The 72,089-nt window shown below is 42.1% G+C and overlaps 1 protein-coding gene across 1 annotated transcript; it reads left to right on the forward strand.

Moving 5' to 3' along the window:
• Positions 1-24,905: 24,905 nt before the first annotated feature.
• LOC140198434 (uncharacterized) lies at positions 24,906-37,404 on the forward strand. Its single transcript, XM_072259524.1, has 4 exons — positions 24,906-24,932; positions 33,811-33,869; positions 35,891-37,028; positions 37,384-37,404. Exons 1-4 carry the CDS (start codon positions 24,906-24,908, stop codon positions 37,402-37,404), a joined length of 1,245 nt encoding a protein of 414 aa, XP_072115625.1.
• Positions 37,405-72,089: the final 34,685 nt, after the last annotated feature.

Here is a 72,089-nt window from a genome sequence, read left to right on the forward strand (position 1 = left end):
TCAGTTTCACCTGTCACCTTGTGTTTCTCACTCTCCTCACCCACCTTTTAAGACTACTCTTCATCTTTTTTTCAGTACTGCTGATGGCTCTCGGCCCGAAACGTCATCTGTAGTTTTTCCGTAGATGCTGGCTGGCCTGCTGAGTACCTCCAGCATTTTGCGTGTGTTGCTTGGATCTCCAGCATTTGCAAATTTTCTCTTGTTTGTTTTGGTATTACAGTGGGATGAGGAGAATTACAGAGACATAAGTGAAGTGCTGGCTAAAGCTGAACGGAAGGGGACAAAAAACACAAGATCATAAGCGAAAGGAGCAGGATTAGGCTTTTCAGCCCATTGAGTCTGCTCTATCATTTCATTATGACTCATTTATTATCCCTGTCAACTCCATTCCCTGCCTTCTTACTGCACCCTTTCACGCCATGACCAATCAAGAATCTAACAAACTTCGTATTAAATACAGCAGATGTCTTGGCTTCCACAGCCACCTGTGGCAACGAATTCCATAGATTCACCACCCTCTGGCTGCAGAACTTCCTCCTTATTTCTGTTCTAAATGGATAATCCTTTATTCTGAGGGAGAGCCCTCTGCTGTTGGACTCCTCAAAGACAGGAACAATCCTATCCACATATACTCCAAGCTTTTTAATATTTGATGAGATCCACGTTCCTTCATTCTTCCAAACTGCAGGGAGTAGAAGCCAAGACCCATCAACCACTCTTCGTACGATCCTGCATAAGACACTAGCAGGGATGGTGTTAAAAAGGCAATGGCTGGAGTTCCTGTAGGCAATTCAGAAGGTGCAGAATAGATACACCCCAAACATCAATAAGTATTCTAAAGGGAGGATGAGGCAATTTTGCTTGACAAGCGAAGTCAAAGACAGCACAAAATTGAAAGTGAGGGCATGACAAAAATTTGCGGGGAACTTTCAAAAACCAACAGAAGGTAATTAATAAAGCTACAAGGACAGAAAAAATGAAATATGAAGGACAGCAGCTAATAATATGGATATTCGTAAATGTTTAACAAGGGTTTCCCATGTAAGCACAGTATGAACGTCATGAGGCATGGAATGCGAAGAAACCTGGATGTGTGGGTTTGGAATTCGCTTGCCCACAGGTAGCAGAGAGTGATTGTAGTCTGGTAGTATTCTGTCTTGAATTACATGATGAGGTGTGTTCTATAGGGATATGTTCTGGATCCCCTGCTCTTTGTTAATTTTATAAATGAATTAGTTGAGGAATCAGAAGGGTGAGTTAATGTTTTTGTATATGATACAATGGTTGGTAGAATTGTGGACAATGCAGAAGATAGTCAGCGGATAATGTCAGGATGCAGAGCTGGGCTGAGAATTGGGAGATGGAATTCAATCCAGAAATGTATTAAGTGATAAATTTTGGAAGGCTGAACTTGATGGCAGAATGCAAGGTTAATAACAGTATTGTCAGCAGTACCGAGGAACAGAGGGATCTTGTAGTCCAAATCCATAAATTCCTCAATGCTGCTGCACAAATTGGTAGGATGGTTATGAAATGGTATAGTATGTTGGCATTTATTAGTCAGGTGATTGATTCAAGGGACACGAGGAAATGTTGCAGTTCTATCAATGTCTGATCAGATCCCACTCGTAGAATTGTGTTGAGTTCTGTTCACTTCATTATAGGAAGGATAGAAACATAGAAACTTAGAAAGCCTACAGCACAATACAGGACCTTCAGTTCACAAAGCTGTGCAGAACATGTCCTCACCTTAGAAATTACCTAAGGTGACCAATAGCCCTCTATTTTTCTGAGCTCCATGTACCTGTCCAGGAGTCTCTTAAATGACCCTACCGTCGCCGGAACCCCATTCCACGCACTCAGCACTCTCTGCATAAAACAAAAAACTTCACCCTGACATCCCCTCTGCACCTACTTCCAAACACCATTGAACTGTGCCCTCTCGTGCTAGCCATCTCAGCCCTGGGATAGAGCGCCTGACTATCCGCACGATCAATGCCTCTCATCATCTTATACACTTCTATCAGGTCACCTCTCATCCTCCATCGCTCTATGGAAAGAAGACCGAATTCACTCAACCTATTTGTCATGGTCCGGTCCGTGAATTCCGCATTCTGGTTCACGGCCCGGTCCGTGGACTCAGGACTCCGGGTCTTCCAGATGTCTCTTGTTTCGGTTGGGTTAATCATAGGCACCTGATTCCCATCTTGTAGCTTGGAACATAAGTAGCCTTGGAGTCGAGTGCGGGCTGCTGGTTCGTCTTGTCAAGATCCCCTGGGAGCAAGCTGGCAGTGGAAGACTAGAGCGGCCATTTGTCATCTTTAAGCTGCGTTGGAGAGCCATCCCTTGCTGCTGTTAGTCACAGCTATCTTTGCGGTATGGATTCGGCCGTTTCCCGGGCCAGCTGAGTGGCCGTCAGCCACTCTGAGCTAGGTAGGGTTCCTGCTGTTTCCGTAGCCAGCCGAGGTTGCTGGCCGTAACTGCGACTCGGGGCAACCCCCATGCAGAGATGGAACTGTCTGTCGTTCTTCAGTGTTTGCCTCTTCTTGTCATGGCCTCCGTAGGGTAAGTCAGGCTGTTCTGCCGTTGCCCTGTAAGCAGGGGGGGGGGGGCGGGATCTGTCTTGTCATGTCCTCGCCTCCGTGGGATAGTCAGGCTGTTCTGCCGTCACCCGACGGATGGACCTGTTCCACATGGTGTGGAGATAAAGTTGAGTCCCAGCTTGTCTAAGGATAAGTCCCAGCTCTATGTATATGTACTGTCCAGTCTCATGTTAGTGTTGTGTTAAAGACGAGTCCCGGCTTTTCGAAGGATAAGTCCCGGATCTATGTTGATGTACAGTTCCCCAGTCTGTCTCCGATCTCCAGTCTCTTAGTTATCAGCCTCTGCATTCCAAGACGGAACATTCATCTGCCATTTTGTTGTCCCCCATTACTACCTCTCCAGCATCGTTTTCCAACGGTTCTTTTCCAGCGGTTCAAATTCCACTCTCGCCTTTCTTTTACACTTTACTTTTCTGAAGAAACTTTTGGTACTCTCTTTAATATAATTGATTAGTTTACTTTTGTCTTCCATCTTTATCTTCATAATGACTGTTTTAGTTGCCTTCTGTTGGCTTTTAAAAGCTTCCCAGTTCTCTAACTTCTCACTAATTTTTGCTCAATTATATGACCTCTCTTTTAGAAACATAGAAAACCTACAGCACAATACAAGCCCTTTGGCCCACAAACCTGTGCCAAACATGTACTTACTTTAGAAATTACCTAGGGTTACCCATAGCTGTCTATTTTTCTAAGCTCCATGTATGTATCGCATCCACTTCCACTAGCATTGCCAGCAACCCGTTTCATGCACTCACCACTCTCTGTGTAAAAAAAAAAAATTAGCCCTGACATCTCCTCTGTACCTACTTCCAAGCACCTTAAAACTATGCCCTCTGTTTTGCTTTTACATCGGCTTTGATTTCGCTTGCTAATCACAGTTTTGTCATCTTCCGTGTAGAAAACTTCTTCCTCTTTGGGATATATATATCCTGTGCCTTCTGAATTGATTCCGGAAATTCCAGCCATTGCTGCTCTGCCATCATCCCTGCCAGTCTTCTTTTCCAATCAATACTTGTCTAGTCCACTCCCATGCCTCAATAATTCCCTTCACACCAGTATAATACTGATACATCTGACTTTAGCTTCTCCTTCTCAAATTTCAGGGTAAATTTGATCATATTATTATCACTTTCCCTAAGTGTTCTTTTATCTTAAGCTCTCTAATTAATTCCTATTCATTACACAACACCCAGTACAGAAGAGCTGATCCTCTGGTGGTCTCAATCACAAGCTGCTCCAAAAAGTCATCTCGTAGGCACTTTGGAAATTTTCCCCTCCTGTAATCTAGCACCAACCTGATTTTTCCAATTTACCAGCATATTGAAGTCCCCGATGACTACTGTAACATTGCCCTTTTGGCATGCATTTTCTATCTCCCACTGTAATTTGTAGGCCATATCCTTATCACTGTTAAGGGATCTGTATACAACTCCCATCAAGGTCTTTTCACCCTTTCAATTCGTTAGCTCTATCCACAGTGAGTCAACACCTTCGACCCTATGTCACCTCTTTCTAATGATTTGATTTCATCTTTCACCAACTGAGCAATGCCATCACTCTGTCTTCCTGCCTATTCTTTTGTTACAAAGTGTATCCTTGGACATTAAGGTGCCAGCAATATTGACCCTGAGGTACTCCACAATTCATCGGCAGCCAACTAGAAAAGACACCTTTTATTCCCACTCACTGTCTCCTGTCTGTCAGCCACTGTGCTATCCATGCCAGTATATTTCCTGTAACACAATAGGATGTTATCTTGCTAAGCAGCCTCATGTTTGGTTCCTTACTACATACCTTCTGAAAATCCAAGTAAAAGACATCCAATGACTCCCCTTTGACCACCTTGCATGTTACTTCCCCGTAGAACTCCATCAGATTTGTCAGTCAAGGTTTCCTTTGACAGAAACCATGTTGACTTTGACGTATTTTATTAGTCTCCAATAACCACGAAACCTCATCCTTAATAACAGACCCCAACACTTCCCCAACTATTAAGGTTAGGCTAACTGGCCTATAATTTCCTTCCTTTTGCCTTCCACCCTTTTTAAAGAATTGAGTAACATTTTCAATCTTCCAGTCATCCAGGACCATGCCAGAATCAAGTGTTTCTTGAAAGATCATGACTGATGCGTCTGTTATATCTTCTGCAACATTTCGGGACTCTGCGGTGTAGTCCACCTGCCCTAGATGACTTATCCACCTTGAATCCTTTGAGTTTGCCTAGATATCTTTTGCTTTGTAATTGCAATGGCAATCATTCCTGCTCCCTGACACTCACGGACATCTAGCACGCTGCTAGTGTCTTGCACAGTGAAGACAGATGTAAAATACTCGTTAAGTTCATATGCCATTTCTATGTTCCCCATTTCTACTTCACCTGCAACATTTTCCAGTGGTTGACTTTCAACTCTAACATCCTTTTCACTCTTCATATTGGTTATATAAAAGCAACCAAACATTTATTAAACACAGATAAACGATAAAAAAAAACGAAAACCTTAACCGGAAGGTAACCGCTATGCAGCTGTTCATAAACCGTCACTCGGCACTGGTTCTTAAAGCGTTAAATGCGAAAACAGTTCTTAAAGCGGTGAAGTCAGATATAGTTCTTAAAATGGTAAATCCGAAAGTCCAACAGATTTATACGTTCAATTGGGAGAGACTTCTCCGGAGAAAGATTTCTTCATTGACGCGACTTTCTTGCTGGTTCTGTCCAAAGGATTCACGATGCAGTATTTATTTAAACAGTTCTAAACAACTGACCTTAAATTCTAGAGAGCTAACCTTGCATGAACTCTTTGCTCTTTTGGCAAGAGTTATCTGCGATGCGGGTCACTACTCCTTCAACGAAGACTCGATAAGGTCTATTCTTTGCTAAACTGCCAAACAATATTGACTCCTCACAATCCTTTGGGTCCTATACTTCGATAAAGTATTCACTCCCCCGTACTACTGCTGGAATAAGGTACATCAACACCTCTAGCAAAAATTGCCAAACCAGCACTATTGTACATTGCAACAGAAAGTAACAACCGTTTTAAAAGTGAAACTGCGTAATAAAAACAAATACGCAACAGAAACGGAGACACAGTACGTTCTAGCTGGAAAACTAAAAACGAAAAACTAACTGCATCATCTGGGGCTTTCCCTTATATACCCGTGGTGCACATGTCATCACGTGACCTCACATCGGCGGGAAAATTACATCAGGTGACCTCCAAAAGACCATTACACCATACTCACAAAAAAAATCACAGATCTCCTTGAGGTATGTAACACCTCCCTCTAAAAATAATTGGGTCTTATTTAACAAAATTGTAACAATTAACAATTTACAAGAAAAATACAAAGGTATAAAAATTACAACATACACAATATATACAGTCTTACTTTTCAGCACTTTGCAAACTAATATACAGCAGGAATGTTACAAAAGTTAAAATAGCATTCCATGTAAACAAATTTTCATTTTACATTTGACATCTAGATAGACAATCACATTATCTTTACCCTTAATATGAGTGATCAAAATATTGTGCTTCTGTAACATTAAACTGTATTATTAAATTAGTTTTAATTTCCTTAACCTTTTGCTTAACGGTCATAGTGGCATGACCAAATTCACTGTTAGCTAAGTTAATAGTTAAGTTAGCTCTTGAAAGTCTCTCAAATAGTTTCTCCACCGCAACAATATGTGCTCTCCACGTATTATTTCCTGTAACTAAATCATCAATGTAGGCATCTGCATCTCATAATCCCTGAATCACGCTATTAGTCGTCCTCTGAATAGTACCTGGTGAATTCGTCATCCCAAATGGAAGAACATTATATTCATATAACCCAGATGCGCTTACAAATGCTGAAATCTCTCTACCTCTATCCGTCAATGGAATACACCAATAACCTTTCAACAAATCAATTTTTGTAAGGAATTTGGCTTGTCCAGCTTTATCTACACAATCATCTATCCTAAGGATTGGATATGCATCAGTTTTGGTCACAGCATTTACCTTCCTGTAATCTGTACAAAACCTAATACTATTGTCTGGCTTAGGCACCATTACACACGGTGAACTCCAATTCGAATTAGAATGTCTAATAATATAATTCTCGAACATATACTTAATTTCTTGTTCAGCAGTTTCACATTTTTCCCTGTTCATTCGATACGGATGTTGTTTTGTGGGTTTTGCATCTCTAACATCTACATCATGTGTAGCTACGGTGGTTCTTCTAGGGACGTCCAGAAATAAATCTCCATATTTAAAAATTAACTGTTTCATCTGCTGTCTCCGCTGTGGCTATAAATGAGCTAACTTTTCATCAATATTTTCTAGAATTTTTGAATTTGGTAACACGGCTGAAATAATGTTTGTTTTAAAATGAGTTTCAGATGAATCCTCCATTTTTTTTTCATCAAGATCAGACTCATTATTGATCACAACAGACATAGTAGCAGCTTCTCTCTCATAATACGGTTTTATCATATTTATATGACACAGCTGTGTTTTCTTTATCCGATCTGGGGTTTTTACCACGTAATCTACATCATTTACCTTAGATTTAATCTCATAAGGACCATGAAATTTAGCTTGCAATGGGATCGTTTGCACTGGGAAAAGAACCAACACCTTATCTCCAGGCTTAAATGACCTAATCTTCGCTTCCTTATCATTCCAAGTCTTCATCTTCTCTTGAGTTAATTTTAAATTTTCCTTGGCCAAGCTACAAGCTTTATGCAATCTTTCCTTAAATTTTAAAACACAATCCAGCAAATTAGTGTATACTTCTTTATTAATCCACTGCTCCTTCAACAAGGCCAAAGGTCCTCGAACTCTATGCTCAAACACAAGTTCAAAAGGACTAAAACCTAATGATTTCTGTACTGCCTCCCTGACTGCAAAAAGTAGTAAATGTATACCTTCATCCCAGTCCTTTTCATTTTCCACAGAATATGTCCTAATCATAGTTTTTAATGTAGAATGAAATCTCTCCAAGGCTCCTTGTGATTCTGGATGATAGGCTGAGGAAATAATCTGTTTTGCTCCCAGTTTATAAACTATCTGCTGAAACAATCCAGACATAAATTTACTACCTTGATCCGATTGTATTTCCTTAGGCAACCCAAAATAAGTAAAGAATTTTGTAACAGCCTTTGTCACAGTTTTGGGTGTTATATTCCTAAGAGGTACTGCCTCTGGAAACCTAGACGCTGTGCACATAATAGTTAATAAATATAGATGTCCAGTTTCAGTTTTTGACAAAGGAACTACACAGGCTACAGTGATTTTTGAGAACGGCTCACCAAATACTGGAATTGGTTGCAGTGGGGCCACTGGAGTAACCTGATTAAGTTTACCCACAATTTGATACATATGACACGTTCTACAAAATGTCACCACATCTTGTCTTAAAGTAGGCCAATAAAAATGTTTAGAAACTTCATTCATAGCTTTCTTTACACCTGAATGACCACCCAAAGGAATACTATGAGCCATAGTTAAAATCTCATTTCGATAAATTTTAGGAACTACTACCTGATGATTAACTTCCCATTCCTCACTAGCAGGAATTGTAGACTATCTGCACTTCCTCATTAATACTCCCTTTTCAAAATAAATATCCTACTGGTACTTTTTCAATTTCACTATCTGGAAGAGCTTGGTCTTTTAATTTAACTATCTCAGGATCTCTACCCTGCTCTGCTATCATCTGCTTCTGAGACAAAGACAAATCTTCCTGGTCAGACTTACCACCAAAATTCTGATCAAATAGTGTAGGTAAGATAGTTTCCGATACATCGTCAAAATTCGAATCTTGATTTGAACTGTCATGGGTAACAACCTCATCCTTTACATCAGTCTTTTTAGCCATAGCTCTTGTTACAACACAGGAAGAATCTGTGTTAGAATCCCTCTGTTGTTCCTCAGAATTTGAATTTATCGTCAAACGCACTTCGGGAAAAACTTGTCCACCTGCTAAATCATTCCCTAACAAAAGAGAAACATCATTCACAGGTAAACTGGATTATAGTCCTATTTTAACAACTCCTGTAATTAATCCTGACATTAAATTTACTCTATGTAAATGTACTGTCATAAGGGCACTCCCATCTCCTCTTATATAATTTACCTCAACAATGTCAGCTTTATCACTAAACTTTAGCACACTGTCTAATATTAGTGATTGAGAAGCTCCGGTGTCTCTAAGTATTCTTATTCATATTGAATTGGATCCTTCTTTCAAGGATACAAATACTTCTGTTATCAAATTTTCATATTCCCTCTTAACTTGGTCAGACTCTGACACAACTTCATTAGTATTTCCTAAACCCTGTGAATGTACAGGTGTTTCAACATGCTTCACACAAGCAACTGGGACGGCTTCTTTCTCTTTCTTTTCCAATGGAAAGCAATTAGCTATTACATGTCCAGGTTTCTTACAATAATTACAAATAATACCAAAACGTCTTTCCTTCACACGTCTCCCTTCACCCTTACTTTTCTCACTAACTTCAGGTTTATTTTATTGTTTACCTTAACTCTCTGTACTATTTTTCCTTTTACAAATTTTACCTGGAGAAAATTTATTCTTGTGAATTAAAACATACTCATCAGCTAATTTAGCAATCTCCTGCAATGTTGCAGTGTCCCGTTCATTTAAATATGTTCTCACTTCAATAGGAATGCTTCTTTTAAATTCTTCCTGCAAAATCAACTCTTGTAATTTATTATACTCCCCATTCACATTTTTAGAGGCAACCCATCTCTGAAAACACACAGATTTCTCATAGGCAAATTCCACATGTTATTTTCCACCGATTTCTTCAAATTTCTGAATCTTTCTCTTTACGCCTCCGTAACCAACTCATATGCCTTTAATATATGCTGTTTAACAATATCATAATCCAGTGCTTGCATGCATTTAAAGCTGTATAAAATGTTGTGCTTTGCCTTTAATTACACTTTGTAACATCACTGGCCATTGCTCTTTCAGCCACTTTAAACTCAGAGCAGTAGTTTTGAAATGCTGGAAATATTTGTCCACTTCAGCTTCATTAAATGGATGAGCCAAAATAACCTCACGACTAGCAATAAACTGTTTCGTAGAACCAGAAGACTGATTTCCGGACTGTATTTTCTGCACCTCTAGCTCAAATTTCCATTGGCATTCAGCCTCTCTTTCTTCAAATTTCCTTATTTTAATAGCCTCTCTAGCCTCGAATTCCTTCTGTTTATTTACAGCTTCTAATCGACTTCTTCCAAATCAGCTTCTAATTGCTTTAACTTTATTTGTTCGAGATGTAACTGCATTTCCAGATTACTCATTGGAAACCTATCTAACATCTCCTCATCAAACATTTTCAAAGTAATATAATGCTCAGTGATTTTTCTTTGTATGAAAGCGGTGGTGGAATTCTTCGTAATTCCTTTAATATCCAACCTCCTAGCAATCTCCAATACCTCATATTTCCTCGCATTCACTAAAGACCCCTAGTCAGGCGTGTCCATAAACCCGTCAATAATCATTGTTGCCGGATACCACTCGCACACGAATCAAACCAAAAAAAAAATCATCGGGTATAACCCTTTTCCAAATCAAAATGGCAATTACCAGCACAGAAACTCAAAATCGGAACACATCTCGGACGAGCCCCCACAGATTATGTTACGTAACCGGCAACAATGAATATCAATCGAGACAAGTTATATAAAAACAACCAAATATTTATTAAACACGGATAACTGATTAAAAATAAAACAAACAAAAACCTTAACCGAAAGTTAACCGCTATGTAGCCGTTCAACAAACCGTCATTCGGCACTGGTTCTTAAAGCGTTAATTGCGCAAACAGTTCTTAAAGCGGTAAAGTCAGAAATAGCTCTTAAAATAGTAAGTCCGAAGTCGAACAGATTTATACGTTTAATTGGGAGAGACTTCTCTAGAGAAGGATTTCTTCATAGACGCGACTTCCGTGCTGGTTCTGTCCAAAGGATTCACGATGCCCTATTTATTTAAACAGTTTAAAACAACTGACCTTAAATTCTAGAGAGCAAACCTTGCATGAACTCCTTCTCTTTGGGCAAGAATTATCTGCGATGCAGGTCACTACTCCTTCAACAAAGACTCGATAAGGTCGATCATTTGTTAAACTGCCGAACGATACCGACTCCTCTCAATCCTTTGGGTCCTGTACTTCTATAAAGTCTTCACTCTCCCGTACTACTGCTGGAATAAGGTACATCAGCACCTCTAGCAAAAATTGCCAAACCAGCACTATGGTACCTTGCCACAGAAAGTAGCAACCGTTTTAAAAATGAAACTGCGTCATAAAAACAAATACGCAATAGAAACAGAGACACAGTACGTTCTCGCTGGAAAACTAAAAACGAAAAATTAACTGCGTTATCGGGGGTTTTCCCTTATATACCCGTGGTTCACATGTCATCACGTGACCTCACATCGGCGGGAAAATTACAACAGGTGACCTCCAAAAGACCATTACATCATTCTCACAAGAAAAATAATCACAGATCTCCTTGAGGTATGTAACAATATAACTGAAAAACTTTTGGTATTCTACTTTATATTATTGGCTAGTCTGCCCTCATGTTTCATCTTCTCCCTTCTTTTGGCTTTTTTTGAGTTGACTTTTGTTGAAGTTTGAAAGCTTTGCAACTTCCCACTCACTTTTCCTACCCTATATGCCTTTTCCTTGGCTTTTACGCAGTCCTTAACTTCCTTTGTCAAGCTCCGTTGCCTACCCCTGCCATTTCAGAACTTCTTTATCTGTGGGACATAACTATCCTGCGCCTTGTGAGCTATTCCCAGAGACTTCAGCCATCTATGTTCTGCGGTCAGTATCCTCCTCCAATCCACCTAGACAAGCTCCTCTCTCATGCCCCTGTAATACCCTTTATTCCGTTGCAATACTGATACATGTGCCTATGCTTCTCGCTCTCAAATTGCAACATGAATTCTATCATATTATAATCACTGCCTCCAAAGGGTTCCTTTACATTAAGCTCCCTAAATCGATCTGGGTTATTGCACCCAATTTAAGATAGCCTTTCCCTGAGTAGGTTAATCACAAGCTGCTCTCAAAAGCCAACTCGTAGGCATTCAACAAATACACTCTCTTGCCATTTGACACCAGTCTGATTTTCCCAATCCCTTCGCACATTGAAGTCCCCCATTATACTTATTACATGCCTCTTCCAGCTCCTTATGCAGTCTCTACTCCAAATCCCGGATGCTAATTGGAGGTCTAATATATGATTTCCAAAACGTTCCTTTTTAACCCTCATGGAAATAATGGGCTGAAGGTCGTTCTCAGTTTCAGCTGGGTCAAACTGTGGTGAAAGGGCGTCCAACTTTGTGTTCTTGGAACGGAGTGGATAAGAGATTGTGAAGTTGAATTATTCCAAGATGGAAGAGATCCTGATATAGGTTAATTAACGAGTCTGTCTTATCTGGTGGTCAGTCCAGATCAGTAAGGTCGAGGAATATTTTATTCACCAATGTCTCAATTTCTTCAAGGCTTATTTAACGACTCCTACTTCATAGCATATATGTTTGAAGAAGGCACAAGGGTGTGTCTTCCCATCCAGTCTTCGTTCTGATAGTATGGCCCGGCACCCACGTCACATGCCTACATCTTTACCACAAAAGGGCAGGACAGGTTTGGCTGGCGAAGAATCGGAGTAGTGGTGAATCCCCTCTTGAGCTCCTCGAAAGCGTGCTCCGTGGAACGATCTTAGCAGTAGTTTCTAATGAAACGTCGCTATAATTTGGAGACGCCCAAGGTGTATTATAGCTGTTAGAGGACCGAGCCTATCAACGGGTCCAAGACAGTGCCTTTAGGGGAAAAGACGTAATCCAGGATGGAGACTCCAGAGGACTTAACTGACGTTTTTCCAACTTGAGGTGCAGTTGGTATTCGCCGAGACGCTGAAAGACTGAACGTCTGTGACAGTTGACGCTGGGAGAAAAGGAGGATGTTCTCGCGGTTGACGAACACATACCCGTGCAGCATGTCTCGGACGATTGGTTTGATGAAAGCTTCGTAAACGGCTGGAATGTTGGAAGAGGCATCATCCAGTATTCATAGTGCCCAGAGGGCCATATGCATTCCATCTTCCACTCGTCCACCTGATGGATGCGGATCGAGTTGTACTCACTCCGTAGATCCGGTTTGGTAGAGCTCTGAGCCGCGTCGATATCAAGAGTAGAGGGTAGCGGTTCCTAATGGTGATCTTGTTTAGTCCAAAGTCATCAACGCAAGGTTGAAGAATCCCATCTTTCTTTTTGTCAAAGAAGTAACCTGCACTGGCTGGGGTATGGAATAGTCGACTGAAGTCGTGCTGTAGCTCTGGGGCAATATAGTAATTCATGGCTAGGGTCTGCGAAGGGGATTGGGAGAACATACGGCCTTCAGGAGGGGTGATACGCGGGAGCTGGTCAATAGTGCAGTCATGTAGTGTGTAAGACATCAGGGTTCTGGCCATTTTTTACTGAAGGCAATGGATAAGTTATGTTATTTATGTGGGAGTTTTGTGAGATCGAGGGTTTCCTCCGTCTCGACGGATTTACAGGGTGAAGTCAACTGAATGAACAGCCAAATCAGCAGTGCACCGGATGAACAGGCGAAGTGAGGGCCGTGAGCGGAGAGTTATGAGTAACCCAGGATAAGAAGAGTGTTAGGTGACTGGATCTGTGGGAATTAGATGGACTTCTGTGCTCTCAGACGATCACATGCACCGGCGAGTGCCCACTCTTATTCTTTCAGACACAAAAGGGCGTCCGCCAATGGCCGCGATGTTAAAGGGATGAGAAATGGGCTCACTAGGGAATTCAAGCTGCATGCGGAGTTCGATATAAAAGGTTTTCAGCTACGCCGAAATCCTCCAGAACCTATTGCGTGAAGGGAGCTGACGGCATTTGGAGAAGGACAGAGCAAGTGAGACGGTCTATGGTTTTGGAAAACTCAGCCGGGGAGAGCTTGCCTGATATGAGGTCCTGGAGGAGCAGCTTTCTTGGACGCAGTGTTTGATGCGTTGGTGTGTGGCTCTTCCGCAATGGACGAACAAGTTCCTACTCCACCGACGATCGCAATCATAGCGGGGAGGGAGTTGCGGGGTTTGGGACTGGAGTGAATTACAGAAGATCTCCCTAACTGCCTTCGTTCTGTAGGCTCTGGAGATGAGGGTGCTGCTGCTCGAAAGGGTTCCAGGAATGGAACTTGGTTGTGCTCTGGAGGGGCGTACTGTGACATGCTTATCAACACATGCTTATCAACTCATAGAGCCAGTGTGATGGAGCTTTCGATATCGGTGGACATCTCTCGCGTCTTTCAAGTTTTCAGTGTGTCTGTGGTGGTAATGGCCCAGCAGCGCTTCCACATTCTGGCTGCAGTCCACATCGACAGTTTTGAATTCTCTGGTGTAATTCAGGAGAAAGCGTGAGGGTTGGCACAGAAATATCGGGTCTGCTGCCTCCTTTACGCTTCCTAGACTTCGAAATCCCGGTGCAATTTGTTGTGAAATACTCATATCGAGCGGCTATATTGTCTCACTTAGCGGTACCTCAGGTCAGAGCTCGCCCACTCAGAGAAGGCGACCTTGACCCGGTCTACAGAATACAGAAAAGTTTAGAGCATGAAGTATAAGAAGCAATGGGACAGATGTTTGCGGCATTGGGTTAGAGATCCATCAAATCTTTAGAGCACAGTAATCCGGGGCTCAGAGGGAAGGACTTTACGAACGCGAAGTTGCTGAACTGAAGCGGAGAGATGTATGTAAGTGGCGGATTGATGGTGCCCTGCTCATGTTAGAGAACGACTTCCTTTAACTGACAATACTCTGCTGAGTCAATCGATGGTTCGCTTATCAGGAAATTTAGGGAAGGCTTGAATCAAAAGCAAAGCAGCAGGAACAATTCAGCGCTGAACGATGACTTAAACAACAGAGCACAAAATAACCAGCCAGAGGTGGCCACAAAGCAAGAGAGAGTAGAGCTAAACAGGTCAAACAACAAGGTAACCTTTCAGTAGAGAGTTAAAGATAGGAGCAACTGGTTGCGGACACTAGTTTGATAAATGAACAAGGGTTGTGGTTGAGAAAGGGGGCTAAATGGGCTGCAGGTGATGGGTCTGGAATGGGAGTGGGAGGAGATTAGAAGTCAGTGCGTGAGCGGGCCAGTGAAGGAGTGGAGCTTTGAGGCTTTGACTCGAGAGGCTTCGACGAGAAGAGGCGGAGGACAAACTAGCTCGCAGTTAGTTTTTTACAATGTCTCCTGAGACGGTGATGTGCTTCTCATGCGAGATGTGGCATTCCTGGGGGAACTCCCCTCTCCTGCAGAGTCACATCTGCCAGAAGTGCATACGGCTGGGCGATCTGGAAGACCGTGTAAGGAATCTGGAGCAGCAGCTGGATGACCTTCGACTCATAAGGGAGAATGAGGCAGTCATAGATGAGAGCTACAGGGAGGTAGTCACACCTAGGCTGTCGGAAGCAGGTCGTTGGGTGACAGTCAGAGGGAGGAAAGTGAGGGTGAGCAGACAGGTAGTGCAGAGCACCCCTGTAGCCATTCCCCTGAATAATAAGTTTACCGTCCTGGATACTGCTGGCGGGAACGACCGACCAGGTGTGAGCCACGGTGGCAGGGCCTCCCGCACTGAGTCTGACCCTGTGGTGCAGAAGGGTGGGATGGAGAAGAGGAGAGCTGTCGTCATTGGAGATTCTATAGTGAGGGGAGCAGACAGGAGGTTTTGTGGACGTGATAAGGACACCCGCATGGTTTGTTGCCTCCCAGGTGCCAGGGTCCGGGACGTCTGTGACCGGGTGCACGACATCCTGGTACGAGAGGGAAAGCAACCAGAAGTTGTTATACATGTTGGGACCAACAACATAGGCAGGAAGAGGGAGGAGGTCCTGAAGTGTGAGTTTCGGGAACGAGGCAGAAGGCTGAAGAACAGGACCTCAAAGGTGGCGTTCTCAGGATTGCTGCCAGTGCTATGTGACAGTGATGGTAAGAATTGGAGGAGAAGGCAGTCGAATACGTGGCTGAGGAATTGGTGCAGGGAGCAGAGTTTTAGATTTTTAGATCATTGGGATCTCTTTTGGGGAAGGTGGGACCTGTACAGATTGGATGGGTTGCACCTGAACCTGTGGGGGAGCAATATCCTTGCAGGTAGGTTGCTAGCATGGTTCGGGAGGGTTTAAACTAATTTGCGAGGGGGATGGGACCCAGAGCGATACAGCAGTGAAAGAAGTGCATGGAGTAAAGCCAGATCTAACATACAGAGAGGCTTTGAGGAAAGAGAAGCAGAATAAACAGTGTAAAGACAGTAAGGTAGAAGGGCTGAAATGTGTGTACCTCAATGCAAGAAGCATCAGGGACAAAGGTGATTAACTGAGAGCTTGGATACATACATGGAATTATGATGTAGTGGCCATTACAGAGACTTGGCTGGCAGCAGGGCAGGAATAGGTTCTCAATATTCCTGGATTTCAGTGCTTTAAAAGTGATAGAGGGTGGAAAAAGGAGAGGAGGTGTGGCATTGCTGGTCAGGGATACTATTACAGCTACAGAAAGGGAGGGTAATGTAGCAGGATCCGCTTTTGACTCAATATGGGTGGAAGTCAGGAACAGGAAGGGAGCAGTTACTCTATTGGGGGTATTCTATAGGCCCCCTGGTAGCAGCAGAGATACAGAGGAGCAGATTGAGAGGCAGATTTTGGAAAGGTGCAAAAATAACAAGGTTGTTATCATGGGTGACTTTAACTTCCCTAATATTGATTGGCACCTGATCAGTTCCAAGGGTTTAGATGGGGCAGAGTTTGTTAAGTATGTCGAGCGCGGATTCCTGTCACAGTATGTGGACAGGCCGACCAGGGGAATGCCATACTAGATCTAGTACTAGGTAATGAACCGGGTCAGGTCACAGATCTCTCAGTGGGTGAGCATCTGGGGGACAGTGACCACCGCTCCCTGGCCTTTAGCATTATCATGGAAAAGCATAGAATCAGAGAGGACAGGAAAATTTTTAATTGGGGAAAGGCAAATTATGAGGCTATAAGGCTAGAACTTGCGGGTGTGAATTGGGATGATGTTTTTGCAGGGAAATGTACTGTGGACGTGGACGTTCTTTAGAGGTCTCTTGCGGTATGTTCCGGATAAATATGTCCCGGTGAGGAAGATAAAGAATGGTAGGGTGAAGGAACCATGGGCGACAAGCGAGGTGGAAAAGCTAGTGAGGTGGAAGAAGGCAGCATACATGAGGTTTAGGAAGCAAGGATAAGATGGGTCTATTGAGGAATATAGGGATGCAAGAAAGGAGCTTAAGAAGGGGCTGAGAAGAGCAAGAAGGGGACATGAGAAGGCCTTGGCGAGTAGGGTTAAGGAAAACCCCAAGGCATTCTTCAATTATGTGAAGAAAAAAAGGATGACAGGAGTGAAGGTAGGACCGATTAGAGATAAAGGTGAGAAGATGTGCCCAGAGGCTGTGGAAGTGAGCGAGGTCCTCAATGAATACTTCTCTTCGGTATTCACCAATGAGAGGGAACTTGATGATGCTGAGGACAATATGAGTGAGGTTGATGTTCTGGAGCATGTTGATATTATGGGAGAGGAGGTATTGGAGTTGTTAAAATACATTAGGACAGTAAGTCCTCAGGGCCTGACGGTATTTTCCCCAGGCTGCTCCACGATGCGAGAGAAGAGATTGCCGAGCCTCTGGTTATGATCTTTATGTCCTCGTTGTCCATGGGGATGGTACCGGAGGATTGGAGGGAGGCGAATGCTGTCCCCTTGTTCAAAAAAGGTAGTAGAGATAGTCCGGGTAATTATAGACCAGTGAGCCTTAAGTCTGTGGTGGGAAAGCTGTTGGAAAAGAGACTTAGAGATAGGATCTATAAGAATTTAGAGAATCATGGTCTGATCAAGGACAGTCAGCATGGCTTTGTGAAGGGCAGATCGTGTCTAACAAGCCTGATAGAGTTCTTTGAGGAGGTGCCCAGGCATATAGATGAGGGTAGTGCAGTGGATGTGATCTATATGGATTTTAGTAAGGCATTTGACAAGGTTCCACACGGTAGGCTTATTCAGAAAGTCATAAGCATGGGATCCAGGAAAATTTGGCCAGGTGGATTCAGAATTGGCTTGCCTGCAGAAGGCAGAGCGTGGTGGTGGAGGGTGTACATTCAGATTGGAGGATCGTGACTAGTGGTGTCCCACAAGGATCTGTTCTGGGACCTCTACTTTTCGTGATTTTTATTCAGGACCTGGATGTGGGGGTAGAAGGGTGGGTTGGCAAGTTTGCAGACAACACAAAGGTTGGTTGTGTTGTAGATAGTATGGAGGATTGTCAGAGAGACATTGATAGGATGCAGAAGTGGGCTGAGAAGTGGCAGATGGAATTCAGCCTGGAGAAGTGTGAGGTGGTACACTTTGGAAGGACAAACTCCAATGCAAGGTACAAAGTAAATGGGAGGATACTTGGTAGTGTGGAGGAGCAGAGGGATCTCGGGGTATATGTCGACAGATCCCAGAAAGTTGCCTCACAAGTAGATAGGGCAGTTAACAAAGCTTATGGGGTGTTAGCTTTCATAAGTCGAGGGATAGAGTTTAAGAGTCGCGATGTAATGATGCAGCTCTATAAAACTCTGGTTAGGCAACACTTGGAATACCGTGTCCAGTTCTGGTCACCTAACTAGAAGAAGGATGTGGAAGCATTGGAAAGGGTACAGAGGAGATTTACCAGGATGCTGCCTGGCTTAGAAAGTATGCATTATGATCAGAGATTAAGGGAGCTAGGGCTTTATTCTTTGGAGAGAAAGAGAATGAGAGGAGACATGATAGAGGTGTACAAGATAATAAGAGGAATAGATAGAGTGGATAGCCAGCGCCTCTTCCCCAGGGCACTACTGCTCAATACAAGAGGACATGGCTTTAAGGTAAGTGGTGGGAAGTTCAAGGGGGATATTAGAGGAAGGTTTTTTACTCAGAGAGTGGTTGGTGCGTGCAATGCACTGCCTGAGTCAGTGGTGGAGGCAGATACATTAGTGAAGTTTAAGAGTCTACTAGACCGGTATATGGAGGAATTTAAGGTGGGGGCTTATATGCGAGGCAGGGTTTGAGGGTTGGCACAACATTGTGGGCCGAGGGGCCTGTACTGTGCTGTACTATTCCTTGTTCTATGTTCTATGTCTCCAATCAAACCATGTATTACGTAGAGTTGATGAAATTGTGGTTCGTGAACTCACTATTTAAAACTATGGTTGACAAAATTTGCACGAGTCCACTTAAGAGTCAATATGGCGTTATAATCTGATAAATAGGGAAGGAAGTCTTAATTGCACCTCTTTTGGCATTGGGTTTTAGTTGACTTAGATGGACTTTCAATTCCAATTGACCACCAATGAAGATACATATGATCTATCTTTACTATACAGTTTAATGACTTTCCAGGAGAGTTTAAATAATAATCATGGAGAAGGGTGTGGCTTCCCGTAAATATTCATAGATACGCGTTTATGAATACGAAGTAAATTGATAAATAGACAATAGACAATAGGTGTAGGAGTAGGCCATTCGACGCTTCGAGCCAGCACCGCCATTCACTGTGATCATGGCTGATCATCCACAATCAGTACCCCGTTCCTGCCTTCTCCCCATATCCCTTGACTCCACTATCTTTAGGTGTTCTATCTAACTCTTTCTTGAAAGCATCCAAAGAATTGGCTTCCACTGCCTACTGAGGCAGAGCATTCCACAGATCCACAACTCTGTGGGTGAAGACGTTTTTCCTCAACTCCGTTCTAAATGGCCTACCCCTTATTCTTAAACTGTGGCCTCTGGGTCTGGACTCCCCCAACATCGGGAACATGTTTCCTGCCTCTAGCTTGTCCAATCCCTTAATAATCATATATGTTTCAATCAGATCCCCTCTCATCCTTCTAAATTCCAGTGTATACAAGCCCATTCTCTCCAATCTTTCAACATATGACAGTCCTACCATCCCCGGAATTAACCTCGTGAACCTAATTTGCACCCCCTCAATAGCACGAATGTCCGTCCTCAAATTTGGAGACAATACTGCACACAATACTCCAGGTGTGGTCTCACCAGTGCCCTGTACAACTGCAGAAGGACCTCTTTGCTCCTATACTCAACTCCCCTTGTTATGAAGGGTAAAATGCCATTAGCTCTCTTCACTGCCTGCTGTACCTGCATGCTTACTTTCAGTGACTGATGAACAAGGACACCTAGATCTCGTTGTACTTCCCCTTTTCCTAACTTGACACCATTGAGATGGTAATCTACCTTCCTGTTCTTGCCACCAAAGTGGATAACCTCACATTTATACACATTGAACTGCATCTGCTCACTCACCCAACCTGCCCAAGTCACCCTGCATTCTCATTACATCCTCCTCACATTTCACACTGCCACCCGGCTATGTGTTATCTGCAAATTTGCTAATGATACTTTTAATCCCTTCATCTAAATCATTAATGTATATTGTAAATAGCTGCGGTCCCAGCAACGAGCCTTGCAGTACCCCACAAGTCACTGCCTGCCATTCTGAAGGGATCCGTTAATCCCTACTCTTTGTTTCCTGTCTGCCAACCAATTTTCTATCCCTGTCAGTACCCTACCCCCAATACCATGTACTCCAATTTTGCACACTAATCTCCTATGTGGACCTTATCAAAGGCTTTCTGAAAGTCCAGGTACAGTACATGCACTGGTTCTCCCTTATCCATTTTCATAGTTACATCCTCAAAAAATTCCAGAAGATTAGACAAGCATGATTGCCCCTTCGTAAATCCATGCTGACTCGGACCGATCCTTTTACTGCTATCCAAATATGCCGCTATATTATCTTTATAATTGACTGCAGCACCTTCCCCACCACTGACTCAAACTTACTCAACAATAAACATATATTTCTGTCATGTTTGCAAAATTGATAAGATGAAAACTTGTTATCTGATTTTTATCTATTCAAGACTCAGCTTATGTTTTTAAAACTAAACAAAATGAGGAAATAAAATATTTAGATTATGAGAACACTCAGTCCTCTTTTATTGTCATTTAGAAATGCATACACGCATTAAGAAATGATACAATGTTTCTCCGGCGTGATATCACAGAAAACAAGACAGACCAAAGACTATCACTGACAGAACCACATAATTATAACATATAGTTACAGCAGTGCAACGCAATACCATAATTAGATGAAGAACATTCCATAGGCACAGTAAAAAAAAATAGTCTCAATGTCCAGAGTCGATCGACTCCCGAGTCCATCGACTCCCGAGTCCCCGATAACGGCGGCAAAAGGGAGAAACTCCCTGCCATAAACCTCCAGGCACCGTCAACTTGCCGATACCTTGGAAGCAGCCGACCACAGCCGACACTGAGTCCATCCGTCCGAAAACTCCGAGCTTCCGAGCAGCCTCTCCGATTCAACCTCCCGAGCGCCATCCTCTGCCGAGCGCCTTCGACATCTCCCCGGCCGCTGAAACAGGCAAAGCCGAGGATTTCGAGGCCTTCAGCGCCAGAGATTCCGGTTACCACACAGTAGCAGCCGTAGCAAAGCAGACATTTCAGAAGTTTTCCAGATGTTCCGCTATGACCTCACGTCTGTATCCATCAAATCAGGATTCTGTACGGTCCCCTACTTGACAGATTACAGATATTCATTACCGGAGAGGCAGCGCACGCCGCCATCTTCTCCATATTTAAATATTTAACAGTTTGTATTACTCAAGGACTCAGGATTTGCGCAAAACAAGTTTAACTTCACTTTCAGAAATGGAACTTATTCAAGAAAGTGTGGTAAATGCTTCATTTACTACGCCTGCTTGAACAGATTAATGAACTCACTATTACCTCATGGATAATCAATGGACCACATAAATCGGGATACATATAACCCAATTCATCCATTTACGATAATAAAGAAACAGTCTCTGATAGACAAAATGGCGTGGACTGTATTCTCACAAATTCAAAAAAATCTGCTGTCCCATTCTTGCTTTATCAACATCCCTGGTAAATTCAAATTAGTTCTTCGATCGTTATCTCTTGCAAGTCTAGCGATAACACTGTATTTGCGGTCAATCTAGGAAATGTCATTTCTTCAGCTGTACACAAAATTATCAGAATCAAGTTTATTATCACCCGCATGTGATGCGAAATTTGTTAACTTAGCAGCAGCAGTTCAATGCAATACATAATCTAGCAGAGAAAAAAAACAATAATACATAAAATAAAAATGGTAATAATAAATATATAAACAGGTAAATCAATGACGTATAGTGAATAGATTTTTTTAAAACAATGGAAAAACAGAAATACTGTATATTACAAAAAATGAGGTAGTGATCAATCAGATGGCAGAGGGGAAGAAGCTGTTCCTGAATCATTGAGTGTGTGCCTTCAGGCTTCTGTACCTCCTACCTGATAAAAACAGAAAGAAGGGGCATGCCTTGGGTGCTGGAGGTCCTTAATAATGGACGCTGCCTTTCTGAGACATCTTCTCCTGAAGATGTCCTGGGTAATTTGTAGACTAGTACACAATCTGGAGCTGATTAGATTTACAAACCTCTGCAGCTTCTTTCGGTCCTGTGAAGTAGCCCCCTCCACCCATACCAGATAGTGATGCAGCGTGTCAGAATGCTCCCCACGGCGTATCTACAGAAGGTGTTAGTATATTTGTTGACATGCTAAATCTCTTCAAATTCCTAATGAAGTTTAGCGGCTGTCTTGCATTCTGCATAACTGCATCGATATTTTGGGATCAGGTTAGATCCTCAGAGATCTTGACAGCCAGAAACTTGAAACTGCTCACTCTCTCCATTTCTGATTCCTCTATGAGGATTTGTGTGTGCTCCTTCGACTTACTAATCCTGAAGTCCACAATCAGCTCTTTCGACTTCCTGACGTTCAGTGCCAGGTTGTTGCTGCGGCACCACTCTACTAGTTGGCAGATCGCAAACCTGTACGCCCTCTCGTCACTTTCTGAGATTCTACCAACAATGGATGTATCGTCAGCAAATTTATATATGGTATTTGAGCTATGCCTAGCCCCACAGTCATGGGTATATGGAGAGTAGAGCAGTGGGCCAAGCATATACCCCTGAGGTGCCCCAACATTGATCGTCAGGAGGATGTGTTATCAACAATCAGCACAGATTGTGGTCTTTCAGTTGGGAAGTTGAGGATCCAATTTCAGAGCGAGGTACAGAGGCCCAGGTTGTGGAACTTCTCAATCAGGATTGTGGGAATGATAATATTAAATGCTGACCTATAGCGATGGACTAAAGCCCTGTGGGGAGCCATTGAGATTGCATCTGCCGTTGACCTATTGTGGCGATAGGCATATTGTAATGGGTCCAGGTCCTTGCTGAGGCAGGAGTTCAGTCTCGTCATGACCAACCTCTTAAAGCATTTCATCACTGTAGATGTGAGTGCTACCGGGCGATGGTTATTAAGGCGACTCACAGTACTCTTCTTAGGCAATCGCTGCCTTTTTGAAACAAGTGGGATTTTCCGCCCGTCGTAGTGAGACGTTAAAAATGTCCTTGAATACTCCCATTGGTGGGTTAGCACAGGTTTTCACAGCAATCCCAGCTACTCAATCTGGACCTTCCACCTTGAGAGGGTTCAAGCTCTTTAACGACAGCCTAACATCGTCCTCTGAGACAGAGATAACAGGGTCATCATGTGCAGCAGGGATCTTCACAGCTGTAATTGTGCTCTCCCTTTCAAAACGGGCATAAAAGGCATGGAGGATGATCTGTAGTCTACATTATCTATTTTCCGCTCTGGACTTATGTAATTAAGTCCATTATCTGAATCTACAGTGTAGCGTGTCAGATTAGTAAATTCATGACCTGGATTATCTAGCCAAATGAGACAGTAATATTCATTCGACAATCAATTACTGTATTGGCTGAAGGCTTCAAGAGAGCGAATCACTTTATGATATTAGGTGTCACATTGCAGGTTAATGATATGAGGCACCGTAACTGTTCACTCAGTATCCTGTTACATTTTAATGTAAACATCGTGTATTGCATAGCAATGTTGTTGAGGCAAAAACCGTCATAAAACTAAGACAGTGTACACAGTCATGTCGCAGAGTCTCGGCCCGAACCGTCAATTGTCCCTTTACCTCCACAGATACGCTCATCAGCTCATTTTTTCTAGCTCCAGTCACCGGCATCGGCAGTATCCTATCTAGCAAAGATACAAACTGAACTGCTAAGATGGCGGGACTACACCTATGGGTCACACAATATCTGTTAGTGATTCCAATGGCTAAGGTTGGGTCCTTATTGTCTCTGAGCAGTCATCGTTTGAAACCAGTCAATTAATCTCAAATATTTAAGCAATGCGATAGGCAATGATTTTCCTCACGATAACATCCAGGTACAGAACATTTGCCTCAGGCCCTGAAGGATATATTGGTGGGACAGTGGGAAATAATTTAGGCTGCATGGATCTGCAGTTGAAGGAAGTCTTTACGGGCAAATCCAGTGCCAAACAAAGGTACTGATTAGAGGTGGCTGCCCTAGGAACTATGGCTTGGTAATTGTAGTCCATATTTGCTGGTAAGAAATAGTGCAAAATGGTCCCATTCAGAAGTATGGTATTCTGGGAACGAATACCATGGTAAATAAAAAAGGATCAAAGAGAGAAGAAAAAAATCACAAATCTAATTAACATATCATTAAAGAAAGAATCAGTAAGATAGTACAGAAATGAACAGTGTCTCTATACACCTATTTGTAACTGCTCCAGATAGTTTAGCTCAAAGGCCATGACATTTAGTCTTTGAGTGCTGTCAAGACGGATCTTTTTTTTTTTGTCTGTAGTGGATATGGTATTTCGATAGGAAAGTATAGTTGAAGTATGTGATCAGTCATAATCATTTTAAGCATCCACATAGACTGAAAGAGCACAATATCCACCTCTCTCTTTATGTTAAATCAATATCCCTACCGTTATCACTAGGCAAACAGTGACTGGAATGCTCATAAACATCTCGGCTTCCGAATTAGTCCATCAGCTGCTCTTCAAAAAAGAAAAAAATTCTATCGACTTCTAGTAGCCCATCCATATGCTAACGGGAAGAGCAATCCTCTATAATGTTATTTTCTGGGAAGGGATGATGAACCCTGAGTAATTGGCCAGTCATAACTACCCAGAAAAATTCGTGGCATCATTATTTGTGCAATGCCACTGCGTTTCAGTTTCCACACAGAGAGAAGTTACAGAACCGCGATGGTCCAAGACGATGGTAGTGACATGGTAACGATTTACAGATGTTGCTTTTTGTGTGCACCCGTTGCTCTTTTTTTTTGTTGGTAAAGGTCACTGGTTTGAATGGTGCTGAGTGAGCAGCCACAACAGCTTACATTATGGAGGTGGAACATAGTTACACCCATGCCCGCCAGTGGTGGAGTGAATAAACAATGGGAAGCAAGAAATAATCAAGAATTACTTTCATTTGTGAATGTTATATTTCCTGATTGCTAGAGCTGGATCTGTCCGGAAAGACAGCAAACATGAGGTTTTTGCCTAGCAGATATTGTGAAACGGCTGGAGCGTCAAGATGAGTGTCATCCATGTAGGGTATTTACTGTCTGCTCATTTCTTCTCAGCACAGTACTTATGAAGCAAATGCTCTTTAGTTCCAGGACAACAGTGATCACAGTTTGTTAATGGTTAAGTGTCAAGCAACAATAATACCATGGTATATCCACGGAGGAGGCTTCTTAAAACCTTTACAAGCAGGCGGAGTTCAAGCCGGTTCACATTCACAGATCCATCAATATTGCCTCACAAGCTGACAGTATTGATAAGCAGGCGTATGGTTTATTAACCTTCATTAGTTCAGATATGGACTTTAAGAGCCGCGAGGCAATGCTGCAGCTCTACAAAAGCCTGGTTAGACCGCACTAAGAATATTGTGTTCAGTTCTTTTCACCTGAATATAGGAAAGGTGTGGAACTTTAAAGAGGACATAGGGCAGATTTACCAGAGTGCTGCCTGGATTAGAACGCTTGCCTTAGGTTGAGCGAGCTCGTGCGTTACCCTTTGGAGGGAAGGAGGAGGAGAGGTGACATGACAGTGGTGTACAATGTGCTAAGAACCATTGAGAGAAAGGACAGACATAGACTTTACTTCCCCTGGGGAAAAAGTAAAATACAAAGGGGCATAATTAGAATGTGATTAGAGGAAAATATAGGGGAGATGTCGGATTTATGTTCCTTACACAGAGTGTTGAGTGCGGGTAACGCCCTGCCAGGGGTGGTAGTAGAGGCAGATGCATTGGGGTCATTTAGGACACTATTAGATAGGAATATAAGTGACAGAAAAATGGAGGGTTATTTAGGAGAGAAAGGTTAGTTTGATCTTAGGGAACGTCAATAGATGGCCACAACATAGTGTGTCCAAGGGCTTGTATTGTCCTGTAATGTTCTATGTTATCAGTTATATTCAATGTTTACACTTCGCTGAAGTATTAAAAATCTAGTTTAATGTATTTGTTCCCTTAGGTGTGACTAATTCAAATCATTAAGCAGCGTAACTCATAAGTGTGCGTTTCTGTATAAATACGTCTGTTTAGCAAGCAGACTGTCTGTATATCACTGTAAAGAGCTGTTCTTTTCACTCAGAATATGGAGAAGCCGGTAATCATACAGGTAGAAAAGATCTTCTACCCCATACTCGCAATAATTGGTGTTCCTGGTAAGTCTATAAAAGGAATCAATATATTACATAATACTTTTTCTCTGTACTATATTCTTGCTGTTAGATTAGCCAGAATACGCGTCACTTTTCCTCGTGGTCATTAACAAATGATAAGAATACCACTGAAGTCCGCAACATTTCGCTATCTAGGATTGAGTAACTTTTGTTCTAAAAGTCTTTGATTTAAAATGCAGGACTTTGATAGAATATTGTCATCACATGGCACAGGTTCATTATCGGATGAAATCTCCGAACTTGCCGGTATCTGGTCAGGAAAAAAAATATAATTTGGATTTCCTCCTTTTTTGGCGAACACAATGTAATCAACTTACTCTATCATGCAATTTAACTGTATTCTAAATTGCTAACGTTGCACTTACGTACTTGTTTTGAATGACTCTTTGGTTAACGTAGAAGCGTATTGATTTCTTTTACTTCCCAAAATGCGACACATGATAACAGCAGCGAAACGTCGCTGCTTCGCAATAGCATACAAACAATCCCGAAAACTTAAATTCAGTATTACATTCCGCAGTTGTGTGTTTTAGATCATACTATCGGATGGTATGAAAATGATTCATATGTTTTGAAAATATCCTGTCTTTATCTTAAGCTTGTGCTCAAAATGATGGGATAAATCATAGGGCATCCCCTTTACTGATTACTGTACGGTTTACAGATGAAGAATATAGCGTACATTTATGAATGCTTGGGTTTTACTGAATAATTTATACGTCATGAAAGCAGGTAAGTAAGAAAGAAGAACAGATAATTAAGGTGACAAACAGCATGCACACCTGGTCACTCTGCGGTTCTAAATAACAGTTAACCACTCTGCAACATTGTTGGCGGAGTGAATGATCTATTCTGGCCACTTGTCGCGCGTAAATGTAAATCATAAAACGACAAAACAGACTTGTGGGATTGAAGAAGAATATTTATGAACGCAAATTCTTTGTCTTTTTGCAGCTAATTTGATTGCAGTCCTGATTCTATGTCGTGGAAACTGCGGCCTATCTAAATGTATCACCCGTTACTTGGTCTTCATGGCAGTGGCAGATCTTATGGTGCTGATATTTGAAGTGATTCTGTATGAGATAAAAGATGCCTATTTCCCATATTCATTTCTGAATTACACTCCAGTCTGCAGCGTCAATCTCGCGCTGTTGTTCTTATTCATTGATTGTTCTGTTTGGTTAACAGTAACTTTCACTTTTGACCGGTTTATTGCTATCAGCTGTCAATCACTGCGAACGAAATACTGCACGGAAAGGAATGCATTTATTCTTATTGTAATCGTGTGCTTCTTGAGTATCCTGGAAAACATTCCGATCTACTTCATTTACGAACCGCGGGAAATAGTCCATGGTTTGCCATGGTCCTGTTATGTGAAGTCGAACTTCTATACCTCACCTATGTGGGTCACATATTTATGGCTGGAAACCATTTTATGTCCATTTGTACCTTTTATTTTGATTACGCTGCTGAATTCGCTCACCATCAGGCACATCATACAGGCTAACAGGCTGAGGAGGAACCTCCGCGGAAGAGACAATTCTACGAGACAGAGCGATCCAGAAATTGTTAGCCGCAGAAAATCAATCATATTACTGCTGGCAATCTCTGGCAGCTTTATAATCCTATGGATGGTTCTTTTCATATGTTACTTGTTTGTGCATTTTGAAGATACTCAATTTTCGGAAGCCAATTACAATGACTCTTTCACAATTGCTGAGCAATCTGGCTATATGCTGAGTTGTTTAAGTGCTTGCACTAATACTTTTATTTACGCAGTGTCTCAAGGGAAATTCAGAGAGGAATTGAAGAATTTGATTAAGCCTGTTCTATGTATACGTAAAAGCGAAAAAGAAAACAAAATCAGCAACTTCTAAATGCTAGCATGCCATCAACCTATCTGTAGTTATTCATTACAGCAAAGGAATTTGCTTACTGCAGTACGAGGAGGCACCTGCTTGGGTCGACTTTGCGTTCTACGAACATTATAAAAGCATAGATATGAGTCATGGTCCGGATCGGTGTCCCTTTAAATTTACCGTGTTTATGTGACGATCCGGTCCGTTGATTCCCTGTTTTCCCGCGTCCCTCGACTTCGGTGATTAGAGGCAATTAACGCTCGGCTGAACCGGTAGTTCATAGTCTCCGGCTTTCAGCCGTTCGGTGTGGGAGCGTCTGCAAAGTCATCAAAGGCACAGTGTGCCGATGTCATCTGGCCGGAGCAAGCCTGGTCTCTGCCGAAGCGCGTGCCGGTAATTCGCCCTTCCTCACCGGAGCAACCCTGTCCGGTTACCTCGCCAAAGCGACCCTGCAAAGTTTCCTCACCGAGGTGGGTCCGTCAGCTACCCGCCGGAGGGAATCAAGACCCGCTGTCTACTGTTCCCGGGCCGAGTCGAGAGCTCGCCACTATCCGGAGGCTCCAAGTCAAGTCCTGGCCCTGACGGCATTCAAGCTCCAAGTCAAGTCCTTTCCTGACGACATTCAAGCACCAATTCAAGCCCTGGTCATGGCGGCTTCGCAGTCCCGAGTCAAGTACTGGCCCTGGCGGTCTGTGATTCCTGTCCTACCCCCTTGTCTGAATCCCTTCTCTGCCCCTCTCGCCTCTAGCCCTCATCTGCAGCCCCCGCCTGCACTTCGGTCTAGTTCTATCGCCGGAGCTAGATAGGTACTGTCTGGTGTTCACTCGTGTTGGTCTTGTCTTGTCTTGTCCTCGCCTCCGTGGGGTAAGTCTGGCCGTCTTGCCGTTGCTCCGCAGGGGAGTCATGTTTTGTCTTGTCTGGTCCTCGCCTCCGTGGGGTAAGTCAGGCCGTCTTGCCGTTGCCCTGCAGGAAGTCATGTCTCGTCTTGCCTTGTCCTCGCCTCCGTGCGGTAGGTCAGGCCGTCTTGCCGTTGGCCCGCGGGAAGTCATGTTCTGTCTTGTCTTGTCCTCGCCTCCGTAGGGTAAGTCAGGCCGTCTTGTCGTTGCCCCGCGGAGGGTCGTGGGTCCCGGCCCTATCTCCTGTACCCAAGGAGGGGTCTCAACTCTGTGTTCTGTGCATGTGTCCATGGTTCCATGTACCTGCTCTCTCGAGACCGAGGCTTTGTGTTCCCATGTTCCTCCTCTCCCTAGCCCATGTCATGTCCATGTCTGGTTCTGGGGTCCGAGCCCGAGGCAAGACCCAGGTACTGGGTCCTTGCCCAGTATCAGGCTCGGAGTCCGTACCCTAGCCTCTTCATGTCTCCTCTGTTCTGGGAGCCGATTCGAGTCCAAGCCCAGACCTAGTCGTAGTCCTAAGTCGTTTTCCAGTTCGCTATTTCTTGCTCCTGCCTTGCTCTCCTGGTATCGAATAATGAACTAAATCTAAGTAACCTCACAAGCTGTGTTTTGCATTTGGGTCCGCCCTTGCTCCCTATGCCCGAGCCTTTGTGACAGATATGAATGCATTGTTTTATTCAGATCTGAAATAAATTATTTGGGACACGATAGTTTCATATTAATTTGAGCAAAACATTTATGGCTTGTAACATAATAGTAATGTTTCCTTCCATGAACAATGGGCACTGAAACTTGTTCACTATGTCAAGTTGTTCACCGATCCGTTATTTAAGAAAAGGATCATAAAGTACTTTCCCACTTTCAACTCAAAATGTTACATGGCACAGTTTTTTTTCGAGTTCCAGAATGAGGTATTTATTAACAGCTTTCAAAATTAATTTAGACACTTGGATTACATTCTATACCCTCCCCCCAAAAGAAATAAAATTACATCAAAATTTAGCAGACGTGATGAAGATGCACTACTGTATATGCTGTTGGTCGGTCCTGGCACACGTTATATTTTATATTATAAAACGTAACCTATACGACTATTAGTGTACAGTTTAAGAATACAAGAACGTTGAACATATATGATTTTGAGAAAAAGAACTAGGTTCAGCGATTAATAAAAAGAAGATAGCTGGTCTTTCGAAGTAAAAGTGTGCGGAAAATGGATTTATTTCAGAACGTAATTACCCACCGAATTCAGAGAATGGAGTTGAAGAAGCTTATACTGCAGTGAGGATGAACAAGGTATCGGCCTAGGTCTGAGAGAGGGGTTAATTAAAATTGGTCTAATTTAAAGGAATGTTACAAGTTTTTGGATAATGTAAACATAGCTGGAGGAGAAAGTTGGTGTTGCGGCAGCAGGAAGGCGGCACAAGGACTTGGAAAGAATTAGAGACAGATTAGCATAAATGTGGAAGATGGGATAAGGTGTATGAAGTGTGAGCATACAACTCAATAGAAGTAATAAAGGCAAAAGCTAATTATTAGGCCATCCATCCCATCGAGTCTGCCTGCCATTCCATCACGGCTGATCCCGATCCCATTCAATCCCATGCACCTGCCTTTTTGTCATATCTTTGATACCCTGACCGATCAGGAAACCATTAACTTCGGCCTTAAGTACACGCATGGATTTGGCTTCCACCGCAGACTGTGGAAGAGTATTTCACAGATTTACTACTCTCTGGCTAAAAAGAAATCCTCCTTCCTTCTGTTCTAAAGGGTTGCTCCTCAATTTTGAGACTGTGCCCTCTATTTCTGGATACCCCAAGCAGAGGAAACGTCCTCTCCACTTTCAGCCTATCTAGATTTTTCAGCATTCGGTAGGCTTCAATGAGATAACCCCCCCCCCCCACCCCACGCACACACACTCCTCTAAATTCCAGTACGTATCGGACCAAAGCTGCCAAATGCTCCTTATAGTTGTAGAATTATTCAGTTCCATCATGGGTGCTATCCTCCTTAGTATCTAAAACATTTTCAAGGAGCTGTTCATCGGAAAGTAGTCGTCCTTTATTAAGGACTCCCATCTCCCAGCAGATGCCATGAAGACCCCGTTATCGACTGGTCTGATGGCAGTATCCTGCGCTTGGATCCATAGACGCAGCTTTACACAACGTCAATTTCTTTTACATTTACAAACCACTTACAAAAGATGAGACGAATCTCTCGGATTGTCTACCCCAGAGATTGGTGACAGTCAGTTAATTATTTGTGTTTAAAGTAAACTGGATATTTTTATGACAGATATCAGATTGGTAGTTATGGGGATTCTTAGCCACTTTTGACCCTAAGAATTGAACTGTATTTTTCACGTTGGATCTTATCAGCCTGATGGTTATCCTTCGCATTAGAGGCCATATGTTGATTGTCAGCAGCAGCTGAACCTGAAGTTTTACAAACCAACGCCTGTAGTTATATGCACTGTACTGCAAGACCATTTTTGGTGCACAAGCCTAAAGAGACCGATCTGATCCGACTCCTCACATATCTAAAACTGAAAGATGAATTTTCACTTTAACGCTGGTGTTAAATCGACGATATGGATTTGGTTGCTATACTTTAAGGAAAAAGAGTTTTAGAAACATACGGAAGTCTGTCGGAACGGAGCAGGCCAGGCAGCATCTATGGAAAAGAATAAAGATTCTCGGCCCGAAACAATTTCCTTTTATTCCTTCCCATAGATGCCGCCTGTCCTGCTGAGTTCCTCCATCATTTTCTGAGTGTTACCCTGGATTTCCAACATTTGCAGAATCACTTGCGTTTAATGTTTCCAGATGGATAGCTGTCTGTTTGAAAGTTTGAGTGCCAGGTTGCGTAAACTTGATTGCAATATCGATGGTAATCTGAAATTGACTTTGATCAGTCCTGGTGTGGCGCAATGGTGAAAACCCATGCCATCATTCGCTCCCAGTGCAGCTGTTCGTCCTTTCCAATGAAATTATGCTAATATCTGTCATAAAATTGTCTTCCGTGTAATTCACAGTTTGCTAATGCAGTTTGAATCTCAACCGCCACCAACCGGACTCTGTTGCCATGTCCTGCGCACTGCAGTGGTGACAACACATTGAAGATCTTTAATCAAAAGAGTCTCCGCCATCTAGAAGAAAACGTTTATTTAGTTGCATTAATGGCAGCACTCATTTGTCAGTTTTTCTAATACACTTCTGAAGGTTCATGAACTGTACGGAAGACCCAAACAGAATTGACCAGTATCTGACCAAGGATGCACTGAAGCTATAGTGAGCGTTCCACGAAGTAGACAAAACCATCATGTCAGGACGCTGGTGATAGGCTAAAAAGGGCTCCCACTCATGAATACCGGTGCGGATGTTGGTTTTTGGGGCTTGAGATTTATCGCTGTACATCACCCGAGATTGATGGGTATTAGAGTCGATATCTCAGCACTGAAAGTGGCCTGACAATACTTCCATAAATTCAACTTAAACACGTAAACACAACCTGTAAAATATAGTTTAATGAGGCGTCTGGATTGCGCAAGGCTTTTCTTTAAACTTTTCATTTTGTTGTTGATGGGAAGAATTTCCACGATTAGCATATGAAATTATATATTTTAATATTTTATTTCTTTGTAATTTAGATGTGTTCGTTGGAGTTATATGGTAGAATAGGCGGTCTATGTGATTCGCTGAGTTGAACTGTCATTTGAGTAAATAAAACAGCCTCAGTAAGGTACCACATAACAGAACTGCAAGGGAATTGTAGCGGGAGTGCGTGGCTGGGGTGGGGAGGGCAGAGAGGTTGTTCAAAAATGGCACCTGATGGATAGACCAATTGACGTCATTCAGTTTTTTTTTTCATTTCGAACAGAATCGCAAGTTATCAAATCCAAACTCTCCACAATAATTCACGGACGGAACTGAAGCCTGTTCTACTGCACGCATTATCAGTTCAGACAATCACACAACACCGGCGCTCTTTTCATCAGTAAGTGCATACTGTCAATAAGTTGGTATATGATAAGGTGCTAGATGAACCTTGACTTCCCATTGATTCCAGACTAACGTCAATAATAAATATTACAAGTGTCGGAAAGCGTCTCAGACATGGGGCGCAGAAAGCTCCAGCGTTAAACCCATCAGATCTAAAAAACATCACGTGCTGATGAAATATATAAAGTATAGTGAATGTTTATTATAATTAGTTACGTTATAGTTTAAGCAATTATTTTATTATTCAGATAATGTTAATTCATGCTCAGACAATTGCTATCTTTTTCAGTCGCTTTGACACTGAGGGTATATCAGAAAACTATGAATGCGACCGTTGGCCAGTCCATGCTTCTCCATGTCTCTCATAAAGCTTCGGATTTTCAAGAATATTTAGGGATCAGATGGATCAAAACAAACAAGGATCAAAATTGCGTATTATCGTTGCCCGTCGAAGAGAACCCGCAGTTTTGCTGGATGTGAACAGCGGCTGCCCTTTTCCGATCCGTACAAACATCGGGTTGTGTTTATTTCCGGAGAATACATTCTTGCTGCTGAGAGATTTGCAGATTAGTGACAGCAGGATTTATATATTGTCCGTCGCTCACTCAGCGGGATTGGAAAAGTGCAGCTTTATTTTGACATTCCAGGCCCGGGATAGAACCGGAATAGGCGCCAGGACGCAAACTGGGAATGGAACCGACACTGGGAATATAAAAGGTAGCTAAATTTCCTAGGTGCATAGTAAGGTAACACATAACAGAACTACGGGGGAATAGTAGCAGGTGTGCGTGCCTGGGGTGGGGAGAGCAGAGATTTTGTTAAAAAATGGCACCTGATGGATAGAACAATTGACCTCATTCTGTTAAGAACGTTTCACATCGCGACTGCTCCTGCATTCAATATAATCAACGCAGCTCATTTTCCACATTCCATGTTCCCAACAAACCTTCTATTCCCCTGATAACCAGAACCCTATCGATTAGTCTTCTTTGTATTCGACAACCAAGCTTCCAAAAGCACGTTTCGGTAGTAATTTCCGAAGTTTCATCTCTCCATTGGAAAATCAATTCCTTCCCACCTTACTTCGAGAGGTGACTAGATTAGACATCCCATTGGGGGGAAACATCAATTCTGTATCCATTCTCACCAATCTCATAGAATCTTAAACAATATGTTTCAATGTGATTATCTGCTCTTTTTCTGAATTCGATTGTACGATCAGGCAGCTTAATCTCTCATCATACAACACAGATTAAGAGTCAGCCTGGTGAACATTGATGAAATCTCTTCCCCACAAGTATAGAGACAAGATCTTTATTCAATATTCAGGTACCGTCTCACCAGGGCTCAATTTAAAAAAATGCATTGTATGGATGGGTGTCAACCTAATTGGCGTATTTGTTCTTTTAAACTACATTGGATGATCGATCTTAGTCCAAAGCTTTGATTTTGTTCTACTTTGTTTTCCGAATGTTGGGGCGAGCTCTTCAAACAAAAGGCCTTTCAAACTTTCTCTAACACATAGCCTAATCGATTCTCGTGTATGGAGAGCTATCAGGGTGAAAGTAGAATCATTTACCTTTTGAGTATTTTCGGACTAAAGTAGAATAAATAATATTAATTTTAGCCAAGAAAGAGCCATTTGGAATTATTCCTGCGGGAACTCTTTGATATTAAATTCGCTGTTAAGGTCTTTTTCAACAGCTCTGAAAATTGTACTTTATCAATTTGTTCATTTTTTTTAAACCTGTTACCGGAACTGTATTTACCATGTTCTCATCTGTTCTGTAGCAGATAATCGCTTGCATTGATTTTAATTCCCTTGATGTTATCTTTCAATTTGACACCTGCAATCTTGTTCTATGGATCTTTATGCAACAGAAACCATTTTTTTCTCATCTGCTTTGGGAAAATCTTTATGATTTTGATCATAATTTTCTATTGGAGATGGGAATTTAAAAAAAAACACAACCCTTATGTCATGGTCCGGTCCGTGATGTCCGCATTCCGGTTCACGGTCCGATCCGTGGAGTTAGGACTCCGGGTGTTCCAGCTGACCCTTGTTTGAGTTAACCATTGGCACCTGATTCCCATCTTTGGGCTTGCAATATAAGGAGCCTTGGGGTTGAGTGTGGGCGGCGGGTTTGTCTTGTCATTCCCCCTTGGAGCAACCTGCTGATGGAAGGCTATTGAAACCATTTGTGATCTTTAGGCCTGTTTGGAGGACCACTGCCTCATGGAGCCTTGTTGCCACTTGTTGGAATAATCTTTGCGGTATGGATTCGGCTGTTTCCCGGGCCAGCTGGGTGACCGCCAGCCTCTCTGACCTTGGTAGGGATCCGGCTATTTCTGTAGCCAACTGGGGTTGTTGGCTGAACTGAGACTTGGAGCTACCCCGGAGCAGAGATGGAACTGTCTGTTGTTCTTTGGTGTTTGTCTCCTCTCGTCCTTGCCTCTGTGGGGTAAGCCAGGCCGTTTTGCCTTTGCTCTGCGGGGGGACCTGTCTTGTCTTTTCCTTGCCTCTGTTGGGTAAGTCCGGCCGTTCTGCCGTTACCTGACGGACAGACCTGTCCCATCTTGGTATGGAGATGAAGTTGAGTCCCGGCTTGTCGTAGGATCAGTCCCGACTGTATATCTATGTTCTGTCCTGTCTCATGTTTGTGTTGTATTAAAGATGAGCCCTGGCTTGTCGAAGGACAAGTCCCAGCTCTATGTTGATGTACAATTCTGTCTCTCAGCTCCAGTCTCCGAGTCATCAGCCTCCACATTTCAAGACGAACACCCCAAGCCTCAAGGATCCCAAGCCAAGCTCAAGCTCCAAGAACCCAAGCCTCGAAGATCCCAAGCCAAGCTCCAAGAACCCAAACCTCGAGGATCCCAAGCCGAGATCCAAGACCCCATGCCTCGAGGATCCCTAGCCAAGCTCAAGACCAAAGACCCCAAGCCTCAAGCATCCCAAGCCAAGCTCAAGACCAAAGACCCCAAGCCTCAAGCATCCCAAGCCAAGCTCAAGCCCCAAGACCCCAAGCCTCGAGGATCCCAAGGCAAGCTCAAGACCCAAGACCCCAAGCCTCGAGGATCCCAAGCCAAGGTCCAGGAACCCAATCCTCGAGAATCCCAAGCCAAACCCCACGAACCCAAGCTTTGAGGATCCCAAGCCAAGCTCAAGACCCAAGACCCCAGCCGGCAGCCAAGCTCAAGACCCAAGACCCCAGCCGGCAGCCAAGCTCAAGACCCAAGACCCCAGCCGGCAGCCAAGCTCAAGACCCAAGACCCCAGCCGGCAGCCAAGCTCAAGACCCAAGACCCCAGCCGGCAGCCAAGCTCAAGACCCAAGACCCCAGCCGGCAGCCAAGCTCAAGACCCAAGACCCCAGCCGGCAGCCAAGCTCAAGACCCAAGACCCCAGCCGGCAGCCAAGCTCAAGACCCAAGACCCCAGCCGGCAGCCAAGCTCAAGACCCAAGACCCCAGCCGGCAGCCAAGCTCAAGACCCAAGACCCCAGCCGGCAGCCAAGCTCAAGACCCAAGACCCCAGCCGGCAGCCAAGCTCAAGACCCAAGACCCCAGCCGGCAGCCAAGCTCAAGACCCAAGACCCCAGCCGGCAGCCAAGCTCAAGACCCAAGACCCCAGCCGGCAGCCAAGCTCAAGACCCAAGACCCCAGCCGGCAGCCAAGCTCAAGACCCAAGACCCCAGCCGGCAGCCAAGCTCAAGACCCAAGACCCCAGCCGGCAGCCAAGCTCAAGACCCAAGACCCCAGCCGGCAGCCAAGCTCAAGACCCAAGACCCCAGCCGGCAGCCAAGCTCAAGACCCAAGACCCCAGCCGGCAGCCAAGCTCAAGACCCAAGACCCCAAGCCTCGAGGATCCTAAGCCAAGCTCCAGGAATCCAATCCTCGAGGATTCCAAGCCAAGCCCCACGAACCCAAGCCTTGAGGATCCCAAGCCAAGCTCAAGACCCAAGACCCCAGCCGGCAGCCAAATCATGTCCCTGCCTGGTTCTGTGTTCCAAGCCCGAGGGAAGACCCAGGTTATGAATCCTTGTCCAGTCTCGGGCTCGGAGTCCAAGCATTGTCTCCTAGTCCATGGTTCCTTCTCCTGGTCCCGCTTTCCGTAGCCCAAGTCTGCCCTCTTGCCACTGCTCCTTGTCTGAATACTGTCACGTACTTACTCTAGTCAAGCCCTGTTCCTTGTACTTCAATGTCTATGTCTTGCATTTGGGTCCGTTTGCAGTACCTCATTGTGACACCTTAAAAGAATTAATGTCGTTTGTTCCAGTGATCTTTTTCTAAAATTCTTCAACACCCCTCATTCTTTGACATCTTCCCTAGATTTTTCTGCTCAGACCAGAACATAATCCATATCGAGCTGGCCTTTGTGCACAAACTTTCCTTTTGTATATTCCTGTAAATAAAGCTCCGATAATTACAAACTTCTCCATTTCTTCTGACTCTTCAGTTACTTTTCTATTTAACTTCCTGCATTTCTCTAATCCTGCACCATAGTAAAAATACTAACATTCCATTTATACTAACCCTGCTTGCTTATAATTTCTATGACATGACATCTGCCATGTTACTGCCCATGGCATTATTGTACGTCCGTGACACTATCTTCCCCGTTGTTTATCAGATTTTCACACTTTCAGTCTTTTGTGGGCTTTTAACCTCATTTAGGTTATTAATGTACATCAAAGCTATTTTACTTTGTGCACTGGAATACTGGAATTTGCTGCAATAATTGAGTTCTATATTATTCTTGTGATAAAATGACTACATTTAAAACATTTCGGAGGTACTTAAACAATTATGACATGGAAGGATATAGGCTTAATTGTGCAAATGATGTTAGTGCAGCTGAGCAAAAACTTTGGTGTGGATATGGTGATCTGAGGAGCCAGTGTGTGTGATGTATAACTATGTCATTCTACCGCCATGAATATTTTAATATGAATCCACGCATTTGAAATAAAGAACATGATTGCGTAGGGTCAACTGCTCTTGATACTGAGTAATTAATCGTTTAAACCCTGAAATATTTGAATTAGTTTGTTGCAGAAAGAAGATGCTGTAATGAAGGTAAGTGAGTTTTGATAGCAGGATAACGTATAACTATCCCACTTGGAGACATAATAACGTTCTCAAAGTTGTAACAGAAGCGGTTGAGCAGAGTACTGCAGCACAACTTATCTCATGCCCCATGCTGCACGGAACATCGCATATCTTTTGTGAAAGTAGGCTCCAAGTCAAGGGTGTACAGCATAGGCTCACGATCGAGCATACTTTCTTCAGCCAATGATTGGTGTGTCAAGGCTGACCTGGACGGGAAAGGCAGTTTCCCAGAGCAAATAGCTTTCACAACATTGCGTCCAGATATAATCGTATGGTCTGACACCAGTAGAGAAGCGGTTATTGGTGAACTCACTGTCCCCTGGGAAGACAACATCGATGAAGCCCATGAGCGCAAGTTAACCAAGTGTACAGAGTTAAGATAAGAGAGCAGAGACAGAGAGTGGAAGGTCTCATGCTATCCATTCGAAGTAGGCTGCCGTGGGTTTATTGCGTTCACTCTCCAGAAGTGGCTGCCTGACCTTGGCTTCACTAGAAGAGAGATCAAGTCAACCAGCAGGGCTGTAGCTGAGGCAGCAGAGAAAGGATCAGCATGGGTGTGGACCAAGTATGTCCAGAGGGGCAGATAGTCAGACAGTGTATGCATATCTTGCAAACCCTTCAGTAGTTCATAGACACCTGAAGAGTAGACTATCTGTTGGATGGAAGTGAGCAACAACTCTGATAGAGGCAGATGCCAAGTTTTTAAGCTCCCCAGTGGGAGGTGGTGCTTTAGCACTGCTGGCCCACAACCTCGAGGGAGTCTTGATCATAAGCGGGCCGAAACTCCTGAAGACAGGTGGCAGATCAACTGATGATCCCACTGGTGACAGCACAGGACAGTTAACATCTTAGTCCACGTATATTCTGTAACTCTAAATCCCTATGAGTCATTCATGGCTCTGTTAAAGAAGAGCAGACAATGCTATTATGTAACCTTACATGATTAATTTTAATTATAAATTCAGACATAAATATTTGCCAGAGAAAATTATGTCAGGAAAATTGTTAGTTTTGTGATATGATGCGATTTTTTTCCCGAGTTGCGTTCTATTCTCTTGATGTCTAAGGCCTGCTTTGATAGTGTTCTCTCTTATTGTGTGATAACTTACAAACGTAATTCTATTAATAGGATTACTTTCTACATATTAAATATATTTGCATCTTTGCCAACTTTATATTCTTCATAATTAACTAATTAGTTTCCTGTTTAAAATGGCGCTGGAGAATCTCAGCGACTTCTGGCTGATGGCTAAAGAAACAAAGGAAACAACTGAATATTTCATTTTTCACTCTTTTTCTGGCAAACAATAATTGCAAGTAATAACTCTGTAATTTCCCTTTGCACTTGGAGGCAATTAGAGGTGGCAGAACCGAGGCGGGGCGACGCAGTGGGCCCATCACCAAAAGTGAAGAGGACGCGAGGTGCGATCGATTTAAGCACCGGGGGGAATCGGAAAAGTAGGATATAGGTAGAATCGGAATGGTCATGTCCGGGCAGAATCGAGGCAGTGTGGTCCAGGCCCCAGAGCGTATCGAAGCGGCTGACCCCGCTGTCTGTCCGACGATTTAAGCGCCGGGGCAGATTGAAAGAATCAAAGTGCCGGAGCCCAAGGGTTGGGTCGTGTCGGCTCAGCTCGCTGCTCCGTTGTGGTTGATCTCCTTATGGACTTCAGTTCAGAATGCTCTTTGCTTGCGTTTATTGTTCGCACGATTTGTTGTTTTTTTTGGTGGGGGGGGGGTATTTCTTTGTTTCTTGGCTGCCTGTTAGGAGACTAATCTCAAGGTTGTATAATGTATACGGACTTTGATAATAAGTGTACTTTGAGTATTTTGAACTTACCGTATTCACTGAGCTAGAAACCTTAGCTTTAACCTTAAAAACAGAAGTGAATAAAAGTCAAAGCAGGTTACCATTAAAGTAAATATAGAAGAAAGCTCCCTACTGTGTTTGCTGCAGTGTAATGAATATACTGGAAGTGTTCATTTAGAGCTACAAGTTGTTTTTGACAGATAATCAAATATAAGAGACCTTGTTGATGAAATCGCAACTTCTTTCTTGAATTAATTCGTTGTAATTGTCGGTTACTACTGCCGTCAGGGAAGCAACTGATTTATATTGTACTTTACTGTAAGAGCTCGCAAAGGTTTTCACCAGCTATGCAGATAAAGGGGAGCTAGTGCTGCAATAAAATTCGGTTTTCAAAACGTGTTCAAAAATAAAAAAAAGTTGACACAAAACTAAGAACACATAGGGTTGAGAGTTAGCTAATGGTAAAAAAAAAACCTGAGGATGGGAATGAACAGAGAAATTTCAGATTTGAAGATGGGGCTTGAACAACATCTACTTACAATCAACATACTGCTTTTCAATATATTACAGTTTACGGAGAAAACAAAACTGGATTTGAAAGAGAACACAAGAGCCAGCGGCCGATTATAATCAAGTATGGCGCTGTCTATAAACAAGAAACGGCCCATGCCGACGCATTTCAAATTGTAGTCGGCGATCTTAATGTGTCCTGCATGAAGAAAACCCTGCCGAATTATCACCAGCACGTAATCTGTTGCACCAGGGTTCTCAACATACTAGAGCACAGCTACACTACGATAATGAATGCCTCTCGTTCCTTTCTGTGACCGCATTTTGGCAAATGAAAGATTTGGCTGCACACATGCTACCTGCAGACAGGTAGATCCTAAAGAGCAAGCCTCCAGAGATCTAGACAACCAAGAGGTGATCGCAAGAGGCTGATGGACGATTACAGGATTGTCTTCAGCCAGTGGACTGGGCTGTTATCAAGAATTTATCTGAGGAAAATGTCTGAATGCCCAGCAGTAGTCAATGAAGAGCATCCTGATGTATGCACCTTTGCCATCCATATGTTCCTGTATTGAGTGAAGAGCCAAGGAAATGGCATCTGCTGTGACCTGTTATGACTGTATGCAAAGTGGAGTGAATCAACGTCATTTCTCAGGCAGGGGTTGACATGTTCATCATCACCTTTCAAAGCTTTTCACTTCAGTCAATGTAAGTGCTACTGGATTGTGAATGTGTAAGTGCTAAGTGTTATTTAGCAGATTACCACATTCATCTTTGGCACCCGTGCGATTGAAGCCTGCAGTGGATACTTCAAACTGCTGAAATGTGTGGTTAAAGATGAACATTCCAGCCAGTTATTCAACACATCTCTAGCCAGATACTTTCACCCTTCTGAAGGCTGCTCTCAGGATAGCGTTTGGGTCTGAAATCACAAGGTCTTAAATCGCTGTGAGGGTGTTAGAAGGTGTATCCATGCTTTGAATGTCAAACCAAGCCCAATAGGCTTATCTGGGAGCGAAGCCTTGTTGTCATCTACATATGTACAAATGTACCTGCACTTCAAATAAATTGAGGATTATTATTGTATTTTATATTATCCTACACGTGGTAGAAATGAAGGAGCTACTCCTTCAATGATTACACTTTTCTCTCTTGTTGTGGGGATACCAGATTAACAAACTGAATCACTTCTGAAGATTTGTTTGTACTACACGAAACCAGATATTGGGTACGTGACCAAATTCTGAAGTTTACATACAACTATTTTACAATAGATACAGAGTCACAAAGTCATAAAAGACAGCACAAAAACAGACCCTTCAGCCAATCTAGTTTATGCCAAACTATTAATCTTGCTATTCCCATTGACCTGGACACAGACCATCACCCTCCGTACCCCTCCCATCAAAGTAACCATCCAAATTTATTTTATATATCGAAATAACGCACATACACTATTTTTCTCCTATTTCTATAGGTCTTCGGGTCTCTTATGGAGCTTAAGCACCAGCATGGTCTAAATCTATCTCAATGGTATATAGTGCAATGTAATATCTTTAGGATGTTTCCAAAAGGTGAGGGAAGATAGTAATTCAAGTCTTTTGCGCCTGTAAAAAAATTCTATCTAGTTATCCTAGTTTTAAAATCTTACTTGATCCAAACTCAGTGGTCTGAGAAGAATGACTTATGGATTTCTATTACTCTCCAGTTGAAACTGTGCCTTCTGGAAACAGTTCTGAATGGCCCTGCTCTATTTTGAAATCTATGCTCCTTTGATCCAGACTTTCTTAGACATCAAGTTCTTTAATCATTTCCCTTAGTCACATTTCATACAAAGAAACATGTGTAGTAGGTGTATGTGTAGTAGATCCTCATTATTTGCCCTGTTTGGCAAAATTGCTTCTTTGATGAACCTACACACACACTTAGGTGTTCTTATATGCATTGACAATAATTAAGCAGTGGAGATATTTTTCTAAAACAGTAAGCAACCAGACACACCAACTAAGGACAGTTGATAGGAACTGTGAAGCTCAGTATAGAGAAATGCATGGTGAAAGATGACTAGTAGTGTCTATAACCTCGCAAAGCTCTCCATTTAGTGCTCTTAGCTAAGGATGACCTTTAATCGTTTTGTTTTAATTCTAGTTAACTGTGATCTTTATAAAAACCTCTAATAACAAGCCATCAACCAGAAACACCTTCCATAGATGCCACCTGAACATTTACAGTATTTTGGCTTTTCCTTCAGATACACAGCATTTTTCAAAATTTTCAAATGTTTTTTAAAAGTCATCACATGTAGAATTTTGCACACTTAATTACAAAGTAAAAAGGCAGTAATTTGAAAATAAGGTTAACTCAGTGCCTATCAAACACAGACACATTGTGGGGGGTCCTGAGCAGCTGCTAAGATATGTATCTCACTTTGCGTTTGATCCTCCCTCACACTTTTTGGGCTGAAAACTTGTATGCCATTTACAAGATCTCTGTGGTTGGAAATTTAACAGCTCATATATAGATTTAGAGAATAATAAAATCTCACTGGAGACTCTGCTCTTTAAATGTCAGTGGTAAAACCTCATTCACTGTGGTTAGTGAGATCTGTGACCTCCTGCAAACTCGATGCAACCTGGTTTGTGCCTTGACTGCGTTGGCCGTGGAGGTCAGGGTACAGTCACCCCTTCCTGCTAGCATTATTATCATTCCAAATTGCCACTGCCAATGACTTCTGCCCACATCGTAAGAGAAAGATCCTACTCAGGGAAACAATAATTTCTCTTCTTTAAGTGAGCCCACAGGAGCACATTCAATAAGCATACTTATATTGGAGGCATACCCGAAGTACAGCATTCAAATATGACATTCAATTCCTTTAACCCCCCCCCCCCCCGGTAAGCTGTCACCATTTTAAATTGTCAATTATGTTAATAATTTGCAGACTTAAGTGGTAAACCCTACATGACAATTGTTTCATAGGTTCGTGGCAGGTAAATCTACGCATGTATATCTTTCAATGCTCTGGAATGAAACCAGGTTTCCAGCAATTCTAGCAATAGTCTACTGTTCCTTTAAGCTGTGCGAGTGCCCAGAAAGCTCTTTTTTTCTGGAAAATACAATTATTGAAATTTGCAAACATTGGTGACAAGAGTGTTTTCAACAAGATCAACAACTTATTATGCATACAAGTTGATTAACAAAAGTTTTGCTCCTCAGCTTGCAAACAAGCCCAGGAAGAAACAGGATAACTCAATACCACACAGGATCCTCAGGTAAATCAACTAATATATTTAGAGTCTTGTCTTATTAGCCTGGCTGTTTGATTCCTGAACTGGGTAACTGCTAGCAGAGGGAAAGGGAATGAGCAGCCAGTGCAGAGTACCCCTGCGTCCATTCCTATCAACAATGTGTAGCATTTTAGATACTATTTGGGGGAAGAGAGAAGTAACATAAAATCAGGAGATGTAGAATCCTTGTGGGCAGAGTTAAGAAGCCTCAAAGCTAAAAAGACCCTGATGGGAGTTACATCCAGGCCTCCAAATACTAGTCAGGAAGCCAGGATATGTGTTATTAATTACAATGGGAGCTGGAAAAGTCATGTGAAAAGGGCAATGTTACGACAGTAATAGGGGATGTCAATATGCAGGTAGATTAGGGAAAATGAGGTTGTTGCTGGATCCCATGAGAGGAAATTTGTAGAATACCTACGTGTTGGCTTTTTAGAGCAGCTTGTGGTTGAGTTCATTGGGGAAAAAGCAATTCTGGACTGAGTGTTGTGTAATGAACTCAATTTGATCAGAGAGCTTAAGGTAAAGGAAGGCTTATGAGCCTTATGTGACAGTACAGTACTATGATTAAATGCACCCTGCAATTAGAGAGTGAGAAGATAAAGTCAGCTGTATCACTATTATAGTGGGGTGAAGGGAATTAGAGACATGACTCAGGTGCTGGCCAAAGTTGATTGGAAGGGGAAATAGAGCATAAGGTCATAAGAGATATGGACAGAATTAGGCCATTCATCCCATCAAATCTGCTCTATCATTTCATTATGACTGATCTATTTTTCCTTTCAACTCCATTCTTTTGCTTTCTATCTGTAATCTTTCACACCATGGCTAATCAAAAATCTTATCATCCTCCACCTTAATGCACACGATAATCTGGCCTCTACAGCCACCTGTAACAATGAATTCCAGAGACTCACCACCATCTGGCTACAAAAATTGCTGTTTATCTCTGTTCTAAACGGATATCCCTCTATTCTGAGACTGAGTCCCCGGTCTTAGACTCCCCCATGAATAATCATTTTCACATCCAAGCATTTAAGCATTTGATAGGTTTCAATGGGACTACAACCACCACACTCCCCCCCGCCCCCCCAGCATTCTTCCAAATTACAGTGAGTACAGTCCAAGATCCATCTAACTCCCCTTATACAATCCCTGCATATGGCATTAGAAGGGACGATGGCAGCAAAATGATAGATGCACTTCCTTGGGGCAAATGACAAGGCACAAGGTAGATACATCCCAAAGGTGAAGACGTCAAAGTTAGTGTAAAAGCAAAAAATAAAGGGGGGAGGGCGGCATAGAGTAAAGCAAGAATTAGTGGGAAGCTTTTAGAAACCAACAGAGGGCAAACTATAGTAAAAGAAAGAGAGAAAATGAATTATGAAGGAAGGCAAGCTAATAATAGTAAAATCATACCAAATGTTTTTTTTTTTTTTGCCGATATGTAAAGAGTAAAAGAGAGGCAAAATTGGATATTGGACAACTGAAAAATAACACTCGAGAGGTCGTGATGTGGGACAAATTAATGGTGGAGAACTTAATAAATAGTTTGTGTCACTCCTCACTATGGCAGACACTAACAGTATACCAGAATTACACAAAGGTCATGGGGCAGAACTGAGTGCAGTTGCTATTACTATGGAGAAGGATATCAGGAAAAGTCTGAAGGTAGAAAAGTCATCTGGACCAGAAGGACTTCACCCCAGGATTTTGAAAGAAGTAACTGAAGAGATTGTGGAGGCATTAGGAACATTTGGTCTGTTACGATACCAGAGGATGCGGAAAATGCATATGTCGCCTTACACTTTAAGAAAGGAATGATCCAGAAGAAAAGATATTATAGGACAGTTAGCCTGACTAGCATTGTTGGGAAGATGTTGGAGTCCGTTATTAAGGATGAGGTTTCAGTGTACTTGTTGGCAAATGATAAAATAAGCCAGAGTCAGCAGGGTTTCCTACTAGGGGAAAACCTTGCCTGAAATATCTGCTAGAATTCTTTGAGGAAATATGAATTATGAAGAAAAGCTAGTTAAAAAAATTAAAGAGGATACCAAAAGAATTTTTCAGATATATTAAGAGTAAAAGAGAGAGAGAAGTTGATATTGGACCACTGGAAAATGATGCTGGAGAGAGGGGACAAAGAAATGACCGACAAACTTAATAAGTATTTTCTGTCACTATTCAACAAGAGTTTGTCTCAAATTTGATAGTGTCACAGGGCAGAAGTGAATGTATTACTAAGGAGAAAATGCTCAGGAAGTTGAAAAGTCTGAAGGTAGATAAGTCACTTGGACTGGACGGACTTCATCCCAGGGCTCTGAATGCGGTAGCAGGAGAGATTGTGGAGGCATTAGAAACAGTTCGTCTGATGTTTACAGAGTACTGGAAAATGCAAATATCACTTCACCCGTTAAGAAAGGAAGGACGCAGAAGAAAGTAAATTATAGGGCTGCTATCCTGACTACCTTGGTTGTGAAGATGTTGGTTCATTATGAAGGATGAGGTTCCAAGGTATTACAAGGCACATGATAACATAGGCCAAAGTTTGCATGTTTTCCTTAAGGGGTAAACCTTCCGTGAAATATCTGTTGGATTTATTTCAGGAAATAGCAAGTTTTCCTTTCAAATTAGTACGAATCACAGGTTTCTGGACATAGAGATCAATGTAAATTATTTCCACTGCAAGTACTTAAATTGGAAAAGAATGTTCATTGGTGTACTGAAGAAATAAATTAGTATTTATTATTGTTGAGAGAGAGAAACAGATGATAACAAATGGGAAGAGTGTCAAGTGAGAAGTGTTTTGGGTCGAGAAAGCCTTCTGTATATTCTCACTTAAAATAGACAATTCTGATAGGTCAAAAGGAAGGAGAAACAGGGGTCAAATTTCCTGGAGCTCTGGCAAAACATTTGGGACCGAGAAAATGAGCATTTCCACTCCGCGGTTGGTGAGCTTTTGGAATTCTCTAGGAGATGATGAATGGAATCCAAATTACTGCTTATATTTAAGATAGAAAAAGAGAGGTCTACGGAAACGAAAGGCATCATGAGAGAAAATGGGAAGATGTATTGAAACGGAAGATCATCCATGATCTTGTTATCTGATACCACACGATAAAGGGGCCAAGTCGAAATGCTTCCTCAAGTTTTTTTACAACTGTGTGGGCCAATCATTGTTCTGAGCAATAAATTTCTACATGGCCTGAGACATGCGTGGCACTTTATATTCGCATTATATAAAAGAAAATTCCAGCTGTGCAGCAATAAAGGCTATGTACATGGGAATAGTTCAATTACTACGTGACTGGTCAGATTAGAGGGTACAGTGTCAAGCGGTCTGCTTCTGATCCTCTTTTACTACTTTTCTATGTAGAGTGCAATTGGACCAGAAATAGCTGGTTTTATGGTAAGCAATATTCATTGCATTTTTAACCTAATCTCTGAACCTCAGATTCACTTTCAAGGATTCTACCACTCATGTCTCAGTTATTTATTTATTTTTTGTGTTTGCACAGTTTGCCTTCTTTTGAACATTGGTTATTTGTCAGTATTTGTATGTAGTCTTTCATTAATTCTAATGTATGTCTTTGTGCTACTATGAATGACTGTAAGAAAACGAATCTCATGGTATACATAGTGACATTTAGAAAACTTGATAATAATTTTTCTTTTAACTTTGCTAGTGATAGGATAATGCAGGAGCAATGTTATCTTTACAGTTGGACTATAGCACCATTGTAGCAACTACATACCTGTATTGTTTTACCCTACTTAGCCAACACATGGATTAATATATATGCAAGAATAAAGTTTGGAACTGGCTGAGTTAGAGATAAATAAAACAGAAATGTTAATAGAGATTAAACAAGAGAGTGGACTTGACGAAACATCAAGTTTCTTCAAGTCCACTGCTGCATTCTGCCAATACAGAATTTGAGAATTTGAAAGAGCTGAAACCTCCTGACCAAAGAGATTGACTGAGTTGAATAGTAGAGTTATATTTTGTATAGTCATATAATAGTATAGGTAAGGAAGGATAGAATAGTATAGTATATGAATAGTATATGAAAAGAAGAAAAGGCTACGCTTTAGATATTGGGATGATCAAAAACATAAGGTGACTGCAGTAGAATGGAAACAGTAGCACGGACTGGTTAGACTGCAGGGTGTTGTGCTCTATATCATATTTATATCCTCAGACAAACAGTACACTTTCATTGAATGAGGAATGCATTTCATCAATAATTCATGCTACACTGACAGCATATTGATCGGTTGGAAAAATGCTCTTGGAGGTCAAACAGAACTGCTTAGGTTGGGGAAGAATAGTACTGCAAGAAACAAACTACAGAAGACAAAAGGGCACACGCAAACATTTTGTTCGCATGGGACATGCAGTGCCGTCCTTCGATTGTTTAAACCACAGATATAATAAAAAGGTATATAAAGGCTTTCTTTACTGCAAAATGAAGCAACATTTTTTTTTACAATCTGATAGAAGTAAGATATTTTCAAGGAAATATCTTTCTCCAGCTTGGTGTCAGCTGGACAGTTGCAAGAGTATGTGACATTATCCGATATGTTCCAAAACCCCTGCAGTATTTGGCGGTAAATAGTTATAACAACAACTATATATTTAGAAATTATATCTTTGACTTTTATTTTTAAAGATTAATGTTCGAATAATTTTGAACAGGTTTTCTAAAATGATTCATTTATTTCAACCCTTCCGTTATGGTGTATTAATAGTAAAACAGTAATGCATGTAAATAAGCAACAGGAGTCATCGTTTTTCCCTGAAAAGTTTGGCATTCGAGATTTGTTGAAATATGTAGCTTTGATCCTAGGGAATGATATTTTGGTATGATAAGTGCTATGAAGGGATGAAGTACACGTTTAGAAATTATCATTCGGTTAAATTATGTTGAGAAAATCCCAAATCAATTTGAGGAAATTTTCACTTGTCACTGTCTTTCGAGAAATTAAAGCATAAGGAGAGTATTTCTATTTGAGGTATTAACAACTCATCTAACTCTATTATCAGCACTACACTCATTAATGAGATACACTAGGCTTCTGTATACACAAAAATATGTTCCTGCTCATCTAGTATTAATTTAAAATTTGTTGCACATATGTTCTAATCAGTGCCATCAGAAACAATGCTTCGGTTGTAATGTTTCTTTTTTCTTTTTGACAAAGTGCAAGAAAGATAATAAAATGATTCAACTGATTTTTTCATAATCAGATTTGATTGATTTATCATCATATAAACCGAGGTGCGTTGTAATTCCTTACACACATGAAACTGCAATTAATACTGCTGGGAAGAATGTTTTTTTTCAATACAGTGGATACAAGGAATGGTTTATTATCTGATTATCTGAATAATGTTAGAGATTATGCTCACTTAGCTCAGTCAAATATCAGATGTTTAATTCTTTGGTGTTTACATAGCCATATATGTTACAGATATTCTTGCATTCAGCATGCAAGAGACCGTCTCTTTGTTTCTAGTTTCCACCTAGAGCTCATATGAACTATGCAAATTTCAACTAATGTCTGCCCACAAAATAACAGACAAACTACCAAGTGAGAAAATACGAAATATACAGCATTTGGGGGGGCGGGGGGGGGGGGGTTAAACGTTTTCCTGTAGATTAAGGTACTAAGAATGTAAAGGGCAATCATGGAAAGTCAACTGTGAAATTTGTAATTGGTAACTTTTGCATTGAATGTGTTTGCAGTGTCTAGTTCCGGTTATTTGTGTGACATAGCGGCATATTTTACTGAGCTTTTTCGTATTGGCTTTTGTTTCTTCAGATCTACAATATTGTGCTCTTTGATGAAAAGTGATCCGACCCATTTAGACGAATAAAATATTTGGTTAGTAATGCTAATGGGACACCACGGTAGCGTAGCTGTTAGTGTGAGGCTAATACAGCATGGGGTATCAGAGGTCTGAATTCAATTCCAACGCTCTCTGTAAGAAGTATGTATATCCTTCCTGTGAGTGTGTGTGAGTTTTTCCTGGGTCTCCGGTTTCTTTCCACATAACAAAGGCATACCAGTTAGTAGGTGAATTGATCATTGTATGTTGATTGCAAGTTGGTGTAACTTTTTGGGCTGGTATTTAAAACAAAATAATAAAATTGAGCGTTGGGTTGTCTTTCAAAGAGGAGTAGTGGATTCAGGTACTAACTTACCTGTGAATACAAGTAAGGGTATCCACACAGATCTTTATGGGTGATTGACAAATATAGAGATTGAAATAATTTAGAAAGCAGGTTATTATAATGATGTTTCTTGGTGTAGGAGTCAGCTAAAAGAGTATAAGAGAGTAGTAGTGTAAGAGATAAGGAGCAAAATTAGAAAGGATGCATAAAAAGAATGTACTTTAAATAGTACTGGTCTGAAGAAATATCCCCCATTCAGGATGAGACACAAATTTGACATTAGTAGGGGAAGAAATGATATCTGTGATAGACTTTCGACCCTCTGTTGACAGTTTGGCTGAACTGCTAATGATAATTTAGTCATGCCTTTCAAGCCTCCTTGGATGAAATCTCAGTGGACTGGAAGTATTTAAATATTATGTGCTCTCCTGAAACAAAAACGGCAGAGTGATAAAGTTGTCATTAACAGGTTAGTCAAGACTTATCAGTGGTGAATAAATAGTTAAAATCAATATAATGAGTCAAAATTAATTGTAATATATTGGCAGGTAGCTAAAATACAGTGCAGATTCATTAATAGCAACCTATGGTTTACTGTCTCGATTGATATCATTGTTGAAACGAGTGAAAATATTACTGGGGCTATGTACTTGATATTTATTTAGAAATTCAAAAGAAACTGTCATAATTTACAGAAGATAGACAGAGTAGTGGTGAACAGTTATCTTTCAGACTGCAGGGGGCATTGCAAGAATGATATACGTGGATGTTCAGACCCTAATTGAAGTTTGGAAGCAAATACAGCAATGCAGATAGTATTAGAATGGAGATGAGGAGGAATTTTTTAAGCCAGAGAGTGGAGAATATGTGGAATTTTTTTTTTTATCAAAGGTGGCTGTGAAGTACAAATCACTGGGTATATATAAGGCAGAGCTTGATAGGTTCTTGGTTAGTCAGGGCATGAAGGGATACAGGGAGAAGACAGGAGTTTGGGGCTGAGAGGGAAAATGGATCAGCCATGATTGAATGGTAGAGTAGGCCGGATTGGCCAAATGGCCTAGTTCTGCTCCTTTATCTCAGGGTATTATTATATCCGTACTGGCAAAATGGGCAGATATTGACTGCTCATATTCATTGTACAGAAGTATAATGTGATACATTTTTCTGGGGAAAATTAAATGAGGAAATATAGAGTAAATGGAATCTATTTAAGGAGCGTGTAGGAGTGGAGAGATCTGGAGGTTAATGTAAACAAACCAAGAAAACAAATGAAAAACAATATTGGATCCTTGGCTTTACCTTTTAGAAGAAAGAAATACAGTAACAACCATATAATGGCAGATCTGAATACTGGTTCATTTGCCAGCGGGAGGGGTGTGTTCACTTCTGGCTCCCACACTTCTGGAATATGACTATCCAATATCAGGAAAAAAATTCCTGAGAATGAAGGGAATAAATAACACTAACAGTTTGAGAAATTGCTGTGAGTCATGTTAGAACAGAGAAGTTATAGAACATAGAACAGTACAGCACAGTACAGTCCCTTCGGCCCACAATGTTGTGTCGACCCTCAAACCCTGCCTCCCATATAAGCCCCCAACTTAGATTCCTCCATATACCTGTCTAGTAGTCTCCTAAACTTCACTAGTGTATCTGCCTCCACCACTGACTCAGACAGTGCATTCCACGCATCAGCCACTCTCTGAGTAAAAAACCTTCCTTTAATATCCCCCTTGAACTTACCACCCCTTATCTTAAAGCCATGTCCTCTTGTATTGAGCAGTGGTGCCCTGGGGAAGAGGCGCTGGCTATCCACTCTATCTAATTCTCTTATTATCTTGTACACCTCTATCACGTCTCCTCTCATCCTCCTTCTCTCCAAAGAGTAAAGCTCCCTTAATCTCTGATCATAATGCATACATTCTAAACCAAGCAGCATCCTGGTAAATCTCCTTTGTACCCTTTCCAATGCTTCCACATCCTTCCTATAGTGAGATGACCAGATCTGGACACAATACTCCAAGTGTGGCCTAACCAGAGATTTATAAAGCTGCATCATTACATCGCGACTCTTAAACTCTATCCCTCGACTTATGAAAGCTAACACCCCATAAGCTTTCTTAACTACCTTATCCACCTGTGAGGCAACTTTCAGGGATTTGTGGACAAGTACCCCGAGATCTCTCTGCTCCTCCATACTACCAAGTATCTTGCCATTTACTTTGTACTCTGTCTTGGAGTTTGTCCTTCCAAAGTGTAGCACCTCACGTTTCTCTGGGTTGAACTCCATCTGCCACTTCTCAGCCCACTTCTGCATCCTATCAATGTCTGTCTGCAATCTTTGACAATCCTCTACACTATCTACAACACCACCAACCTTTGTGTCGTCTGCAAACTTGCCAACCCACCCTCCTACCCCCACATCCAGGTCGTTAATAAAAATCACAAAAAGTAGAGGTCCCAGAACAGATCCTTGTGGGACACCACTAGTCACAATCCTCCAATCTGAATGTACTCCCTCCACCAGCACCCTCTGCCTTCTGCAGGCAAGCCAATTCTGAATCCACCTGGCCAAACTGCCCTGGATCCCATGCCTTCTAACTTTCTGAATAAGCCTACCGTGTGGAACCTTGTCAAATGCCTTACTAAAATCCATATAGATCACATTCACAGCACTACCCTTATCTATATGCCTGGTCACCTCCTCAGAGAACTCTATCAGGCTTGTTAGACACGATCTGCCCTTCACAAAGCCATGCTGACTGTCCCTGATCAGACCATGATTCTCTAAATGTCTATAGATCCTATCTCTAAGAATCTTTTCCAACAGCTTTCCCACCACAGACATAAGGTTCACTGGTCTATAATTACCCGGACTATCCCTACTACCTTTTTTGAACAAGGGGACAACATTCGCCTCCCTCCAATCCTCCGGTACCATTCCCATGAACAACGAGGACATAAAGATCCTAGCCAGAGGTTCAGCAATCTCTTCTCTCGCCTCGGGGAGAAGCCTGGGGAATATTCCATCAGGCCCCGGGGACTTATCTGTTCTAATGTATTTTAACAACTCCAACACCTTCTCTCCCTTAATATCAGCATGCTCCAGAACATCAACCGTACTCATATTGTCCTCACCATCATCAAGTTCCGTCTCATTGGTGAATACCGAAGAGAAGTATTCATTGAGGACCTCGCTCACTTCCACAGCCTCTGGGCACATCTTCTCACCTTTATCTCTAATCGGTCCTACCTTCACTTCTGTCATCCTTCTTTTCTTCACATAATTGAAGAATGCCTTGGGGTTTTCCTTTACCCTACTCGCCAAGGCCTTCTCATGCCCCCTTCTTGCTCTTCTCAGCCCCTTCTTAAGCTCCTTTCTTGCTTCCCTATATTCCTCAATAGACCCATCTGATCCTTGCTTCCTAAACCTCATGTATGCTGCCTTCTTCCTCCTGACTAGATTTTCCACCTTACTTGTCATCCATGGTTCCTTCATCCTACCATTCTTTATCTTCCTCACCGGGACAAATTTATCTCTTACATCCCGCAAGAGATCTCTAAACATCGACCACATGTCCATAGTACATTTCCCTGCAAAAAATTCATCTCAATTCACACGCGCAAGTTCTAGCCTTATAGCCTCATAATTTTCCTGTCCTCTCTGATTCTATCCTTTTCCATGAAAATGCTAAAGGCCAGGGAGTGGTGGTCGCTGTCCCCCAGATGCTCACACACTGAGAGGTTTGTGACCGGACCCGGTTCATTACCTAGTACTAGATCTAGTATGGAATTCCCCCTGGTCGGCCTGTCCACGTACTGTGACAGGAATCCATCCTGGACACACTTATCAAATTCTGCCCCATCTAAACCCTTGGAACTAATCAGGTGCCAATCAATTTTAGGGAAGTTACAGTCACCCATGATAACAACCCTGTTATTTTTGCACCTTTCCAAAATCTGCCTCCCAATCTGCTCCTCTGTATCTCTGCTGCTACCAGGGGGCCTATAGAATACCCCCAGTAGAGTAACTGCTCCCTTCCTGTTCCTGACTTCCACCCATATTGACTGAAAAGAAGATCCTGTTAAGATTATGTTAAGATTTGCTCTGAGTGTTCCTAAATTGAATAATTTTGATAAATTAAATGTTATCTCTCCTGCAGTTAAAACTAGTTGCCAGTAATGTTGTAAGGAAGTATGATTTCAGATCAAATCGTTAGTAATAATAACGAAAAACAAAAAAGTTAAAGAAAAAATTATCTAAAAGAAAATGATGATATTCACAAGAAATAAGTATTCTATATAGGTTATAGAATAATAACTACAGTAGTAAGCACAAAACACAAATCTTGAGTATATAAAAAACCTTCATCGTACGGTGGCAAAAACGTTTATCTGCTCAACTTGAACAGCATCACCAAAGCCTTAATCAAGATTTAAAATCAATGACGGAATCTTTGAAATCTCTGGATTGCGAAGTTCAAAAACATGGACGTAAAATTTCTGTACTGGATAGTAAGTCTCAGAAGACGGATTCAAAAGTTGAGAACTTAGAGAAGAATTTAGCTTCGACTACTAAACAACTGCAACACCTTAAATCCAAAGTTATCGATCGAGAAGACGAAACTTACGCCTAATTGGCTTAGCCGAGTATGTTGAGGCTGGGGACCCTGCAATATTTTTTGCTCAACTTTTAAAGGATACGTTCAGTTCACTCTTTCCCAACGACCCTCCATTACTTGATCGTGCTCATCGTATACCGTGGATAAAGTCGGCATCGGCTGTATCTAAACCGAGACCAGTTATTCTTCGTTTCCATTATGTTAATGTTAAAGAACAGCTTCTCCAGGCTGCTCGTCGACAAGGGATGATCAAGTATCGCCAGCATTCCTTCAGGATAGTTCAAGATTATAGTCCGGATGTGATGAAGGAGCGACTGACTTTTAAACCTCTAACGTCGGAATGTTATCAAAAAAGTGTCAAACCGGCACTTTTGTACCCTGCACGTCTCAGAATTTCGCTCTCTGATGGATCTCGCCGTGTCTTCCATTCCATAACCGCCGCTCGAAGCTTTTTGGATGATAACTACTCATCTGACACAGATACCCTTCTTTAATTAATGCCCGGTGCTTTCTGCAGTAGCCTTTTTCTCTGGTGTTTTTCTCAAAACAAACTTTTGCCACCGTACGAGGAAGTAGGATTTCAGAAAGTAACATTCAACCTGGAATATATTTTGTTTTATTGATGTATTTCTCTCAATGCTGCTCTTCCTGGAAAGACCATCCCTTAATGTCCCTGAAAGAAAAGTTGTTTTATTGAACCAGCCAATAATTCTGGTGAAGTTTTTTTTATACAGTTTTGTTGGTTAGGGATTTCTAATGTTTAGAAACAATCTTACAATTGGATAAGTGTAAAAACACAATATAAAACTCAAGGAACATTAAATATCAAGGAACAGTTGAATAACTCTTCCTTCAGATGAAATATCAATATTGAATGAAAATTTGTAAGCCGGTGTTTGTTCACTTTGTTGGAAAATGGTGATTTTTAGGGTGCAGTAGTGCCAGACAGTCATGGGTCATTGACTGCAGCTTCTATCTCTGCAATTAGGACCAAGCAGACCTTTAAAATTGTCGAAAAAAGCAACAGCAGCAGAAAGATATTGAGTGCTGGAATGATTGAAGCCTTGCAAATCACTTGGTGAAGCTTCAGCATTACATCATTGCTTTCATAATCTAGTCCTATAACCATATAACCATATAACAGTTACAGCACGGAAACAGGCCATCACGGACCTAGTCCGTGCCGAACTCTTATTCTCACCTAGTCCCACCAATCTGCACTCAGCCCATAACCCTCCATTCCTTTCCTGTCCATATAGCAGTCTAATTTAACTTTAAACGACATAATCGAACCTGCCTCAACGACTTCTGCTGGAAGCTCGTTCCACAGATATACCATTCTCTGAGTAAAGAAGTTCCCCCTCATGTTACCCCGAAACTTTTCCCCTTTAACTCTCAACTTATGTCCTCTGGTTTGAATCTCCCCCACCCACAATGGAAAAAAAAACTGTCCACGTTAATTCTATCTATCCCCCCGCCTCATTATTTTAAATACCTCTAACAAGCCCCCCCCCCCACAACCTGCTACATTTCAATGAATAAAGACCCAACTTGTCCAACCTTTCTCTGTAACTTAGGTGATGAAACCCAGGTAACATTCTAGTAAATCTTCTCTGTACTCTCTCTATCTTGTTGACATCTTTCCTATATTTCGGTGACCAAAACTGTACACAATGCTCCAAATTTGGCCTCATCAATCCCTTGTACAATTTCAACATTACATCCCAACTCCTGTACTCAATGCTCCTCTTGAAATGATTGCTAACATTCATTCTCCTTCCTTACCACAGATTCTGAAGACTTTAGCAGCAGTCCTGCAATCTATAGAGAACCACTGGTCTACACTTTTGCCCGCCGAGTACCTCAACCTTGGAGTTAGCAGTCATGGAACATCAAGAGGGCTACAGCAGCCACTTAGTCATCATTCATACCCATGTACCCAAAGCATTTGCTTCTCACATAATGCATAAACCAGCTGACACATTGGGATTCAAAAACATGATCTTATTGCAGACATTAGTATTTCAAAGCAAAGCAAAGAATAGTGTCAGTTCGACAACAGATGGATAGTAGATGCAGTGGAAGCAGTATATTGTGGTAGGTTTATGATCTGCATGAAAGCTGCAGAAAAACCAAGAATTTCTGTCAAACATGTTAATCATGGCAGTAAGTTTACTTTTCATTACACTATTTTACATGACTTTAAGGTGATTTTCTGTCCATGTGGGAAGCTAATGTTGAGTAACGACCTTTACGTAACTTAATAATTTCTATTCATCAGTTGCAGACTGGCAACTCAACTTGTGCATCCAAGTAAGTACCCTGGTTAGTACAGATGAAAGTCTATCCACCGTCTCCAAAAAACAAATCATGAATGCAATGGAATAGTCCTATTTTATCTGCATTCCTCCAATTCAAACAACTATCAAGAAATTTACGCAAACACGAGGAAATCTGAAGACGCTGGAAATTCAAGCAACACACGAAAATTGCTGGTGGAACGCAGCAGGCCAGGCAGCATCTATAGCAAGAGATACAGTCGTCGTTTCGGGCCGAGACCCTTTGTCAGGACTAACTGAAAGAAGAGATAGTAAGAGATTTGAAAGTGGAAGGCGGAGGGGGAGATCCGAAATGATAGAACACAGGAAGCGGAAGGATGGCGCTAAGAGCTGGAAAGTTGATTGTTAAAAGGGATACAAGGCTGTGGAAGGGAGAGGATCATGGGACGGGTGTCTAGGAGGAAACCGATGATCCCTTGTCCCGTCTTCAACCCTCTTCCTCTTTATGGACCCCCAGCTCTGGTCTTCTGCCTGCTCCGGATGTCTTTATTGCTAACTGCCGATGGAACATCAACCGTCTCGACCTCACCACATTTTGTTCCAATTCCAAACTCACACCTTCCGAACGCTCTGCTCTCCACTCCCTGCGCACTAATCCTAACCTTACTATAAAAGCCGCCGATAAGGGAGGCACTGTTGTAGTCTGGAATACTGACCTCTACCTTGCCGAGGCACAGCGAAAACTGGTTGATATCTCCTCCTATTTACCCTCGATCATGAACCCACTAAGGAGCACCAGGCCATTGTCTCCCACACCATCACCAACCTTGTTAGCTCTGGGAATCTCCCATCCACTGCCACCAAATTTGTAGTTAGCTCTGGGAATCTCCCATCCACTGCCACCAAATTTGTAGTTCCCACACCCAGCACTTCCCGTTTCTACCTCCCGCCCAAGATCCACAAACCTGGCTGTCTAGGTAGACCCATTGTCTCAGCTTGTTCCTTCCCGAACGAACTCATTTCGGTATACCTCGACACTGTTTTATCCCCCCCCCCCCCCCGTTCAAATCCTTCCCACCTATGTTCCTGACACTTCTCACACTCTGAATTTTTTCAATGATTTTAAGTTCCCTGGCCCCCAGGGCTTTATTTTCAACATGCATGTCCAGTCCCTATATACTTCCATCCCCCACCAGGACGGTCTCAAAGCTCTCCGCTTCTTTTTGGATTCCAGACCTAACCATTTCCTCTCTACCACCGCTCTCCTCTGTCTAGTGGAATTAGTCCTTACTCTTAACAATTTCTCCTTTGGCTCCTCCTACTTTCTCCAAACTAAAGTTGTAGCCATGGGCACCCGTATGGTTCCCAGCTATGCCTGCCTTTTTGTTGGATTTGTGAAACAATCTATGTTCCAATCCCATGCTTGTATCCGTACCCCACTTTTCCTTCGCTACATTGACGACTGCATTGGCGCTGCTTCCTGCACGCATGCTGAGCTCGTTGACTTCATTAACTTTGCCTCCAACTTTCACCCTGCCCTCAAATTTACCTGGTCAATTTCCGACACCCTTCCGCTTCTTGATCTTTCTGTCTCTGTCGTTGGAGACACCTTATCTACTGATGTCTACTATAAGCCTACGGACTCTCACAGCTACCTGGACTATTCTTTTTCCCACCCTGTCCCTTGCAAAAATGCCATCCCTTTCTCGCAATTCCTCCGTCTTCACCGCATTTGCTCTCAGGATGAGGCTTTTCATTCCAGGACGAAGGAGATGTCTTCTTTTTTTTAAAGAAAGAAGCTTCCCTTCCTCCACTATCAACTCTGCTCTCAAGCGCATCTCTCCCATTTCACGCACATCTGTTCTCACCCCATTCTGTCTCCACCCCATTAGGGATAGGGTTCACCTTGTCCACACCTACCAACCCACCAGCCTCTGGGTTCAACAAATAATTCTCCGTAACGTCGGCCACCTCCAACGGGCACCACCATGAAGCACATCCTTCCCTACCCCCTCCCCCTTTCTGCTTTCCACAGGGATCACTCCCTACATGACTCGCTTGTCCATTCGTCTCCACCCCCCCCCCCCCATCCCTTCCCACCGATCTTCCTCCCGGAATATTTTAGCGAGACCTGACGCAAGGCTGGGAGACGGTTTTGCTGAATACCTACGCTCTGTCCGCCAGAGAAAGCAGGATCTCCCAGTGGCCACACATTGTAAATCCACGTCCTATTCCCATTCTGATATGTCTATCCACGGCCTGCTCTACTGTCCAGGTGAAGCCACACTCAGGTTGGACGACAACAACTTATATTCCGTCTGGGTAGCCTCCAACCTGATGGCATGAACATTGATTTCTCTAACTTCCGTTAATGCCCCTGCCTTATTTATTTATCTACCTATCTATCTATCTATTTATTTATTATCTTTTTATTGTTTCCGTTCTCTCTCTCCCTCTCTGTCTCTCGCCCTTTTTTCTCTCTCTGTCCCACACACTTTAACTCCTTTCCGGCTCTCTATCTTCCTCTGGTTCTCCCCTCCCCCTTTCTCCCCACCAGTCACCTGTCCCATGATCCTCTCCTTTCTCCAGCCCTGTATCTCTTTTACCAATCAACTTTTCAGCTCTTAACTTCATCCCTCCACATCCTATCTTCTCCTATCATTTCGGATCTCCACCTACCCCTCCCATTTTCTAATCTCTTACTATCTCTTCTTTCAGTTAGTCCTGACGAAGGATCTCCGCCCGAACGTTGACTGTAGCTTTTCCTATAGATTCTGCCTGGCCTGCGGAGTTCCACCAGCATTTCATGTGTGTTTCATCAAGAAATTATCACTATCCTGGTCAAAGTAGCCATTTCATTGACATCTCAAACCACCACCCCACAGCTTGTCCAAGAAATGTAATAGGGATAATACTGAGAATTATAGTCTTACATTGGTGTTGGGTAAACTTCTGGAAAGGATACATAGAGGTGGAGCTCAGAGCATCTGGAGAATTATTGCGTTATTTGAGATAGTCAGTAAAGCTTTCTGAGAGTCAGGTCACGCTGCAGGAACCTAATTGTGTGTTTTGAAGAGGTAACAAATCAAGCCGGTGAAAGTAGCTTGGAGGATGTAGAATATATAGATTTTGGTAAAGGTGTTTGACAAGCTTCCCGTTGATAGGGATATCCAGAAAGTTAAGAGGCATACAAACATGGCTGTGTGGATTTGGAGTTGGCTTGCCCATAAAAGGCAGAATGCGGTAGTAGACGGAGGATATTCTGCCTGGAGGTCTGTGACTAGTGGTGTGTCGCAGGGATCTGGTGTAAGAACCTCGGCCTTTGTGAAATTTATAGATGATGTCAAAGGGTGATTTAGTTATTTTCCAGTTGACACTTATGTTGGACGTGTTGTGGATAGTGTAGAGGGTTGTCGTTCGTTACAAAGGGATACAGAGAAGACGCAGACAAAGGTGATGAAGTGCAGATGGAGAGCCATTTGGAAAAGTGCGATGTAATACACTTGGGAATATTGAACTTGAAGGTGGAGCACAAAATTAAAATCAGGATTCTTAGCAGCCTGGAGGAATATTAGCACATTAGGGTCCAAGTTAATGTTGCTATACACGTTGATAGGGTGTTTAAGAAGGTGTATCCTGTGTTGGCCTTTATTTGTCCTGGGACTGAATTCAGGAGCCATGAGGTAATGATGTAGCTCTGTAAAACTTTGCATGGACCACACATGGAGTATTGTGTTCAGTTCTGGTGCCTTTCTGGAAGAATGTAGAAACTTTGGAGAGGGTGTAGAGAATATTTACCAGGATGCTGCCTGATATATGAGGATAGATTAAGTGAACTTGGCCTTTTTACTTTGGAGTGAAGGGGAAAGAGAGGTGACTTTAAAGAGCTGTATAATATTATGAGAGGCATAAGAGTTTGAGAGCCAACACCCATGATTGCAATGGCTTATACTAGAGGACATGCACCTAAGGTCACTGGAGAGATGCCAGAGGTAGTTTTTTTTTTTTTTTTTAATACAGAGAGCAGACGGTGCCTGCGATGCATTTCTAGAGCTGGTGGTAGAGGTTGACATGATAGGTACATTTAAGAGACTCTTAGATATGCATGTAGCTGTAAGGAAAATGTTTGGAAATGGGCTGTGTAGGAGTGAAAGGTTAGATTAATTGTGGAGTAGTTTTATATCGTTTGGCAAAACATCATGGGCTGCTGGGTCTGTACTGTATTGTACCGTGCTGTTGTACACACACTGTCAACTTTATTCGGTACTTCCTGTTCCTAAAAAATTAACCTTTGGATGTACATTTGTATTAGTCTATTGCTGGAGCCCATCTACTTCAAAGTTTAATATGTTCTGCATTCAGAGATGCTCTTCTGCACACCTCTGTTATAACGTGTAGTTACTTCAGATACTGTCACCTTTCTATCACCCTGAACTAGCTTGGATATTGTGCTCTCACCTCTCTCATTAACAAGGCATTTTTTTACTCACTTAATTGTTACTCACTAGATGTTCTTTTCTCACGGTTGGAACCATTCTTTGTAAGCTCTAAAGATCATCCTGCAAGAAAACCCAAGGATATCAGCAGTTGCCGAGATATTGAATCTAGCCTGTCTGGTACCAATCATTCCAGAATCAAAATCGCTTATTTCTTATTTCTTTACCATTCAGGTGTTTGGTCTGAATGAATATTTTTAACATGCTTTAACGAGGAAGTATGCAGTTGTGACTAATAAAGTGGCCACTAGGTGAATGTTCTACCTTCTTCATTCCAAAACACAAGGAAAATGCAATGCATGAAAATAACAGTAGGTTCAGACCAACAGCACCTTCAATCCGGCTCCTGTCATTGATTATGATCATGAGCTATGTGAACATATTTTACCGAGTGTCTCTGGAGATGCGTTTGGTTAGCCCCTGGCTAACAGCCATCAGACTCAGCGGTGAGAAAACCATCTGTGGGCAAGCTCTGTACATCTAGGTTCAATATGACTTGGGTGTGATGTCAGACCCATTTGAATCCCGATATGTGTTAATCCTTTGTACCTACCGTCCCCATGTAACTGCCCCTCGGCAAGAAATAACAGATTGTACACTACATACAATTATAAATAAAGTGTATTTATAAATGTTAATTTAACCATAGTATATTAAAGTAGAAAGAAAAAGAAGTAAAAAACACAAAAGGGCTCATCGTAACTAAGGCATGCTAATATGCACAGGTTGGAGCTGACACATTCCGCAAGCTGATGTGTCTGATGTACTCATGGAGCCAACTCCTATTCCCTGATCATCAGCTGGATTTCCCCTCCTGGGGTCCATCGAGTCATGCATTCCTGTTGGATCGAATCCTACGGTCGGTTTTCTCGAGCTACTTCTCTCTCCGTCTTCTGCTCAGAAAAAAAAACATTGACTCAGTTCAGTGTCCGTCACAAAGCTAAGTGTTCTCCGGAACTTTCTCCCAATTCCACCCTCCTCTTTGGATGAAATGACATTGCTAAGCACGAACATCACAACCCCTTATTTTTTGGCGGTAACTCAGACACTACCGGCAGAGCACACTGGTTCTACCAAAAGCCATTAAATGAAATACTATACAACTTTAGCAGTAAAATCTTAACAGGATGACCCTTAAGTCCTCTTCAGTGCCATTTCTCCCTATATATGCTTCCCTTAATTCCTCTTCAGTATCATTTCTCCCTACCCTTCTATTCACTGTTCTGTCAATCTAATACTTTTCTTTAGTCTATCAGTTCCATTTTAAATGCTTCTAGTCATTCAGTCTCAACTACTCTCACACCAGCTTATTTAAAACCTTTTGTGTATGTCAATTTTAAATGACCGACACCTTATATTGTTTTTATGTCCCTTTTTTATTCAAGACTCGCACATTTGTGAAAGTGTCCCAACATCTGCCCTGTCCGAACTTCTTGGGATCATACATATTTTCTTCTAAACTCCAAACAGTACAAGCCCAAATAATTTAGTCCCTCTTAGTTAGGTAAACCATTTGTTTGTATTTTACCATACCATATAACTTTTTGTTCATAAGTGTACTGCTTCGCTTGATATTAGTGGTTAGCAAGCCAATTTTTAAGTAAGAAGTTTTGGAGTATCCGGAGGCACACGATAACATACCCCATTAGGGGAAACCTTGCCTGAATTATCTGTTTGAATTCACTGACGAATTTACAGCTGGATAGACAAAGTAGAGTCACTGAAGGGATCACTCCTTCCGTGATTTTCTTGTTCATTCATTCCTCACCAGTAATCTCCCTCCCAGCACTTAACCCTGCAAGCAACCAAAATGCTATAGTACTCAGTCACCTCCTCCCTCTCCTCCATTCAAATCCCCAAATAGTCCATCCAGGTCAGGCAACATTTTACATGCAAATCTGAGGGGTTGTCTCCCATGGTTCACTCTCTTATTCTATCATAATCTTTCCTCTACCGACCGTTACCTTTACTACTCATCTGGTTTCACCAATCACCTTCTAGCTATCCTCCTTCCCCTCCCAATTCGGAAAATAGAAGTGCAAGGGAATTTAGGAGTCTTACTGCAGAATTCCTTAACGGTTAATTTACAGATTGAGTCAATAGCAATGAAGGGAAATGTAATGTTGGCATTCATTTCCAGAGGACTAGAATATAAAAGCAAGGATATAATTCTGAAGCTTTATAAGGCGTTTGTCTGACCACATTTGGACTATTGTGAACAGTTTTGGAGTTATATCTAAGAAAATAAATTGTTGACATTGGAGAAGATCCTGAAGAGGTGTATGAGGATGATCCTGGAATGAAACGGTTAACATATTAGGTTTGCTGAGGCGACTGGGGAGAGTTTATCTAGAATTCTTGGCGAGGGTGGCGGGGGGGGGGGGGGGGTGTCGGGTTGGAACCGAACTGAAGAGATGGAGGAACGAGCGGTTGGCTCCCAAATAGAGAAAGCTTAGTGACGATGTGAGAGCGAGGATAGGCAGGTGATAGAGAAGGGATACACTCAGACTGTCTATTTTAAATCAAGCAGCATCATGAACAAAGCAAATGAGCTTGGAGCTGGGATCGGTACTTGGAACTGTAACGTTGTGGCAATTCCAGAGACTTGGATGTCTCAGGGGCAGGAATGGTTACTTAAAGTGCTAGGCTTTAGATGTTTCAGAACAGACAGGGAGGGAGGCAAAAGAGGAAGTAGCGTGGCACTGCTGATCAGAAATAATGTCGCGGCAGCAGAAAATGAGGAAGTCATGGCAGGATTGTTTACTGAGTCTCTGTGGGTGGAAGTTAGAAAAAATGAGGGGTCAATAACTCTACTGGGTGTTTTTGTAGACCCCCATCCAAGAGTAACAGGGACATCAAGGAGCGGATAGGGAGACAGGTTCTGGAAAGGTGCAATAATAACAGAGTTGTTGTGGTGGGAGATTTTAATTTCCCAAATATTGATTGGCATCTCCCTAGGGCAAGGGGTTTAGATGGGGTGGAGTTTGTTCAGAAATGTTTCCTAACACAACATGTAAATAAGCCTACAAGAGGAGAGGCTGCACTTGATCTTGTATTAGGAAATCAACCTGGTCAGGTGTCAGGCCTCTGAATGAGAGAGCATTTCGGAGATAGTCATCACAATTCTATCTCCTTTACCACAGTATGGCAAAGGGATAGGAACAGACAAGTTAGGAAAGCGCTTAATTGGATTAAGGGGAAATATAAAGCTATCAGACATGAGCTTAGAAGCATAAATTGGGAAGATATGTTCTCAGGGAAATGTACAGCCGAAATGTGGCAAAAGTTCAGGGGATATCTGAGTGGTGTTCTGCATAGGTACGTTTCAATTAGACAGGGAAAGGATGGTAAGGTACAGGGACCATGGTGTACAAAGGCTGTTGATAATCTAGTCAAAGGAAGAGAAAAGCTTACAAAAGGTTAATGATACAACTGGGTAATGATAGAGATCTTGAAGATTATAAGGCTTGCAGGAAGGAGTTTAAGAACGAGAATATGAGAGCCAGAAGGGGCCATGAGAAGGCATTGGTGAGCAGGTTTCATACTGTTACTGTTACATACTTAAATACTGTTCGGGTAAAATTTGACACGTTTTAACATTTGACAGCATTAAGATCACCCTAAATGCCATTTTTAGCCTAAGTTTGATGACATTTCCTAAAGTGACCCAAAATGTGCAAAAATGAAAATATTTTAAAAATTTTATACTTTTGTACAGGTGCTACAATCTTTTGTACATTGAGTCTGTTCTGGGTCAAATTTGACCCGTATATATTGAAATGGATTTTAGATTTCTGAAACATTAATTAAGCATTAACCACCCATTTATTAATGTCAGATAGGCTATGTATATATTCTATATAGATCTGTGGTTCAAAATTGGTGTAAAGACTTCTTATGAGGGGATTCTTGGGCCGGGTAAAAATTAACCCGGACAATACTGTGAAGTTATAGAATATGAACAGGTTGCCTGGGTTAAACAGGATCAATCAAGTTTGATAGTGGAAAAGTGTATATGGGACTGGAGGAGACAGCAGGGGTATTTAATAAGTACTTTGCTTCAGTATTCACAATGGAAAATGATTTTGGCGGTCGTAGGGATGAGTTACAGCTGGTTGAAAACCTTAAGCCTATAGACTTTAAGAAAAAGGATGTGCTGGAGCTTTTGGAAAGCATCAAGTTGGATAAGTCACAGGGACCAGACGAGATGTACCCGAGACTACTGTGGGAGGCAAGGCAGGAGGTTGCTGATCCCCTGGCAATGATCTTTGCATCATCAATGGGGACGGGGGAGGTTCCGGAGGAATGAAGGATGGTAGATGTGTTCCCTTATTCAAGAAAGGGAGTAGGGATAGCCCAGGAAATTATAGACCAGTGAGTCTACCTTCAGTGGTTGGTGAGTTGAAGGAAAAGATCCCGAGAGGCAAGATTTATGAACATTTGGAGAGGCATAATAATGTTAAGAATAGTCAGCATGGCTTTGACAAAGGCAGGTCTTGCCTTAGGAGCCTGATTGAATGTTTTGAGGATGTGACTAAGTATCTTGATGAAGGTAGAGCAGTAGAAGTAGTGTATATGGATTTCAGCAAGGCATTTGATAAGGTACCACCGAAAGTAAGGATGCATGGGATCCATGGGGACTTTGCATTGTGGATCCAGAATTGGCTTGCCCACAGAAGGTAGAGAGTGGTTGTAGACCGGTCATATTCTGCATGGAGGTCAGTAACCAGTCCTGTGCCTCAGGGATCTGTTCTGGGACCTTTTCTCTTCGGATTTTTATAAATGACCTGAATGGGGAAGAGAAGGGACTGGTTAATAAATTTGCCGATGACACAACAGTTGGGGGTGTTGTGGATAGTATGGAGGGCTGTCAGAGATTACAGCGGGAAATCGATAGGAGGCAAAACTGGTCTGAGAAGTGGCAGAATCAGTTCAATTCAGATAAGTGTGAGGTGGTTCATTTTGGAAGGTCAAATATGATGGGAGAATATAGTATTAATGGTAAGGCACTTGGCAGTGTTGAGGCGCAGAGGAATATTGGGGTTCGAGTCCAAAGCTGCTGCGCAGATTGCCTCTATGGTTAAGAAGGCATGTGGTACATTGGCGTTCATCAACCGTGGGATTGAGTTTCAGAGCCGAGAGGTATGTTGCACCTATACAGGACCCTGTTCAGACCCTACTTGGAGTACTGTGCTCAGTTATGGTCACCTCGCTACTGGAAGGATGTGGAAACTATAGAGAGGGTGTAGACGAGATATACAAGGATGTTGCCTGGATTGGGGAGCATACCTTATCATAATAAGTTGAGTAATTTGTTCTTTTCTCCTTGGAGCAGTGGAGGATGAGAGATGCCGGATAGACGTGCATAAGATGATGAGAGACATTGATCGTGCAGAGATTCAGAGGCTTTCTCCCAGAGCTGAAATGTTTAATATGAGAGGGCAAGGTTTTAAGGTGCTTGGAAGTAGGTACAGAGGAGATGTCAGGGGGAAGTTTTTTTATGCAGAGAGCAGTGAGTGCGTGGAATAGGCTGCCAGCGATGGTGGTGGAGGCGGATACGATACGGTCTTTTATGAGATTCCTGGATAGGTAGATTGTGCTTAGTAAAATAGCGGGCTATCGTTAACCCTGGGTAATTTCAAAAATAAGTACATGTTCAGCACAGCATTGTTGGCTGAAGGGCTTGTATTGTGGTGTAGGTTTTCTATGTTTCTGTGTTTCTATATGAGGAGCATTTGATGTTTCTAGGCCTGGACTTGCTGGAATTTAAAAGAATGAGGCGGTTCTCCTTGAAACCTAACAAATATTGAAAGGCCTGGATAGAGTAGAAGTGTAGAAGGTGATTCCAGTAGTGGCAGAGTCTAGTACCAGAGGCTGCAACCTCAGAAAAGAATTACCTCTATTTAGAATGGAGATGGGCAGAAATTTCTTCATCAGAGCGTGGTGAATCTGTGGAATTCATTGCCACAGAGAGCTGTGAAGCCAGGCTAGTGGGTATATTTAAAGTAGTGGTTGACAGGTACTGAATTAGTAAAGGCATCAAAGGTTATGGGGAGAAAAGAGGAGTATGGAGTTTAGTAGGAAAAGAAATCTGGCATGATCAAATGGTGCAGAAAACAATGGGTTAAAAGAACTTATTCTGCTTCTATGTCTTATGGTCTTATGGACCAAAACTTCCTGTTTTTTTTTTCTTAACTGAAACGCCTATGCCAGGAAGACCAAAACATCTTCTGCCACCTGGCTACCTATTAGTCTTCCCTGCAATCATTTTATGATTCATCCACCAGAACTCCTACGTCCTTCCGCATTTCTCCCAGTTCCATATTGTCTCCATTTAGTGTAAATAACAATATTCTTCTTTTTGGCTTACCTTGATAAAGTGCATGTCCTTTTACTTCCTGTTCTTAAACTTCATTTGCCAGTCTTGTACTTGTTGCTGAATCTCTCCATATTGCAGAATCATAGCATCCTTATTACAACATATCCTTCCCTGCACCTTTGGCAGACACTGAATACTGTTAGCACCATTCACAAAACACACAGTAATGATTGCTTAGGTTACGTAGACATTACCCTCGATCATATGAAAGGAATTTTTGCAGAAGGGGAACACCGCCACCTGCAGGCTCAGCCACAAATTAAACATGCTGACTGCAGTTTGTTCCGTACCAGAAGCACTGCAGCGTCTTCAAGACAAGAGGATGGCTACTGCTACCTTTGCAAGAGAAATTAACAAGGACAAAATACTAGCTTTGTCTTCAAGATATGTTACAACAATAAATAAATTCAAAGAAGAATATTTCTACTAAATCACAAAAAGTCAGGAAACCTGAGAATATGAAAGACCCCACCAGCCCAGGCATTTTCTCTTCTCCAGCGCAGACAAATTACTCAGCAAATCAAGTAGCATCTACGGAAATAGAAACATAGAAACATAGAAAATAGGTGCAGGAGTAGTCAATTCGGCCCTTCGAGCCTGCACCGCCATTCATTATGATCATGGCTGATCATCCAACTCAGAACCCTGTACCAGCCTTCCCTCCATACCCCGATCCCTTTAGCCACAAGGGCCATATCTAACTCCCTCTTAAATATAGCCAATGAACTGGCCTCAACTGTTTCCTGTGGCAGATAATTCCACAGATTCACCACTCTCTGTGTGAAGAAGTTTTTCTTAATCTCGGTCCTAAAAGGCTTCCCCTTTATACTCAAACTGTGACCCCTCGTTCTGGACTTCCCCAACATCGGGAACAATCTTTCTGCATCTAGCCTGTCCAATCCCTTTAGGATTTTATATGTTTCAATAAGGTTCCCCCTCCATCTTCTAAATTCCCACGAGGATAAGCCTAGTCGATCCAATCTTTCGTCATATGAAAGTCCTGCCATCCCAGGAATCAATCTGGTGAATAAACAGTCAATGTTTCGGGCCGAAATCCTGCTGAGTTCCTCCAGCAGATTGTATGTGTTGTTTTGGATTTACAGCATCTGCAGAATTTCCATGTATAATATTTTATCATCCCTTGTGGGAGAAGATACAAAAACCTAAAGCAGGTTGTGGTCCTGTTGTTATAATACCATTAAATAATCCTGAGTAGGATAAGATGGACTCTTGACCTCACAACTTGTTATGGCCTCCACAATACTTCATTCTGCATTCTATTATTGATTTACTTTGTACGACCTTAATGCACTGTTGTAATGAATTATTCTGTATGAAGATTATGCAGGATATGTTTTCACTCTACCTTGGTATATCTGAAAATTATAAAGCGATTTACCAATATATGTAAACCAAGTTGTTATGTGTGAGAGTCAGCGGCTCAGAAATCCCGAGTCAAACATAAAAATGGGCGTAACCATTAAAGCCACATGCAATGACTGTAGAAATGCAATGCCAGAAAGCATCAGCCCCTCCATGGATACAGTTACCTCTGTGTAAGTTTTAGCTTGTAACATTTAGCTTCAGCTTTCAGATGGACCTACTCATATCGCTGAGCACCTGTGCTCCAGACCCTGAACCCTGCTCTGACTACACAGTTAGTCCACAATGTGGACAGTTCTCAGGCTCCAATTCTACCAACATTCCGGATCCTCAGTGTTGCCAAACTCAATCCCAGCTCTGACTGCATCTGCAGCAAGGCAACGTGTGCAATTCATCTCATGGCAAACAGGACTGCACAGAAAGGGGGTCAGGAGATATGAGGCATTTACCAATGCTCCCAATAATACATGGCCAACCTCTAGATTCATTGATTGTAAATTAGTGGATAACAAAGACTTTGAGGAAATAATGGTTGTGACGAGACCTATAGTTGTATATGAATTGGAATGTTAGTTTGCAGCTGTCGAAGATGTTGCTGAGAGTGCACTTGGAGGATTAGACACCGTTTAGGTTGCCGTATTGTTGGGGAAGCATCATTAAGCTCAAGGAGTGCAGAGAAGATTTGAGTTTCATTCAGCTGTTCCCTTTTTCTGCCTTATGCTATGGATGTACAGATTGGCAGGCTAATTTGCTGCCAGTGTGTTAGTGCCTTGTGAAGTATGGAGAGAGTTAATAGGAATGTGAGGACAATCAATTCGGATCAGTGAAAAGGGGTGTTTGGCGGTTGGCATAACCCTGATGGCTGAGAGGCCTATTTCTAGGTTGAATGCCTTTGGACTTTAAGCCATGTAGCTCATTATATATGTGCCTTGTGTGGCGAATGATGGAAACAATACACTTTAACCAAAAATCAAACACTTACATAGTCCACTCACATCTGGTCAAAGATTTGCGTTTCTTGGGCAAGGACAGTGGCATTGCAACGGTCCTTCAGTGATTTAACCAGTTAAAGATTCTTTTGTGTTTTGACCATGCTTCGTAAAACCAACAGATATTACAACAAATAAACTATATCCATGTAAAGCCACATGTTAGCATTCCAAAAACAAAATGCAAACAACGTATTTGCTGAAGGCTTCAGACTTGCTGTATGCTCACTTCTGATACTAAGTAGTGTACACTCAATAGCCACTTTATTAAGCACATTACACATCCACTCATTAACGCAAATACCTAATCAGCCAACCATGTTTCAGGAACTCAATTTATAAAAGCATATAGACATGGTAAGTCCGGATTCATCTTTGTAGTGCCACAAACATACGAATTTAATTCTGCGGGATACATCGACAAGCCATTTTTGTTTTGTTTCGAATGCCCGGGCATTTTATATTAGATGATGCAACTACCTCAGAGATGATTTAGTGGATTTAATAGTTCAGAAATTCAGACAGATTGTCATCATTGTACGGTTGAAATATTCTTTTATTATGTGTCAAAAGCAAACGAAATAGGATACCAGGCTGTGATTAATGCTAAGGACTATATCGCCCAAGATTAGAAGACTTCACATTTAAATGACAGTAAACATATTTTTCACAAAATTAAAAGGATATTTAGCAGAAATCGCTAATGCTTCTCTGAACTTAGCCTGAGCCACAGCATAAATAAATTATTTGTCCACAAACTCAGGCACTGAAGCACGTGTGCTCCATGGTGGCAAAAGGAACGTTATGATCTGTGAGCATAAATTGAATACCGACAAGTTGTGTGCATATGAAATGTATAAATGTAACCAGCCACAGCAGTAAGAAACAGCTTGATATAGAGAGCAGCAATATGATCGATTTTCTGCGATTCACGATTTCCGGATCATTATCATCTTCGAGACTCCCTTTTCCTCTTCGTCCTCTTCTTATTCTAGCGGTCCGTAGAATGTGTCTGGTTGTCAGCGCATCAAGCAGTGCAACCAACAGAAATGGTGCCAACGGTGTTAATGTAATGTCAACGAAAAAATATGCAACCCATATCGTTAAATTAGAGAGATGAGACTTGACTTTGCAGAAATACGGTATATTGTGAATAATATCCAAGTGTTCGTTTGCAAAGAAAATCGGAATATTCTGTATAAAGCTTAGTCCAAACACAATCAAAATAACTTTTCTCCCACTCCGTTCTGTGCAACATTTGCTTCTCAGCTTCTAACACCCAATGGCGACGAATCGATCAAATGTGAAGGCAACAGTTAACCAGACGGAGCAATCGATGGCCGCAAAGACTAAGGCGATGTTAAGGCTGCAAATAGGTGTGTAATCCAGAATAAAAGCGGAAAATACATGTCATTAACCTCATAGAATATTATATCAAATACTATCACCAGCAATTCTGCCACAGCCATTGCAACCATATAACGAGTGATGCATTTGGAAAGACCACACGTCCCACGAGAGTGAATCACAATAGCCATTAGATTGCCTAGAAAAGTAGACAATATATAATTATACTGTACAAGAATCACGAGAGTAAAAGCCTACAGAGGAATAGAACTTCCGAGATTAAGTATTTCGTATTGTCATGCAATTTATTATCACTTTGCATCGGGTAACAGTGAAAGCGAAGCAGAGTTCCCCGCGAACTGAGACGTAGTTTTACATAGTGGAATTTTCAAAGTCGTCATAAATTGAGGAAGCTTTTCCACAGAAACTTATTGACATTCCTTGATCAGCATCACTGGCGAGGATTAATTGTAGCTAGTGGAAGTGAGAAGGTCAATCGTAAATTTGGAGTAGTTTGGGCTGTTGCTTTGGCAGAACTGACATATTT

Source organism: Mobula birostris, chromosome 5 (assembly GCF_030028105.1).
Source record: "Mobula birostris isolate sMobBir1 chromosome 5, sMobBir1.hap1, whole genome shotgun sequence".
In the NCBI taxonomy this organism is placed as follows: domain Eukaryota; kingdom Metazoa; phylum Chordata; class Chondrichthyes; order Myliobatiformes; family Myliobatidae; genus Mobula; species Mobula birostris.

Bases quoted from the DNA above. Each gene is read 5' to 3' on its own strand.
- LOC140198434 (XM_072259524.1), top strand. From the start codon at position 24,906: ATGGTCCAAGACGATGGTAGTGACATG. The intron at 24,933-33,810 runs GTAACGATTTAC...GGCCCGGGATAG, and splicing joins AAGACGATGGTAGTGACATG to AACCGGAATAGGCGCCAGGA. The intron at 37,029-37,383 runs GCTCCAGGAATC...GTCCGTTTGCAG, and splicing joins CCTCGAGGATCCTAAGCCAA to TACCTCATTGTGACACCTTA.